At 35.5% G+C, this 72,089-nt stretch overlaps 2 non-coding genes across 2 annotated transcripts; both read left to right on the top strand.

Moving 5' to 3' along the window:
* Nucleotides 1-28,261: 28,261 nt before the first annotated feature.
* LOC132651843 (U6 spliceosomal RNA) lies at nucleotides 28,262-28,368 on the top strand. Its single transcript, XR_009589402.1, has one exon. It is a non-coding gene; the product is annotated as a U6 spliceosomal RNA (small nuclear RNA).
* Nucleotides 28,369-55,618: 27,250 nt separating this feature from the next.
* On the top strand, nucleotides 55,619-55,725 carry LOC132651771 (U6 spliceosomal RNA). Its single transcript, XR_009589336.1, has one exon. It is a non-coding gene; the product is annotated as a U6 spliceosomal RNA (small nuclear RNA).
* Nucleotides 55,726-72,089: the final 16,364 nt, after the last annotated feature.

Here is a 72,089-nt window from a genome sequence, read left to right as displayed (position 1 = left end):
ACAGATTGGAATATGATCAGAATCTCAGTGCCAAATCTCTTGAAGAAAACTGAGTTCACTCTTGCTGAACCTTGGCACTACCCCCAAGAAGAAGCTATTAGTCCTGAAGAACTCTATACTTCATCACGTTGATCATACTTTATCATGTTTATTTATTACAATTTGTTCATTTTGTATTTTCTCTGCTGCCCCTCCTTCTTCTCCTTCTTGTACACCCAGCCTCATTCTTCTACCCCTATGCCCTTTCTAAAATTCCCTTGATAGTGGAGGTCCTGCTCCCCCTTCTAACTGACCCTAACTTATCATGTCTCATCAAGGCTGACTGCATCGTCTTCCTCTGAGTCCTGATTTTCAGGGCATTGTTCTCTTTGTATCCTCAATTCCCTCTACTTAGGAAACTGTTCATGCCTCCTCTACTGCAGGATATCCAGAGCTATGAGAGGAGGGATAATCTCATTTATTGCTGCCTGTTTTAAGTTTTCTATGCAAAAAATCACACTGTGGGTCTCTGCATGCACTCCAATTTAATACAGAAGAAAGCATATCTTTGTAAACAATAACATTCAACTGTCTGTCAGTGGAGGGCAGAGAGCAACATATTTTAATAAAAACTTCCTGGGTTGCTTTAAAATTTCTGTATAATGGACTGGTCCAACAAGTCATTTAACTGCCACCCAAACCCCCTAGTGGAAGCCTGGTTTGGTCACAATGGATGGCAGTTTGCAACTTTAACCCCCACTATTAGGAGACCTCCTAATAAGTGAATACATACCATGTTTGTCTTTGTATATTTTAGTTCCTTTATCCATAGTGATTTTTCCTGGTTCTGTCCATTTAGCTGAAAATAGCATGATTTCATTTTCTTAGCTGAATAATACTCCATTATGGAAATATTCCACATTTTCTCCAAAGGAGATTGTTACTCCTGTTTTTGTTACTCCTGTTCTTCCTTGGAAGTTACTGGTACTTTAATCATTGTATTGAATGAGAAAGTATCAGGATAACTGTGTTCTTTTAGCCTAGAAGTCCCTCCATCTTCTTCCACTTACTGATGATTTGATGTGTAATATCCCCTTGAAGCTCCTCTATTTACATGTGGAGTCCCCAGTAAAGAAATGTCTGGGCAGGGTTAGGAGTTATATCATTGTTAGATAATATAATTCCTACTGGAGTTTTATTATAGAAGGTTTTACTGTGAGGTTGATATGCCAATTAAAGGGACCACAGAATGCAGTCTCTGTCTCTCAGACTGCATTTTTTTCTATCAATCTCTGTCTCTCTAGCTGTTTCTCTGTCTCCCTCTCTCTGCCTGTTGCTTGTGGTTCAGTATGAAAACCTCTCCGTTCTGCTGAAGTATTTCAACAAGATGACTGCTTCCTGACTTGACATCCTGAATGGTCTCTGTGAAAATATAAGGAAGGTCCCAATTATATGTTTTTTTTTTTTTTTCGATGAGTTACCTTGGTCAGGGAGCATTTTTCAAGTAAGTAAGTCCCTGACTGAGGATATATCTCTGCATTTAAGAAATAATTATGGACTCAGTGATAATGAGAAACTCACATGTCAAGGAAAAGTAAATTTATTAATGACCACTTGAAAGAGACATGTGACACTTTTCCTTAACTAAGAGTCTTGGACACAGGAATGATCTTCTCTGGGTTGTGTGCTTTCAGCTGAACAGATTGATGCATGTAGGGCTGATCACCTTTCTCTCGAGCAGACTGTCCACTTGGCCCTTTTGATAACTGGCTTCTGAAATCTTACTCGCTTTCATCTCTTTCTTGACATCATTCTCCAACTCAGACAATCAGCATGTGAGAGAATCTTGAGGTTTCCATGGAGATGAGTAAACAAACTTTCCTCAGTGTCCAGTACCTCTGTGACTTTTTTTTTAATGAAACCTAAATAAGCCTTTACCTCATCACTTTTTCCAGATCCCACACCTTTACTTCTGCTTACTTCTCTGACAATTCTGGTAGGAAATGGAGCTTTACTGTTTATTGAATTGGATACATTCCTAAGTAGGGAAACTTTACAGTGATGTAGGATTACCAGGAATGTTACAAATGATAAGGTGCTCTTCTACTATGCTCTTGGATCTGAGATTTCCTAGGTTGTAACTTTGAAATGAGCAGTTACTGACATACTCACGAAATGTACCTTCACATTCTTATTAATATAATAAGAATAAGATGGGCCTGGGTTTCCCTGCAGTATTGAGTATTTAGAGCAGGGATAATTCCTGAAAATGGTTTGGCTCAAACAGGGAAAGATCTGTGAGTTTAAATGGAGAACTTAGGGGCAATAAAGGATTTGACAGCTGGTGCTGTTCCACACTTTGTTTGCCAACACTCTATGAGCACGGTTCCTAGGCTGACCTGGCTGGATTGGCAGCTGTGTCCTATTCAGTGGTCACTGAGCAATTCTCATTGTCTTGGTTTGCAGTTCTAACTAGCCCTTCAGTACAGAGATATATGTCTATGTTATATGCCTAGGACACAAAAGCAGAAGTTTCTCCTGTAGTGGTCCTCCAGGCAAACCCTCCAAATGTAGTGTTATTGCTTGTTCAGAGGTGCCACCTGAACTCATGGGGTCTGAGGTAGCTGGGTAACCATTAGTTAAAGGCTAGGATTCTCTGCTACATAATGAGTTCCTAGACAGTATGCCGTACAAAGTCAAACTCTGCTGTCTTTAATAGAATCTGTTCTCCAGGTTAAAATTCAGTGTAAAAGTTGTCAACATATCATTTTTATTGATTATGGGGGAAATTCATATAGTATACATTACACTCCTGTTCCATTGCTCGCAGGTTCAAATTCCTACACATGTTACACAAAAAATTTGTCTTTAAAATATATCAGTTGAAGGACATGTTGTTCATATATTCATTGGAACATGCTAAGGGCCAAGTCACTTAAAGAAAACTGAGTTCATCTTTGCTGCACACTGGTACTACTCCCAAGAAAAAGCCATCATTCCTGAAGGGCTTTATAATTCATCACCTTGATCACAGTTTTTCTTATATAATTATTTATTATATATTTTTCAATTTGTATCTCCTCTGCTGCCTCTCCCCCTCTCCTTATAGTCCCACCCACCTTACTCCTACCTTTATGACCTTTCTCTAGTTCCCAGATAGGAAAGGTCCACCTCGTACTTCTATCTGAACACAGATTATCAGTTCTCATCAAATCTGGCTGCCTCACTTTCCTTTGGGGTCTGATTCTCAGGGCATTGTTCTCCTTGTGTCTTCAATCCCTTCTGCTTATGACACTCTTACTGCCTCCTCTCCTTCAGGCTTCCCAGAGCTCTGAGGGGAGGGAGAATTTCACAGGGAAAGCCCATTTAGACCTGGGTGTTTTAAGGTCTCTCTGTGGATAATATTGGACTGTGCATCTCTGTATTCAATCACATTAGATGCAGAAGAAAGCATCTCTGTGGATCCAAGAACATGACAATGATCAATCAGTTGAGGGCAGAGAGCAGCATATGTTTATAACAAGCCTGGGTTGCTTGAAAATTTTCATAGGAAGAACTGGCTCAAAAGCTTAATTTACTGCCACCCAATCCCCTGAGTAGAAGACTAGTTTGGTCACAATTACATGGCCTTTTGGAACTTTATCCCCCACTATAAGGAGACTTATAATAAATGAATACATGCTATATTTGTATCTCTACATTTAATTACTTCACCGGGGATGATTTTCCCTTTTTCCATCCATTTTCGTGAAAATATCATGATATCATTTTCTTAGCTGCAAAATACTCCATTCTGGAAATATTACACATTTTCCGCAAAGGAGATTATCAGTCCTGTTCTTTAGAACTTGGAAGTTGCTGGGACTTTATTCACTGTATTGAATGACGAACTCTCTGAGTAACTATGTTCTTTTAGCCTAGATGTCCCTCCATCTTCTTCCACTTCCTGGTGATTTAAATTGCAATTTCACTTTGAAGCTCATCTATTTACATGATGAGTCCCCCCACGTGAGGAAAAGTCTGGGAAAGGTTAGGATGTATGGCCTTGTTAGGTAATATAATTCCTATTGGAGTTATATTGTAGGAGTATGTTCTTTCAGATTGATATGCCAATGAAAATGATCAAAAAGAGGTCTCTGTCTCTCTTTGTCACTTTATTTCTTTGTTTCCATAGGTCTCGGTCTTCCTATTTCTGAATCTGTCTCTCACATTCTTTCTCTCTCTGTCTCACTCAGTCTCCCTCTCTCTGCCTGCTGCTTGTAGCTCAGTATGAAATGCTCTCAGTTGTGCTGAAGGACTACAACAAATTGTATGCTTGCTGATGTGATATCCAGGATAGTCTGTGTAAAAATATAAGCAAGGTCCCAAATAAATAATTTTTATTCAAACTTTGATATGCAAATGAGGTTGATATGCAAGTGAAAGTGACCATACAGAATGGAGTCTCTGTCTCTAGGTCTCTGTCATTTTGTATTTTTGTTTCTGTCAGGTTTTGTCTTAATATTTCTGAATCTGTTTCTCTAGCTCTTTATCTCTCTCTCTCTCTTTCTCTCTCTCTCTGTCACAGTCTGAGTATCTGCCACTACTGGTTAAGTATGAAATGCTCTCAGTTCTGCTGAAGGAATGCAACAAGATGACTGCTTGTTGCATTCATGACATCCTGGATGGTCTCTAAAAATATAAGCAAGGTATCAATTAATTGCCTTTTGCTCACAGATTTGCATTGGTCAGGGAGCATTTTTCCAGTAAATAATTCACTGACTGAGGACATATCTGCGCATTTATCAAATAATAATGGAATCTGTCATAATGTGACACTCATATGTCAAGGACTGTTGACTTTATTAAAGACCACTTGAAAGAAATATGTGACACTTTTCCTGAACTAAAAGTCTTGGACACAGGAACTGGGTTGTGTGATTTCAGCGGCTCAGATTGAGGCATGTAGGGCTATCAAGCTTTTATCTCGAGCAAGCTGTCTGCTTGGCCCTTTTAATAAGGGCCTCCAGAAACTCTTACTGGCTTTTGCCTGTTTCATGACATCATTCTCCCTATCAGATAATAAGCACCTAACCATTGTTATATCATAATAGCATTTTGATGTCATCATAGCATTGGATGCCCTACTATCATTGTATAGTCTTACTGTTGTGAAGTCATAATAGCTTTTTTACTTCAAATATACATTGTGATGTCATAATACAATCATGTCGAAATACTATTTCGAAGTCATAATAGCATTGTGATGTCATAATACCACTCTAAATCATAATATTGTAATGTCATAACACAATTGTGATGTCAAAATACCTTTGTGGTGTTATAACAGTATTGTGATTTTCAATCATTGTGATGTTGTAATAGCATTGAGATATCATAATAGTATTGTGATATCAAAAGAGCATTGTAATATCATAAGAGCATTGAGATGTCATCAAGCATTGTAATGTCATAGTAAAAATGTGATATCAAATTCTAAAACCACTGGGATGTCATAATATCGGGATGTCATGATAGTATTATGATGTCATAATACCTTTGTGATGTTTTAATAGTATTTTGATTTATCATTGTAAAGCCATAAATAGCACTGTGATGTCATAATACCATTGCTATGTCATATGATTGATGTTATAATAACATTTTGAGGTCTTTATAGCATTGTGATATTATAAGAGTTTTTTTTTTTTTAACTGTACTATGGGCATTTATTTCCAGAAAAACAAAAAATGACATTCACACACAGAAACTGGGAGCATGCAGAAGTTCAAGCCAGAAGGAGACTCTATTCCTAGAGGAGAAGTGAACATGAGTTCCCATCCATGACCAGGGTTCTATCTCCATAATATACTTTTTATTAAAAAAAAAATCACTCAAGTGAACATGCCTTTTCCAGGGAAGAGACCTCAGTTAAAGTCAACAGTTCATTAGCTAGAAAGGGATTCATAACTTGGAAGCCATTGAAGATGGATTCTTCTCTCATCATCAGTTTTGCAGACTGCCTCCCCTTCATAAGAGGTTTTTGATGTCATAATAGCATTGTGATATCATAATAGAATTGTGATGTCATAATATCATTGTGATTGTCAAATTTCCTTTGTGATGTCATAAAACAATCATGTTGTAATAACATTTTGACGTCAGAATAGCATTGGGATGTCATGATGAATTTTGATGTCAGAATGCCATTGTGAAAGCATAACCTCACTGTGATGTTATCAGAGCATTGTTATGTCATAATGCCATTGTGATGTCATCATAGCATTGTGAAGTAATAGTGTAGTAAAGTCATAATGGCATTTTAATGTCAAAATTCCATTGTGATTCATAGCATTGTGATGTCGATTTCATAATACCTTTTTGATGTCATAATAACCTTGTGATGACATAATATAATTGTGATTTCATAATAGCATTGTGATGTTATAAAAATATTGTGAAATCAAAATAACATTGTGATGTCATAATATCATTGTGATATCACAATAGCATTGTTAAGTCATATCACCATTGTGATAGCATGATAGCATTGGAAATCATCATAGCATTGTGATGTTATAATAGCATTGGGATATCATGATAACATTGCAATGTTATAATATCATTGGGATGTCAGAATACTATTGGGATGTCATGACATTTTTGAAGTTATCATTGCATTGTGATACCCTAATACTATTGTGATGTTATAACAACATTGTGATGTCATAATACCATTTTGAGGTTTTAATAGCTTTGTGATCTCATAATAGCATTAAGATTTCATACCATTGAAATGTCAGAATACAATTGTGATATCATAATACATTTTTGAAGTCATAATAGCTTTCTGATGCCATAATACCATTGTGATGTGATAACACATTTCTGACTTCATCATAGCATTGTGATGTCATAATGCCATTGTGATGTCATCATAACATTATTATTTCATAATAACATAGTTATATCTGAAAGCATTGTAATGTCATCATAGCATTGTGAAGTCATGACACCTTTGTGATAGCATATTACCATTTTGATGACATAAGAGCATTGTGATGTCAACATAGCATCATAAAGTTATAATAGCATATTGAGATCATAAACCCAATGTGATATCATCACAGCATTGTTATGTCATCTTAGCATTGTAATGTCCAATTGCCATTGTGAAGTCATCCAGTTGTAAGTCATAATAGCATTGCAATGTCATGAATGCACAGTTATGTCATAATAGCATTGGGATGCCATGATTATATTGATGTCAAAATGCCATTGTGATGGCATAATATCATTGTGATATCATAATAGATTGTGATTTCATAGCACCATTATGATAGCATACTAGCAATGTGAAGTTATCATAGCATTGTGATGTCATAATAGCATTATAATGTCAAAATAACATTGTGAAATATCCTTACAGTGTGACTTTGTAATAGCACTGTGATTTCATATCATTGTAATATACTAATAGCATTGATATATCATAATAGCATTTTGAATTCATAATAGCACTGTGAATGCATCATAGCATTTTGAACTTATAACACCTTTGTGATATCATGTTAGCATTGTAATGTTGTATAATTATGATGTCATAATACCGATTATGATGTCAGAATAAAATTGTTGTCATAATACTATTTTGATATCATAATAGCATTGTGATGTCATACTAGCCTTCTTAGGTCATAATATGATTGTGAGGTCATAATACCATTGCAACATCATAATTACATTGTGATGTCATCATAGTGCTGTGATGTCATAACACTATTGTGCTGTCAAAATAGCATTGTACTGTCATAATAGCATTGAGATGTCATATAATTATAAATTCATAATTACATTGTGATGTCATGATAGCACTGTAATGTTTTAATAGCATTGGGATGTCATAATACCACTGTGATGACATAACACCACTGTAATGTCATAATAGCATTGTGAAGTCATCATGGAATTGTAATGTCATAATGATATCAAAATTGTATTCTGATATTAAAATTCCATTGTGATATCCTACCACCATCATGTCCTAATAGCATTGTGATGCCATATAGCACTGGGATGTCATGATGAATTCAGATTTCATAATGCCATTGTGATGTCATAATACCATTATGATGTCATTATAGTATTACGACATCCTAATACCATTGTGATGCCATAAAACCATCTTGATCTCATAAAAACATTGTGCATTTTGAGGTCATATATTATTTTGATTCAATCATAGCATTGTGATGTCATCATAGCATTGTGATGCCATCATAGCATTGTGAAGTCATATTGTTGTGAAGTCATAATATCATTTTGATGTCTAAATTCCATTGTGATGTCATATCCAGTCATGTTGTGATACTATGGTGATGTCATTAGAAGTGAAGTCATAAGACCTTTGTGAGTACAACATAGCATTCTGATATCATATCATTGTGATGTCATAATAGCCTTGGGATGCCATACCTTTATAATATCATCATAGCATTGTGATGTCATCATAGAATTGTGATGTCATAATACCATTATGATATCATCATAGTATTATGAGCTCCTTATACCAGTGTGATGTCATAAATTTTTTATGTCCTAATAGCATTGTGAAGTAATAATATAATTGTGAGGTAATAATTGCAGTGTGATGTGATAATACTATTGTGATGTGAAAATACCATTTTGATGTCATAATAGTGTTTAACTGTTATATCCGGGTAATGTCATGATTGCATTAATATGTCATAAGACCAATGTGAAGTTATACCTTTGTAATATTATAATAGCATTTTGAGTTCATAATAGCATTGTAATGTCATAATACCATTGTGAAGTCATAACACCATTATGATGTTACAATATCATTGTGATGTTATGTCATTGTGAGGATATCAAAATATTAGAATCTTCCCATTATCATGTAATAATTTCATTAGATATCCTAATAGCACTCTAATATTATAATGCCATTTTGATATTATACTAGCATTGGAATTTAATACTATTGTGATGTCATAATATCATTGTGATGGCATTTTGATCTTATACTAGCATTGGAATTTAATACTATTGTGATGTCATAATATCATTGTGATGGCATAATATCATTGGGATTTCTTGACACTGTTTTTATTTCGTACCACCATTGTGATGTCATAAGATCTCTTATATATGATGATACATTTGTAATGACATAATAACATTGAGATGTTATAAAAACTTGTGAAGTCATAATACCATTGTGATATTATATCTATAAGATATCATAATAGCATTTTGATGTCTAATAGCATTTTGATATTATAATACCATTTTGATGTCATAATATCATTATGATGTCATACGATTGTGATAACATAACAGCATTTTGATATAATAGTATTTTGATATCATGAAGCCATTGTGATATCATAATACCATTGTGATGTCATAACACCATTGTGATGTATTATCATTGAGATGTCATAATAGCATTGAAATGTCATACCATTGTGATGTCATAATAGCATTGTGATGCCATAATTGTATTGGAATTTAGTACTATTTTGATGTCCTAAGAGCATTTATGATGTCATAATACCATTTTGATGTCATAATATCATTGTGAAGTCATAATACCATTGTGATATCATAATGAGAGTGTGATGTCATAATAGCATTTTGAGGTCATAATACCATTGTGATTTCAAATTTCTATTGTGATATCATACCACAATCATTTTGAAAAAGCTTTGTGATGTCATAATTCCATTGGGATATCATGACACCTTTGTTATTTCGTAGTACCATTGTGATGCAATAAAAGCAATGAGATGTCATGACACCATTGTTATGAAATAATACCATATTATAATAAATTTTTAATGTAATAATACCTTTGTGAGTCATAATAACATTGTGAAGTTATATCATTGGTATATCATAATAACATTGTAATATGACACCATTTTGATGTCATATCATTTTGAAGACATAATTGCATTTTGATGTCAAAATTCCATTGTGATGACATAATAGCATTTTGAAGACATTATACCATTGTAATGTCAGCATAGCGTAGGGTTAGGTTTAGGCTTAGTGATAGAGTTAATTTTAGGGTTAGGGTTAGAGTTAGGGATTAGGTTTAGGGTTAGGGTTAGGCATCTTGTACCTGGTTTTGACATTTGTTTTGGCTATCTTTTTGTGCCCTTTTTGATATGGGATGGACAGTTTTGTCTTTTAAACATATAAGGTATTATTTTTGAGTTTTTAGTACCTAAATAGGCTGGTGAGTACTTTGCCAGCTGTAAGCCTCCTGTGTCTATCTTGCATTAGGCATGATAAACATTTATTCCTGTGAAAATGTCAAGTTGAAAGGATTAGTCAGTTTCCAGAGCAGTGTGACATGCTAATTTAGTCAGCATTTAAAAGTTCTTTTTGACATGGCAGGAGTGTAGTTTGTATGTCTCTTTCCCAGCCTAATTTGAGGTCCTTACATTGACCAACAGAACATATCTCTTAAGCCAAAATGCCCTTTGGCACCAGTTCTTCTGTGGAAGGCTGACTTTCTGAGATTGGCTAAAGCATTGTGACATTATCTCTCCTCTTATAAACCTAAAATTGATGTGAATTCAATCTTTAAAACAGTAAGGACATAATATCTATCATTAAGAATAACAGAACTTATATGGTAACCTTCAGAAAAAATTTTTCATTTGGAATCTTAGACTATCTCTGCAAGTGGCTAAACAGCAGGAATTGCCATCCTGGCCTTTATAATGTTAAATAGGCTGATCTACTCACAGAACTGCCTGTTTCTTTGTACTTTGTGTTGGGATTAAAGGCATGTGCCTTAATCAACTTGTTCAAATATTTTTTCTCAAATCGATATAATTGTAACTCACAGCCCTTAAAGAAAAATTAAGTGAAGAGACAAGAAAATTTTATGAAGTCATAATATCATTGTGATATCATAATAGCATATTGAGGTCATAATACCATTGTGATGTCAATATTGCATTTTCCTGTCATAACAGTCGATTTTATTAATGACCTCTTGAAAGAAATATGTTACACTATTCTTGAACTAAGAGTCTTGGACAGGAACTGTCATTGCTGGGTTGTGTGCTATCAGCTACCCAGATTGAGGCTGCTTACCTTTTCTCCCAAGCAAGCTGTGTCCTACTCAGTGGTCAGTGAGGAATTCTCCTGGTCCTGGGAACTACAGTTATACCAGGGCCTTAATGTCAAAGAAATGAGTCCATGCTATATGCCTAGGACACAAAAGCAGCTCTGTTTCCTTCAGTGGTGCTACAGACAAACTCTATGAACACTGTTAGTACCAGGACTGCTTGTTCAGTGGGATTGTTTCTTGATTTTCACAGTCATTGCATAAGTTGTCAACATATTATTTTTACTGATTATGTGGGAATATCATATAATATACACATACTCCTATCCATTGCTCCCATGTTCAAATTCATAACCATGTGTCACACTGAAAAATATTTTTTAAATACACCAATTCAAATATGTGTTGTTAATATACCCATTGGGACATGAACAGAGTCTCAGTCCAAGTCCCTTAAAGAAAACTGAGTTCATCCTTGTTGTACCCTGCAACCACCTCCAATAATAAGTCATCAGTCATGAATAGGTCAATACTTCATGCCCTTGATCACAGTTTTTCTTCTGTACTTATTACAATTTGTTCACTATGTATCACCTCTGCTACACTCTCCCATTCTTATTCCAGTCCCACTCCCCCTCCTTCTTCTACCACTAAGCCCTTTTTCTAGTTCCCTTAGAGGGGAGATCCTCCTCCCCCCTCTATCTGAACCTAAGTTATCAGGCCTCATCAAGGCTGACTGCATCATCATACTCTGTGGCCTGATTCTCAGGGCATTGTTCTCCTTGTGTCCTCAATTCCCTCTACTTATCACACTCTTCCTGCCTTCTCTCCTGCAGGCTTCCCAGAGCTCTGAGCTGGAAGTTTTATGGTCTCTCTGTGCATAATATCAAACTATGGGTCTTGTATGGAATCCCATCTCTGTGGATCTAAGAATATAGCACAAACTATTACTTGAAGGCAGAAACCCAACAACAGCCTGGGTTGCTTGAAATTTTCTCTATGATCCCCTGGCCCAACAATTCAAATAACTGACACCAAATCCCCCTATTGGAACACTGGTTTGGTCAAAAAATGGCCTATTGGAACTTTATCCCCAATATTAGAAAACCTCCTAATAGGTGAATACATACCATATTTGTCTTTCTGCATTTTAGTTACTTTAAACAGTATGATTTTTGCTGGTTCCATCCATTTGCCTGAAAATGTGATGTCATTTTCTTAGCTGAAGAATACTCCATGCGGAAATATTTCACATTTTCCCCAAAGAAGATTGTCAATCATTTGCTTTAGACCTAGGAAGTTGATGAAGAGGAGGAAGATTATTGTATTGAATGACATAATCATTGTATTGAATGACAAAATGCAAGATTATTATGTTCTTTTAGCCTAGCAGTCCCTCAGTCTTCTTCTACTTCCTGGTGATTTGAATTGCAATGCCCCATTGAAGCTCTCTATTTACATGTGGAGTCCAAAGTGGGGAAATGTCTGAGAGAGGTTAGGAGTTATGGCCGTGTTAGATAATACAATTCCTATTGGAGTTATATTATATAAGGGTGTGCTTTGAGGTTGATATGCCAATGATAGTGACCAGATGTAACTGAGTCTCTATCTCTAGGTCTCTGTCACTTTATGTCTTAGTTTTTGTTGGTCTCGGTCTCTCTGTTTATGAATGTGTCTCTCTAGCTCTTTCTCTCCCCATCTTCCTCTCTCTGTCTGCCAATTGTGATTCCATATGAAAAGCTCGCAGTTCTGCTGAAGGAGTGCAGCAAGATGACTGCTTGTTGATGAGACATATTGGATGATATTTGTAAAAATATAAGTACAGTCCTAATTAAACACTTTTTGTTCAAAGATTTGCCTTAATGAGGGAACATCTTAGCATAAGTAATTCACTGACTGAAGACATATCTGTGAATTTAACAAATAATAATGGAATCTGTCATAAAGTTAAAGTCACATGTCAAGGAATAGTAACTTTATTAAAGACCACTTGAAAGATTTATGTGATGAATCAACTGAACTAAAAGTCTTGGACACAGGAGCTGTCATCTCTGGGCTATGTGTTTTCAGCTGCCCAGATTGAGGCATGTGGGGCTGCTAAGCCTTTCTCTTATATAGGCTATCCACTTGGCCCTTTTAATAACAGGCTCCTGAAACTTTTACTGTCTTTCACCTGTTTCATGACAACATTCTGCCTCTCAGCCATTTTAGCACCTGAGAGAATCTCAACATTTCCATGGAGATGAGTATACAAACTTTCCTCAGTATTCAGTATCTCTGATTCTGTGTACCCGTGACTTTTCTTGTGAAACCCAACAAGCCTTTATCTCATCACATTATCCAGATCCCACACATTTAATCCTGTTTACCTCTGTGACAATGTCAGGTAGGAATTGAAAATTTCTTGTTTATTTAATTGGACATCTTCCTATGTAGGGCAGCTTCAAAGTGATGTGGGATTTAGGCGAATATACTGAAAGACAAGGTAGTCTCCTACTGTGGTCATTGATTTGAAATTTCCTAGGTTGTGACTTTGAACTGAGCAGTTGTTGGCTTATTCACTAAATGTACCATCACATTCTTATTGATATAACAGGCTGGCAGGGTTTAGGGTTTCCTGGAGTATTGAGTCTTTAAGAGAAGGAAACTGGGTAATTACTGTGACTGGTTTGAGTGAAACAGAGAAATGACAATGAGTATAATAGGACAATCTGAGGGGCAATAAATTATTTGACAGCTGGTATTGCTCCACATTAGTTTTGGCAACCCTCTATGAACAGGGTTGTCTGGGCTGACTTGGTTGGATCGGTAGTTGTGTCCTACTCAGTGCTCATTGAGTAACAAATTCTGGTCCTGTGGTTTAAATTTCAACCTGGGCCTTCAGGACAGAGAAATGTGACCGTTTTATATGCCCAGTATACAAGAGCTGCTGTTTTTCCTGCTGTGATCCTCCAGGCAAAAACTGTAAAAGTTTTCTTAGTGCCAGGACGGTTAATTCATAGGTGCCTCCTGAGCTCATGGGGTTTGAGGTAACTGGGTAAATACTAGTTCAAGGGTAGGATTCTCTGATATATAATGTGTTCCTGGAAAGGATGCCTTACAAAATCAAACTGTGCCCTCCTTTAGTGGAATGTTTTCTCCATGTTAAAATTCATCATAAAAATTGTCAACACATTATTTTTATTGCTTATGTGGGAATTTGATATAATATACTTTACACTTCTTTTTCATTGCTCCCATTTTCAAATTCCTACCCATGTGTCACACTAATTTTTTTTCTTTAAAATACATCAATTCAAGTATGTAAAGTTCATATATTCATTGGAACATGATTTGAGTCTCAGTGCAAAATACCATAAAGAAAACTGAGTTTCTCCTTGCCACACCCTGGCACCACCCACAAGAAGAATCCATCAGTCCTGGAGAACTCTGTATTTCATCACCTTGATAACAGTTTTTCTTATGTATTAATTTACTATGATTTGTTCACTTTGACTCCCCTCTGATGCGCCCTCCCCTTCTCCTTCCATTCCCAAACACCTTGCTTCTTCTACCCCTATGCTTTTTTCTGTAGTTCCCTGATAGGGGACGTCCTCCTCTTCCTTCAATCTGATCATAGCTTATCAGGACTCATAAAGGATGGCTGTATCATCTTCCTCTGTAGCCTTTCTCAGGGCATTGCTCTTCTTCCATCTTTCTCAGGGCATTGCTCTTCTTGTGTCCTCAATTCCCTCTACTTCTGACCCTTCCTGCCTCCTCTTCTTAACCCTTTTAATAACTTGCTCCTGAACCTCTTACTGGCTTTTCCCTATTTCATGACATCATTCTGCTTCTCAGCCAATCAGTACCTGAGAGAATCTTGAGGTTTCCATGGAGATAAGTAAGTAATCTTTCCTCAGGGTCCAGTATCTCTTATCCTGTGTATGCATGAGTTTTTCTTGTGAAACCCAGCAAGCCTTTATCTCACCCCTTTATCCAGATGCCACACCTTTATTCTGATTTACCTCTGTGTCAATGTCAGGTAGGAAATGAAAGTTTAATGTTTACTTAATTGAACAGCTTCCTGAGTAGGAAAGCTTCAAAGTGATATCAGATTAAGGAGAATGTACCCAATGACAAAGTGATCTCCTACTGTGGTCTTGGATCTGAAATTTTCTAGATTTTGACTTTGAACTGAGTGGCTACTTGTTTCCTCACTAAATATACCTTCACATTCTTATTGATATAATAAGCTGGCAGTTTCTAGCATTGCCTGGGGTATTATTAAAGAGAAGGAAACTACACAATTTCTGGGACTTGTTGGCTGAAACAGAGAAAGATTGGTGTATGTAAAAGGAGAACTGGGGGCAACAAAGTATTTGAAAGCTGATGCTCTTCTGCACTGATGTTGCCAAACCTCTATGAGCAGGGTTGCCTTGGCTGACTTGGCTGGATTTGCAGCTCTGTCTTATTCAATGTTAAGTCATGAACTCTCCTGGTACTGGGGTTTACAGTTAAAGCTAAGCCTTAAGGACAGAAATGGGTCCATGTTATAGGAGTAGGACACCAGAACAGCTGTGTTTTCTGCTGTGATCCTCCAGATAAACCCTCTAAATGTAGTGTTAGTTCAAGAAATGCTTCTTCAGATGTGCCACCTGAGCTCATTTTGTCTCAGGTAGCTTGGTAAACACTAGTTCATGGCTAGGATTCTCTGCTACATAATGAGATCCTGGAAAACATGCCTTTAAAGTCAAACTCTGCATTCCTTTAGCAGAATCTTTCCTCCATATTAAATGTCATTGTAAAATTTGTCAACACATTATTTTTCTTATCTACATATTTCATATAATAGAGATTACACTCCTTTTCTATTGCTCCCAGTTCAAATTCCTACCTATTTGTCACACATATTTTTTTTCTTTAAAATACATCAATTGAAGTATGTGTTATTCATATACTCATTAAAACATAATCAGAATCTCAATGCCAAGTTACTTAAAGAAAATTGAGTTCATCCTTGTCAAATCTGGGTAACACCCGCAAGAAAACCATCAGTCCTAAAGAGCTCTATACTTCGTCAACATTATCAGAGTTTTTTACTATTGTATTTATTTATTAAGATTTTTTATGTTGAATCCCCTATGCTTCCTTCTCTCTCTTCTCTTTCCAGTTCCACCCACACTTTTTCTACCCATATGCCCTTTTTCTAGTTCCCTAATAGGGCAGATTCTTCTCCAACTTCTATCTGACCCTAGGTCATCAGGTCTCACCAAGGCTCTCTGTATTGTATAATGGAATCTGCAGTGTGTTTCTCAGGGCATTGTTCTCCTTGTGTCCTCAATTACCTCTAGTTATGACACTCTTCCTGCCTCCTTTCGTGCAGGTTTCCCAGAGCTCTGATGGGAGCAAGAATTTCATAGGGAAATCTCTTTTAGAGCTGTGTGTTTTAAGGTCTATCTGTGCATAATTGACCTGTGGGTCTCTGTATGAAATCACATTAGGTGCAGAAGGAAGTATCGCTGTGGATACAAGAACATGGCACTAATCTATCATTTGAGGGCAGAGAGCAACATATTTAATTAATAACAGCCTAGTTTGCTTGAAAATTTCCATAGGAAGACCTGGCCAAAGAACTCAATTCACTGACACCCTATTCCCCTAGTGGAAGACTGGTTTGTAGGCCCTTTATCCCCTACTATTAGGAAATATCCTAATAAGTGAATACACACCATATTTGTCTTTATGCATTTTAGTTACTTCACCCAGGATGATTTTTCCTGGTTCCATCCATTTGCCTGAAATATCTTGATGTCATTTTCTTAAACAGAATAATACTCCCTTATGGAAATATTCCACATTTTCTCCAAAGGAGATTGTCAGTCCTGGTCTTTAGAACTTGGAAGTTTTGCGGGGGCTTTAATCATTGTTTTGGATGTCAAGCTATGAGAATAAATATGTTCTTTTAGCCTAGTATTCTTTCCCTCTTCTACTTCCTGGTGATTTGAATTCCAATGTCCACTTGAAGCTCATCTATTTAGATGTTGAGTCCCCAGTAAGGAAATTTCTGGGAAGGGTTAGGAGGCATGGCCTTTTAAGATAACATAATTCCTGTTGGAGTTATAAGAGGGTGTGCTTTGTTGATGATATGCCAATGAAAATGACCAGACATATGGAGTCTCTGTCTCTCAATTGCTGTCACTGTATATTTTTGATATGGTCATTCTCTGTCTCTCCAGCTGTATATGTCTCCCTAACTCTTTCTCTCTCTGTGTCTCTCTGTCTCCCTCTCTCAGACTGTGGCTTGTGAAACACTCTCAGTTCTGCTGAAGGACTACAACAAGATGACTACTTGCTGACGTGACATCCTGGAAGGTCTGTGTAAAAAATATAAGCAAGATCCCAATTAATCACTTTTTGTTTAAAGAGTTGGCTTTGTCAGGGAGCATTTTTTCCAGTAAGTAATTCACTGACTGAGGACATATCTGTGCTTTTAACAAATAATACTGGAATCTGTGATAATGTGAAACTGACATGTCAAGTACAGGTGGCTTCAGTAATGACCACTTGAAAGAAATGTGTGACAGTATTCCAGAACTAATAGTCTTGGACACAGAACTGTCATCTCTGTTTTGTGAGCTTTCAACTGCCCAGATTGAAGCATGTAGGGCTGCTCAGCCTTTCTTTCAAGTGGGCTGTCCACTTGGCCGCTTTAATAACTCTTAATGGCTTCACCAGTTTCATGACATCATTGTCAATCTCAGCCAATCAACACCTGAAATATTCTTGAGGATTCCATGGGGATGAGTAAACAAACATTTATCAGTGTCCAGTATTTCTGATACTGTGTGTATATGACTTTTTATGTGAAACTCAAGAAGCCTTTATCGTATCTCTTTATCCAGATCCCACACCTTTTCTCCTGTTTACCTCTGTGACAATGTCAGGTAGGAAATGAAACTTTAATGTTTATTTATTTGGACAGCTTCCTATGTAAGGATGCTTTAAAGTGACGTGGGATTAATGGGAATGTACAAAGTGACAAGGTGGTCTCTTATTGTGGGGTTGGATCTGAAATTTCCTAGGTTGTGTCTTTGAACTGAGCAGTTACTCATGTCCTCAATAAATGTACCTTCACATTTTTATTGATATAATAGCTCATCTAATTATGTGTGGAGTCCCCAGTAAGGAAATGTCTCCTATTGGAGTTATATTGTGGCAGGGTGTGCTTTAAGGTTGACAGGCCAATGAAAATTATCAGACAGAATATAGTATCTTTCACTTTATATCTTTTTTTTCTGTAGATCTTGGTCTCTCTATTTCTAAATATGTCGCTCTAGCTTTTTCTTTCTCTGTCTCCCTCTCTCTGCCTGCTGCCTGTGGTTCAATATGAAAAGCTCTTGAAAGAAATATGTGACAAATCAACTCAACTAAAAGTCTTGGAGACAGGAACTGTCATCTCTGGGTTGTGTGCTTTCACCTGCCCAGATTGAGGCTTGGGGGGATGCTCAGCTTTTCTCTCAAGCAGGCTATCCACTTGGCCCTTTTAATAACTGGCTCCTGAAACTCTTACTTGCTTTCACCTGTTTTGTGACATCATTCTTCCTCTCATTCAATGAGCACCTTACCATTGTGATATCATAATAGCATTGGGATGTCATGATGAATTTTCATATCCTGATGCCATGTGTGATGTCATAATAACATTGTGATGTCATCCATAGCATTGGATTTCCTAATATCATTATGAAGTCTCAATGTTGTAAAGTCATACTAGCTTTTTTATCTCAAAATTCCATTGTGATGTCATAGCACAATCATGTCGAAATACCATTTGAAGTCATAATAGCATTGTGATGTCATAATAACATTGTTTAATCATAATTCCATTGGGATGTCATAATATTGTAATATCATAATAGCATTGTGATGTCATAATAGCCTTTAGAGGTACAAATAGCATTGTGACCTCAAAATTCTATTTTGATTAGATACCACAATCATGTTGAAATATCATTGTGATGTCATATTAGCATTGTGATGTTATAATACCATTGGTGTGTCATAATATCATTGCGATATCATGACACCATTGTGATATCATAATGAAGTTGTGATATAATACAATTGTGATGTCATAATAGAATTTATTTATCATAATACCATGGTGATGTCATAAGAGCACTGAGATGTCATGACACAATTGTGATGACATAATACCATTGAGATGTCATAATAAAGTTGTAATGCCCTTTTACAAATGTGATGTCATAATAGAATTGTGATTTCATAATACCATTGTGAAGTCAAAATACCATAGTGATATCAAAATAGCATTTAAACATCATAATGACATTGTGATGTCATAATAGAATTGTGCTGTCATTATAACACTGTGTTGTTATAATATCATTGTGATGTTAAAATTCCATTGTGATGTCATACCACAATTATGTTGGAATAGTCTTATGATGTCATAATAGCATTGTGATGTCATAAAAGCATTGGAATGGCAAGACAACATTGTGATATCATAATAGCATTGTGATGTTCTAATACCATTGTGAAGTCATAATAGCATTGTCATGTCATAGTACCACTGTGATATCATAAAACCATTGTGAAATCATAATACCATTGGATGTCATACCATTGTGCTGTCATAATAGCATTGTGATGCTACAATTGAATTGTTATGTTATTTTATCACTTTGAGGTTCTAATTCCATTGTAATATCATACTTTGATTATAATATCAAAATACTGGAAGGGGCAGAGCCAAGATGGTGACTAGAACACACAGTTTCTGAGTGGTGGAATGCCTAGGCTTCTGAGTTGGTGAAAGGAGGGACTTCTAACCCAGGAGAACGACAGTGAGGCTTTCTAAACAACGGGGAGAATCGCAGGAGGTGAAAACTTTGGTCTCGGGTCACCCTGGGACTTGTTTGGGGAAGGAGAGAAACGATCCTTAGATCTCGCGGCACTCCCATCCCCCAGACTTCCTTCTGCCTCCTCACAGTGGCACAGTGGACTCGTCTTTCTCAGCACAGACCTAACTGCCTGGGGACTACAGCCACTGAGGGAAAGCTCCAAGCCCATTAGCGGCAGGCAAAAGCCAGCAGCACCTATCCCTGGGTCCCACATTCGCTCGGTGGCTGCACCATCCTTCCAGGGCCAGAGTCTGCTAGACGCCATCCTAGCTCCGCAGGATTGCCATCACTGAAGGTACGGCCTGCCCAATTCCACAGTGACAGAGAATACGCTATATACTCACCAAACCCAAGCAGAAATGACATACAGCCTAGACACACCTTTTGCAGATGATATGATAGTATACATGAGCAACCCCAAAAATTCAACCAGAGAACTTCAGCTGATAATCACCTTTAGCAAAGTGGCATGATAAAAAATCAACTCAAAAAAAAAAAAATCAGAAGCCCTGTGCAAATAGTGATAATTTGACTTCTTCCTTTCCAATTTGTATCCCCTTGATCTCCTTTAGTTGTCTTATTGCTCTGGCTAGGACTTCAAGTACTATGTTGAAGAGATATGGAGACAATGGGCAGCCTTGTCTTGTCCCTGATTTCAGTGGGTTTGCTTTAAGTTTCTCTCCATTGAGTTTGATGTTAGCTATAGGCTTGCTGTATATTGCCTTTACTATCTTTAGGTATGTGCCTTGTATTCCTGATCTCTCCAAGACTTTAAGCATGAATGGGTGTTGGGCTTTGTCAAATGCTTTTTCATCATCTAAGGAGATGATCATGTTGTTTTTCTCCTTCAGTTTGTCATGGTGTATACCAAAGACAAAAAGGCTGAGAAAGAAATTAGGGAAACAACACCCTTCACAATAACCACTAATAACATAAAGTACCTTGGGGTGACTCTAACCAAGCAAGTAAAAGACCTGTTTGAGAAAAATTTCAAGTCTCTGAAGAAAGAAATCGAAGAAGATATCAAAAGATGGAAAGATCTCCCATGGTCATGGATTGGTAGCATTAACATTGTGAAAATGGCCATCCTGCCAAAAGCAATCTACAGATTCAATGCAATTCCCATCAAAATACCAACTCAATTCTTTACAGACCTTGAAAAAAAAGATTCCCAGCTTCACATGGAGAAAAAAAAAAAAAAAACCAGAATCTCCAAAACGATCCTGTACAACAACAGATCATCTGGAGGTATCTCCATCCTTGATCTCAAGCTGTACTACAGGGCAACAGTAATAAAAACTGCATGGTATTGTCATAAAAACAGAAAGGAGGATTAATGGAACCACATAGAAGACCCATAAATAAACCCACACACCTATGAATACTCGATATTTGACAAAGAAACCAAATCAATTCAATGGAAAAAAGACAGCATCTTCAACAAATGGTGCTGGACCAACTGGATATCTACATGCAGAAAAATGAAAATAGATCCATATTTATCACCCTGCACAAAACTAAAGTCAAAGTGGATCAAGGACCTCAACATAAAACCAGATACCCTAAATCAATTGGAAAAAAAAAGTGGGGAACAGCTTAGAACTCATTGGCACAGGAGACAACTTCCTGAACAGAACACCAACAGCATAGGCTCTAAGAGCAACAATCAATAAATGGGACCTCGTGAAACTGAAAATCTTCTGTAAAGCAAAGGACACCGTCATCAAAACAAGAGACTGCCTACATATTGAGAAAGAATCTTCACTAGTTCCTTTATCTGACAGAGGACTAATATCCAGTATATACAAAGAACTAAAGAAGCTGAAAAGCAGCAAACCAAGTAATCCAATTAAAAAATGGGGAACAGAGCTAAACAGAGAATTCTCGACAGAGGAATATCGAATGGCAGAGAAACACTTAAAGAAATGCTCATTCTCATTAGCCATCAGGGAAATGCAAATCTAAATGACCCTGAGATATCACCTTACACACATCAGAATGGCTAAGATGAAAAACTCAAGCAACAACACATGCTGGAGAGGTTGTGGAGAAAGGGGAACCCTCCTCCACTGCTGGTGGGAATGTAAACTGGTACAACCACTCTGGAAAGCTATCTGGCTGGCGCTTTCTAAGACAAATAGGAATAGTGCTTCCTCAAGAACCAGCTATACCACTGCTAGGTATATACCCAAAGTTTGCTCAAGTACACAAAAGGGATACTTGCTCAACCATGTTTATAGCAGCTTTATTTGTAATAGCCAGAACCTGGAAACAATCCATATGTACATCAACGGAAGAATGGGTACAGAAATTGTGGTATTTATACACAATGAAATATTACTCAGCAATCAAAAAAGGAGGAAATCATGAAATTTGCAGGCAAATGGTGGGATCTAGAAAAGTTCATTCTGAGTGAAATATCCCAGAAGGAGAAAGACAAACATGGTATATACTCACTTCTATAGACCTATAAGATATGATAAACATAAGGAAATCTATACACCTAAACAAGAAAATCAAGAGAGCGGACATGGGTTAAGATGATCAATCCTCATTTAGAAAGACAGGTGGGATGTGCATTGAACGTATGACAGGAGTCTACTGAAGGCATCTGAAAGACTCTAACTAGTAGTGTTTTCAAAGTAGATACAAAGACTCATAACAAAAACTTCTGCAGAGTACAGGGAATCATATGAAAGAAGGGGAGTTAGAATGATGGGGAAAGTATAGGAGTGCCACAAGGATCAAATATATCTGGACACAGGGTCTTTTCTGAGACTGACATTCAACCAAGGACCATGTATGGATATAACCTAGAACTTCTGCTCAGTTGTAGCCTGTGGTAGCTCAGTAACCAATTGGTTTCCCAATGTAAGGGGAACAAGGACTATTTCTAACAGGAACTCAATGACTGGCTCCTTGGCCTCTCCACCCCCCAAGGGAGGAAGAGTCCTGTTAGGCCCCAGAGGAGGGCTTTGTAGCCAGTCCTGAAGATACCTGATAAAATAGGATCAGATGAATGGGGAGGAGGTCCCCCCCATCAGTGGACTTGGAAAGGGGCACGGTGGAGATAAGTGAGGGAGGGAGGGGCTGGGAGGGAATGAGGGATCGGGATATGGCTGGGATACAGAGTTAATAAAATGTAACTGATAAGAAAAAATAAAATTAAAAAAATAATATTAAAATACCATTGTGATATCATAATAGCATTTTCAAAATGCCATTGTAATATTATAATAGCATTTTGAGGTCATAATGAAATTGTGATGTCAAAATTCCATTGTTTTGTCATACAACAATCATGTCATAATAGAATTGTTATGTCATAATAGCTTCGTGATGTTAAAATTCTTTTGTGATGTCATATGACAATCATGTCATAATAGCATTATAGTGTCATAATAATATTATGATGTCATAATAGCATTGGGATGTCATGATACTATTGTGATGTCACCAAAGAATTATGATGTCATAAAACCATTGTGATGTCACAATAGCATTTTTATGTCAAAATTCCATTGTGAGGACATGATAACATTTTAAAACCATTATACAATTGTTATGTCAGCATAGCATGGCATTGGGGTTATGGTTAGGTTTAGGGGTTAGGTTTAGCATTAGTATTAGGCATCTTCTACTTGGGTTTTGATGTTTGTTTTAGCTATCTTTTATGTGTGCCCTTTTTGAAACAGGATAGGCAGTTTTGCCTTTTAAACATATGAAGTAATATTTTTGAGTTTTTAGTACCTAACTAGGCTGGTGTGTACTTTGCCACCTGTAAGACTCTATGTGCATTTTGATTTTGGCATGACAAATATTTATACCTTGTGAAAATATATCATGTTGAAAGGATAAGTCAGTTTCCAGAGCAGTGTGATATGTTAATTTAATCAGCATTTAAAAGTTTTTTGACATGGCACATGTGCAGCTTGCATGTTTGTCTCCCAGCCTAATTTTAGGTCCTTATATTGACCAACAGAACATATTTCTTGAACCAAAATACCCTTTGGCATGAGTTCTTCTGTGGAAGTCCCATTTTCTGAGATCTGTTGGTCTTTTTAGAGCATTGTAGCATCATCTCTTCTCTTATAAACCTAAAATTGATATGAAGTCAATCTTTAAAACAGTAAGGATATAACATCTATCATTAAGAAAAAAGAACTTACATGGTAACCTTCAGGAAAAATTTTTTTTGAATATTTTACCTCTGTGGAAATGTCAGGTAGGAAATGAAAATTAACGTTTATTTAATTGGATAGCTTTCTAAATAGAGAAGCTTCAATGTGATTGGGAATTAAAGAGAATGTACCAAATGTCAATGTTTCCTACTGTGGTCTTGGATTTAAAATTTCCTACATTGTTACTTTGAATTGAGCATTTAGTGGTGTATTCACTAAATGTACCTTCATATTCTTATTGATAAAATAGGCTAACAGGGTCTAGGTTTCCCTGGATTGTTGAGTCTTTAAGAGCAGCTAAAAGACAAGGAAACCAGACAATTCCTGGGATTGGTTTGGCTGAAACACAGAAAGAACTGTGAATGTAAAAGAAAAACTGAGGAGAAATAAACTCTTTGAAAGCTAGCAATGTTAGACACTAGAGTTGCCAACCCTCTATGAGCATGGTTGCCTTGTCTACCAGGCTAGATTGGCATTTGTGTCCTACTCAGTTGTCAATGAACAATCCTTCTGGTTCTGGGGTTTACATTTAAAACTGGGACTTAAGGACAGAGACATGACTCTGTGTTATATGCCTAGGACACCAAGCAAATATGTTTCCTGCTGTGGTGCCCCAGACAAACTCTGTAAAAGTAGTATTAGTGTCATGTGTCTTGTTAAGAGGTGCCATCTAGGCTCCTGAGGTCTGAAGAAGCTGGGTAAACTCTAGTTCATGGCTAGGATACTCTGCTACAAAATGAATTCCTGGTGAGCAAGCCTTACAAAATCAAATTCTTTGTTCCTTCAGCAGAATAATTTCTCCATGTAAAAGTTGTGAACATATTTTTATTACTTATGTGGGAATTTAATTTAATATACATTACACTATTTTTCCATTGCTCCCTGATTCAAATTCTTACCTTGCGTCACATTTTTTTTCTTTAAAATATATCAGTTGAAGTATGTGTGGTTTATATACTCATTGGAACATTTCAGAATCTCAGTGCCAAGTCCCTTAAAGAAAACTGAGTTCATCATTCCCGTACTCGGAACCAGCCCCAAGAAGAAGCCATCTGTCCTGAAGATCTCACCTTGATCAAAGTTTTTCTTATTTATTCATTATGATTTGTTCACTTTGTATCCTCTTTGCTGCCCCCTCCTTCTTCTCCTTCCAGTCCTACTCAGCCTCCTTCTTATATCTCTATAACCTTTTTCTAGTTCCCTTATAGGGAGGCCCTCCTCCACCTTCTGTCTGACCCTAGCTTATCAGGTTCTAGGCTGGCAGAATCATTTTCCTCTGTAGCCCGATTACCAGGGAATTGTTCTCCTTGTGTCCTCAGTTTCCTCTACTTATTTCACAATTCCTGCCAAATCTCCTGCAGGCTTCTCAGAGCTCTGAGGGAAGGGAGAATTTCATAGGGAAATCCTATTCAGTACTAGGTGTCTTAAGGTTTCTCTCTGCATAATATTGGACTGTGAGTCTCTGTATGGAATCCCATTTCACGCAGAAGGAAACATCTCTGGATAAAAGAACATGGCACTGAATTAATCAGTTGAGGGCAGAGAGCAACATACTTTAACAACAATGGCCTGGGTTGCTTGAAAATTTCCATAGGATGTCCTGGCCCCAAAACTCAATTAACTGCCACCCAATTCTCCTAGTGGAAGACTGTTATGGTCAAAAAAGATGGCCTTTTGGAACTTTAACCCTACTATTATGAGACCTCCTGATAAGTGAATACAAATGATATTTGTCTTTCTGCATGTTAGTTACTACACCCAAGATGATTTCTCAGGGTTCCTTCCATTTACCTGAAAATATCTTGGTCATTTTCTTAGCTGACTACTCTGTCATAGAAATATTCCACATTTCCCCCAAAAGAAATTGTCAGTCATGTTCTTTAGTCCTTGGAATTTTCAGGGACTTTAATCATTGTATTAAATAATGAACTATCAGGATATATATGTTCTTTTAGCCTAGAAGTCCCTCCATCTTCTTCCACTTACTGGTGATTTGAATTGTGATGTTCCCTTGAAGCTCATCTACTTACATTTGGAGTCCCCACCAAGGAAATATCTGGGAAGTGTTAGGATGTATGGCCTGGTTAAATAATAACATTCCTTTTGTTTCACTAATTTCATTCTCAGACCTTTTGACTTCTGTATACACAAGGGATACTGATGTTTTTGAATTAATATTGTATCCAGCCAGTTTTCCAAAGATTTTTATCAGCTGTATGACTATGCAGGTAGAGTTTTGGGTCACTCTGGTACACTGTCATATCATCTACAAATATTGATACTTTGATTTCTTCCTTTCTGATTCCTATTCCATTGATCTCCTTCAATTATTTTATTACTCTAGCCAGGACTTCCACAACTATGTTGAAGATATATGGAAAGAGTGGGCAGCCTTGCCTTGTTCCTGATTTCAGTAGTATTGCTTTAAGTTTCTCTCAAAATCTCAAAAGACAACATGTGCTGATGAGACTGTGGATAAAGGGGAACCCTCCTTCCTTTTTGATGGGAATATAAACTTCTACAACCACTCTGGAAATCAATCTGTTGCTTTCTCAAACAACTAGGAATAGTGCTTCCTCAAAAACAAATTATACCACTCCTAGGCATGTATCCAAAAGAGGCTCAAGTACACAATAAGGACATTTGCCCAACCATGTTTGTAGCAGCTTTATTTGTAATAGCCAAAACTTGGAAACAACCCAGTTGCTCCCCCAACTAAAGAATGGATACAGAAATTGTGGTACATCTACACAATGGAATATTACTCAGCAATTAAAAACAGAACAAATCAACACCAAAAAAAAAACAAAAAACAAAAAACGAATCATGAAATTTACAGGTCAGTAGTGGGAACTGGAAAGGAAGATCCTGAATGAACTATTCCAAAAGCAGAAAGACACACCAAGTATATACTCACTCATATAGACATATAATACAGGATAAAACTACTAAAATCTGTACACCTAAAAAAACTAATCAATAGGGAGAACTTTGGCTTTAATGACAAGAGTATGGACATCAGAAGAAAAAGAAAACAGGGAACAAGTTAGAAGCCTGCCACAGAGGGCCTCTGAAAGGCTCTTTCCTGCAGACTAAAAAAGCAGATGCTGAGACTTATGGAAAAACGTTGGGCAGAGTGCATGGAATCTAATAAAAAAAGTGGGAAATAATAAGATCTGGAGAGGACAGGAGCTCCACAAGTAGAGCAAGAGATCCAAAAACTCTGAGCACACGGGTCTTTCTTGAGACTCATACTACAACCAAGTACCATGCATGGAGATAACATAGAACCTCTGCACAGATGTAGCCCTTGGCAGTTCAGTGTCCATGTGGGTTCCACAGTAATGGAACAAGGACCACCTATGACATGAACTGATTAGCCTGCTCTTTGATCACCTCACCCTGATTGGGGAGCAGCCTTACCAGGCCACAGTGAAAGAGAATACAGCCACTCCTAATGAAATTTGAAAGACTAGGATCAAAAGGAAGAAGATGAAGACCTCCCATATCAGGGTACTTGGGGAGGGGCATGCATGGAGATGGAGAGCAAATGTAAGATTGTAATGGGATAGGGTTTTATGGGGGCATACAAAGTGAATAAAGTATAAATAATAAAAACTGAAATAAAAACTATTGAAAAAATGTATTTCCTTTTCAATTTATATTACGGCAGGGTGTGCTTTGAGGTTGATATGCCAATGAAACTGAAAAGACAGAATGGAGTCTCTGTCACTTTACATTTGGTTTTTGTTGGTCTCAGTCTCTATTTCTGAATTTGTGTCTCTAGCTCTCTCTGTGTCTCTTTCAGTCTCCCTCTCTTTGCCTCAAGCTTGTGGTTCAGTATGAAAAGTTCTCAGTTTTTGTGAAGGACTACAACAAAATGACTGCTTGCAGACATGACATCATGGATGGTCTCCTAAAAATATAAGCAATGCCCCAATTAAATGATTTTTTTATTCAAATATTTGCCTTGGTCAGGGAGCATTTTCACAGAAAATTATTCACTAACTGTGCATTTAACAAATAATAATAGAATCTGTCATAATGTGACACTCACAAGTCAAGTGCACATGACTTTATTAATGACCATTTGAAATTATGTGGTGCTCGCTTTGGCAGAACATATACAAAAATTGGAACTATCCTGAGAAGATTATCATGGCCCATGCACAAGGATGACATGCAAATTCACATAGAGTTCCATTTTTTTTGAGAAATTAAAGAAAACACAAATAGTGGAAATTGTGGAGAGAAAGAACTTAGGGGAAAAAACAGGAACTGCAGATGCAAGCATAACAAATAGACTACAAGAGATGGAAGCAAGAATCTCAGTTGTGGAAGATACAGTGGAAGAAATCAGTGTATCTGTCAAAGAAAATGTTAAATCTAAAAAATTCCTGAAACAGACCATCCAAGAAAGACAAAACATAAGAAAAATTAGAATAGAAGATAGTTATAGGAGATTCCCTCCTCAAAGGCCCAGAATGTATTTTCAAATAAATAAATAACTGAAGATAATTTCCCCAACTTAAAGGAGATGCCAATAAGAATAGAAAAGGTCTACAGAACATCCAATAAATTAGTCCAGAAAAGAAAATCTTCCCATCACATAGTAATCAAAACAGCAAGTATACAGAAAAAAAAAATACTAAAAGTTGTAAGAGAAAAAGGCCAAGTAACATCTAATGGCAAACCCATCAGAATCACACCTGACTTTTCAGCAGAGCCTACGAAAGCCAGAAGGGCCTAGATGAATATCATGCAGGCCCTTGAAGAACACAGATGGCAGCCAGGCTACAATACCTAGCAAAACTCTCAGTACTCATAGATGGAGAAAACAAGATATTCAAGGACAAAAACAAATTTCAACAATACCTACACACAAATCCAGCATTACAGAAGACACTAGAAGGAAAAATACAACCCAAGAAAACTAGCTACTTTCAAGAGAACACAGGAAATAATTAAACTCATTACAGTATAACAAAGCAACCAAGCACAAAAGCATACTACCACAACTAACATCAAACTCAAAGGATATAGCAGCCACTGGTCATTAATCTCTCTCAACATCAGTGAACTCGATTCTCCAATAAAAAAACAACAACAACAACAACAACAACAAAACAGACTAACAGAATGGATGAGTAAACAACACCCAGCAGTCTGTTGCATGCAAGAAACACACCTAAGTCACAAACATAGATATTAACTAATGGTAAAGTCCTGAAAGACTGTTTTCCAAGCAAATGGACCCAAGAAACAAGTAGGAGTAGACATTCTAATATCTAATAAAATAGTTTTTAACCAAATTTAATAAAGCGAGATGGACAAGGACACCTCATACTCATCAAGGGAAAATTCCATCAGGAAAACATTACAATCCTGAATATCTATGGCCCAAATACAAGGTAACCCACATGTGTAAAAGAAACATTGATAAAACTTAAACAACACATAGATACCCACACATTAATAGTGGGAGACTTCAACACTCCATTCTCAACAAAGACAGGTCAACAAAACAGAAATTAAAAAAAAAGAAAATATGTTTCTGACAGAGGTCATGAATCAAATGGACCTAACAGATATTTACAGAATCTTACACCCAAACGCAAAAGAATTTAACTTTCTATCAGCACCTCCTGGAACCTTCTCCAAAATAGACCATATGTTTAGCCACAAAGCAAGCCATAGCAGATACAAGAAGATTAAGATACTCTCTTGATCTTCTCTGATCACCATGGGATAAAGCTTCACATCAACAGAAATAGCAAAAAGCCTACACATATGGAAATTGAACAACTTGCTACTAAATGACACCTGGCTCAGGGAAGATATAAAGAAAGACATTAAACTCTTCTTAGAATTCAATGAAAATGGAGGCACAACATACCCACACTTATGGACATGATGTAAGCAGTACTAAGAGGAAAGTTCATAGCACTAAGTGCCTTCAAAAAGAAATTCAAGACAGCTCATTCAAGTAAATTAATGGCTCACCTAAATACCCTAGGGAAAAAAAAAAAGCAGACACACCAAAAAGGAGTAGACAGCTAGAAATTACAAAATTACAAAAGAGGAGGAGGGAGAGGCTTAAGAGGGGGATACAAAATGAATAAAGTGTAATTAATAAAAGTTAAATAAAAAAAATTTAAAAAAATCAATTCTGAAATCAATCTGTTAGAGAAAAATAAAACAATTCAAAGAATCAATAAAACCAAGAGCTGATTCTTTGAAAAGAATGAAGACGATAGACAAACTCTTAGCCAAACTAAGTAAAAGGCAGAGAGACACCACCCAAATCAACAAAATCAGAAGTAAAAATGGGCTCATAACTACAGACACTGAGGAAATCCAAACAATCATTAGGACTTCCTTCAAAAGTCTATATGCCACAAAATTTGAAAATCTAAATGAAATGGGCAATTTCCTTGATTGATTTCACTTACCAAAGCTGAATGAAGATCAGGTAAACCAATTAAAATGTCCTATATCTACTAAGTAAATGGATGTGGTCATTGAAAGATTTCCATCTAAAAAACAAACAAACAAACAAACAAACAAACAAAAAAAAACCCAGGACCAGATGGTTTCAACACAGAATGTTACAAGATCTTCAAAGAAGAGCTAACTCCAATTCTCTTCAAACTACTCCACAAAATAGAAACAGAAGGAACACTACCAAACTCATTCTAGGAAGCCACAGTCATCTTGGTACCTAAACCTCACAAAGACCCAACAAAGAAAGAGAATTTCAGGCTAATCTCTCTTATGAACATTGATGCAAAAATACTGGATAAAATACTTGCAAACCAAATACAAGAACACATGAAGGATATCATCCCCTGTGAACAAGTAGGCTTCTTCCCAGGTATGCACGGGTGGTTCAATTTATGGAAATCCATCAATTTGATCTACCATATTAACAACCTAAAAAAGAAACACAATGATAATCTTCTTTGATGCTGAAAAAGCATTTGAGAAAATCCAACATCCATTCATGTTTAAAGTATTGGAGAGATGAGTGATACAATGCATATATCTAAATATAGTAAAGGCAATATATATCAAGCCTATTGCCAACATCAAACTCATGAGAGAAACTGAAAGCAATTCCAATGAATTCAGGAAAAAGTCAAGGCTGCCCACTCTCTCCATATCTCTTCAACAAAGTTCTGGAAGTCATTGCTATAGCAAAAATAATAACAGAAGAGATGAAGAGGATACAAATCGGAAAGGAAAAAGTCAAAGTATAGCATTTGCAGATGATATGCTAGTATACCCGAGTGACCCTCAAAATTCTACCAGGGCACTCTTACAGATGATAAACACTTTCAGCTAAGTGGCAAGATACAAAATTAAATAAGAAAGTCAGTAGCCCTTCTGTATACAAAAAAAGAAAAAAAAATGGCTGAGAAAAAAAATTAGGGAAACAACACTCTTCAAAACAGCCAAAAAAGACAAGAAGTACCTTGGTGTAACCCTAACCAAACAAGTCAAGACTTGAATCTAAAAAATTTCAAGTCTCTAAAGAAAGAATTGGTAGAAGATATTAGAAGTTGGAAAGATCTCCCATGCTCATAGCTTGACAGGATTAACATACTAAAAATGACCATCATACCAAAACCAATCTACAGATTCAATGCAATTCCCTTCAAATTACCAACAAAAAGTTTTACAAAAAAATTGAAAGAAAAATTATAAACTTCACATGGAAAAACAAGAAACCCAGAATTGCTAAAACAACCCTCTACAATAAAAGATCTTCTAGGAGAATCATCATCCCTGATCTCAAACTGTATTGTAGAGTAACAATAATAAAAACAGATTGGTACTTGCCTAGAAAATGAATGGTGGAAAATGGAACTGAATAGAAGGCCCAGAAATAAACTAACACACTGATGGACACCTGAGTTTTGATAAAGATGTCAAACCTATACAATGGAAACAAGATAGCATCTTCAGCAAATGTTGTTGGTCTAACTGGATGTCACCATGTACAAAGATGCACCTAGTATCATACTTATCATATCACCCTGTACAAAAGTAAAGTCCAAGTGGATCAAAGACCTCACCATAAAACCTGACACATTAAATTGGGTAGAAGAAAAAGTGGGGAAAGAGCCTTGAACTCATTGGCACAGGAGACCACTTCCTGAACAGAGCACCAACAATCGATGAATGGGACCTTGTGAAATTTTTGTAAAGTTTCTATAAAACAATCATCAAAACTAAATGAATGTTTACAGATCTGCAAAGAATCTTCACCAAGCCTCTATGTGACAGAGGACTATAACCTGGTATATATAAAGATCTAAAGAAGTTGAAAAGAAACAAATCAAGTATTCCAATTAAAAATGGGGAACAGAGCTAAACAGATAATTATCGATATAGGAATAGTGAATGGCAGAGAACCACTTAAAGAAATGCTCAATGTCATTTCCATCAGGGAAAAGCAAATCAAAACTACCGTGAGATTTCAACTTACACCCATCAGATTGGCCAACAGGAAAACCTAAAGTGACAACACATGCTGGAAAAGGTGTGGAAAAGGGGAACCTTCCTTCAGTGCTGGTGGAAATATAAACTTGTACAACCACTCTGGAAATCAATCTGGTGCTTTCTCAGACAACTAGGAATAATAACACTTCCTCAAGTTCAAGTTATACCACTTCTAGGCATATATCCAAAAGAACCTCAAGTACACAATAAGGACATTTGCCCAACCATGTTTGTAGCAGCTTTATTTGTACTAGCCAAAACCTGGAAACAACCCAGATGATTCCCCAACTGAAGAATGGATACAGAAATTGTGGAACATCTACACAATATAATTTTACTTAACAATAATAAAACAAAAACAAAACTAAAGCAAAAAAAACCAAACAAACAAGGAAATTGTGACATTTGAAGGTAAAGGTGGGAACTGGAAGTGAGCTATACCAGAAGCAGAAAGAAACAGTCAATATATATTCACCCATATAGACACATAGAGTAAGCCTACTGAAAATGGTACACCTAAAGAAACTAATCAAGAATGAGGACTGTGGCTAAAATGCTCAATCCCCATCCCAAAAGGCAAAGAGGATGAATATCCAAAGAAGGAAAAAAATTGGAACAATTTAGGAGCCTGCCATAGAAGGCTTCTGAAAGGCTCTGCCATGCAGACTATCAAAGCAGATGCTGAGACTTATGGACAAATGTTGGGGAAATTGCATGGAATCTAATGAAAAAAAGTGATAAATAATAAGATCTGGAGGGGACAGGAGTTCCACAAGGAGAGCAACAGAACCAAAAAATCTGAGCACAGGGGTCTTTCCTGAGACTCAAACTCCAACAAAGTACCATGCATGGAGAAAACGTAGAACCTTTGCACAGATGTAGCCCATGGCTGTAGAGTGTCCAAGGGAGTTCCATAGTAATGGGAACATGGACTGCCCTTGACATGAACTGATTGAACTGCTTTTTGAAAACCAAACCCTGCTTGGAGAGCAGCCTTAACAGGCCACAGAGGAAGACAATGCAGCCACTCCTAATGAGATCTGATGGACAGGGATAGAAGGAAGTAGAGGAAGACATCCCCCATCAGAGGACTTGGGGAGGTACATGCGTAGACAAGGGGGATGGATGTTTGGATTGGGAGGGAAGAGGAAGTGGTTTATTGGGGGATACAAAGTGAATGAAGTGTAATTAATAAAATTTAAAATAGAAATATTAAAAAAATATAATTCCTTTTAGTGTTATATTATAGGAGAATGTGCTTTGAGGTTGACATGCCAATAAAAGCAACCAGACAGAATGGGGTTTCTGTCTATTGGTATCTTTCAATTTATATCTTTGTTTCTTCTGGTCTCAGTCTTAATATTTCTGAATCTGTTTCTCTAGCTTTTTCTCCCTCTTGCTCTCTCTATAACCCTCTCTCTGTCAGTATGAAACGCTCTGAGTACTACAAGAAGATGACTGCTTGCCAGTGTGACATCCTAAATGGTCTCTAATTTTATATGCAAGGTCCCAATTTAAACACTTTTTGTTTAAAGAGTTGCTATGGTCAGAGACGATTTTCACAGTCACTAATTCCCTGAGTGTGGACATACATATGCACTTAACAAATAATAATGGAATCTATGATAGTGTGAAAGTCACATGTCAAGGACTAGTGACTTTATTAAATAAATTTTTTATTTTTTAAAAAAATATTATTTTTAAATTTAATTTAAATATTTAAATTATTTATTTTTATTAAATAAATATTTTTTGAAATAAATATGTGACTCTTTTCCTGAACTAAGATTATTGGACACAGGAACTGTCATCTCTGGGTTGTGTGCTTTCAGCTGGGAAGATTGAGGCATGTAGGGCTGCTCATCCTTTCTGTCATGCTTGTTGTCTTCTTGGCCCTTTTAATAACTGACTCATGAAACTCTTACTGGCTTTCACCTGTTTCATGACATCATTCTCCCTCTCAGCCAGTCATCATCTGAGAATCTGGATGTTTCCATGGAGATGAGTAAAGAAACTTTCCTCAGTGCCAGAATATCTGATCCTGTGCACAAATGACTGTTTCTTTGAAACCCAATAAGCCTTTATCTCATGCATTATCCAGATCCACACCTTTACTCCTGTTTACCTCTGTGACAATGTCATGTAGGAAATTAAACTTTATTGTTCATTGAATTGGACAGCTTCCTAAGTAGTGAAGCTTCAAAGTGATGTGGGATTAAGGGGATGTACTTATTGACAAGGTGAATTCCTACTATTGTCTTGGATCTAAAATTTCCCAGGTTTTGATTTTGAACTGAGCATCTACTGGTGTACTCACTAAATGTATCTTCACATTCTTATCGATATAATAGGCATTCTGGGCCTAGGTTTACCTTGGGCTTTAATTCTTTAAGAGTAGGGAAAAGAGAAGGAAAGCAGATAACTCCTGTGACTGATTTGGCTGAAACAGAGAAATATCTGTGAGTTCAAAAGGAGAACTGAGGGGCAATAAAGTATTTGACAGCTGGTGCTACTTAGCACTAGAGTTGCCAACCCTCTAGGGTTGCCTTGCCTAACCTTTCTGGATTGGCAGCTGTGTCCTACTCAGTGGTCAATTCTCCTTGTCTTGGTTTATGGTTCAAACTAGTCCTTCAGAACAGAAAAATATCACCGAGTTATATGCCTAGGTCAGAACAGCAGAAGATTTTCCTGCAGTGGTCCCCCAGGCAAATACTCCAAATGTAATTTTATTGCCAGCACTGCTTTTTGAGAGGTGCATGTGGTCTGAGGTAGCTGGGTAACCACTAGTTAGTTCATGGCTAGGATTCTCTGCTACATAATGAATTCCTGGAAAGCATGCCTTATAAAGTCACATTCTGCCCTCCTTTAGTGGAATCTTTTCTCCAGTTTAAAAGTCATTGTAAAATTGTCAACATGTTATTTTTATCGATTTTGTGGAAAATTCATATACTATACATTATGCTACTTTTCTATTGCTCCCAGGTTCAAATCCATACCCATATATCGCACTAAATTTTTTTTGTCTTTAAAATACATCAATTGAAGTATGTGTTGTTCATCTACTCATTGAAACAAAGTCAGAGTCTCAGTGTCAAGTCCCTTAAAGAAAACTTAGTTCATCAGCTGGTACCACCCTAAGAAAAGCCATCAGTCCTGAAGAGCTCTGTAATTCATCAAATTGATCAGTTTTTCATATATATATATATATATATATATATATATATATATATATATGTGTGTGTGTGTGTGTGTGTGTGTGTGTGTATTACATGTTGTTCAATTTGTATCCCCTCTGCTGCCCCCTTCTTCTCCTTGCACTCCCTCTCATCCTTCTTCTTTTACCGTTATGATCTTTTTCTAGTTACCTGATAGTGGAGGTCCTCCTTGATTTTCTATCTGATCCTAGCTGTTCATTACTCATCAAGGCTGGCTGCATCAGTTTCCTCTAAGGCCTGATTCTCAGGGCATTGTTTTTCTTGTGTCCTCAATTCCCTCTACTTAGGACACTCTTCCTGCCTCCTCTCCTGCTGGCTTCCCAGAGGTGTGACGGGGGGTGGATTTTATAGGGAATTCCCATTTAGAGCTGGGTGTTTTAAAGTCTCTCTGTTCATAATATTGGACTTTGGGTCTCTGTAGGCAATCTCAATTGATGCAGAAGGAAGCATCCCTCCATCTTCTTATACTTCCTGGTGATTTGAATTTCCATGTCTCCATGAAGTTCATCTATTTACATGTTGAGTCCCCAGTGAGGAAATGTCTGGAAAGTGTTAGGAAGAATGGCCTTTTTAGATAATATAATTCATATTGGAGTTATATTGTAGGAGAGTGTGATATGAGGTTGATAGTCCAATGAAAATAACCAGACAGAATGGGTCTCTTTCTCTCAGTCACTACATAATTTTTTTTCTGTTGTTCATGGTCTCTATTTCTGAATCTGTCTCTCTAACTCTTTCTCTCTCTGTCTCTCTCAGTCTCCATCTCTCTGCCTTCTGCTTGTGGTTCACTATGAAAAGCTCTCAGTTCTGCTGAAGGACTGCAACAAGTTGTCTGCTTCCTGATGTGATATCATGGATAGTCTCTGTAAAAATATAAGCAAGGTCCCAATTAAAAACTGTTGTTCAAAAAGTTGCTTGGTCAAGAAGCATTTTCCCAGAAAGTAATTCACTGACTGAGGACATATCTGTGCATTTATTAAATATTAGAATCTGTGATAATATGATATTCACATGTCAAGGAGACCTGACTTTAAGAATGATCATAATAAATGAAATATGTGACAGATTAACAGAACTAGAAGTCTTGGACACAGGAACTGTCATCTCTGGGTTGTTTTCTTTCAGTTGCCCAGATTGAAGCAGGTAGAGAAGCTCAGCCTTTCTCTAAAGCAGGCTGTTTACTTGGACATTTTAATAACTAGCTCTGGAAACTATTACTGGCTTTCACCTGTTTCATGACATCATAACATCTTCACATTTCAAAATTCCATTTTGATGTCCTAGCACAATCACTTCAAAATACAAAGTCATAATAGCAATGTGATGTCAAATAACATTGTGAAATCTTAATATCTTTGGCATGTCATAATATTGTAATGCCATACTAGCATCGAGATGTGTTAATACCAGTGGAAAGTCATACTGTTGTGAAGTCATAATAGCATTGTGATGTCATAATACTATTGGAATGTTGTTACATTGTGATTTCATAATGGTATTATCATGTCATTATATCTTTGTGATGTTATAATATCATTGTGATTTAATATCATTGTAATGTAATAGCTTTGAGACATCATAATAACATTGTGAAGCCATAATAGCATTGTTATGTCATAATACAATTGTGATGTCATATCATTGTGATGTCATAACATTTTGAAGTCATAATAGAATTATGATGTCATAACAGCATTGTGATGTTATAAGAGCATTGTGATTTCATAATAGCATTGTGATATCTTAATAGCACTGTGATGTCATGATATCATGGTGATTGTCAAAATTCCTTTGTCATGATATAAATCAATCATGTTGTAATAGCATTTTGATGTCAGAATAGGATTGGGATGTCATGATGAATTTCTATATCATAATGACATTGGGATAGCAAAAATCGCATTGTGATGTCATCAGATTATAATGATGTCATAACATCATTGTGCTATCTTCATAGTATTGTGAAGCCATACCATTGTGAAGTCATGATAGTATTTTGATGTCAAAATTCTGTTGTGATTTCATAGCACAATCTTGATGTAATACCACTGTATTAATAGCATGGTGATGTCATAATACCATTTTGAAGTAATACCATTGTGATGTCAACATAGCATTGTGATGTCAGAATACCATTGTGCTGTCATATTAGCATTATGCTATCATGATAGTATTGAGATGTCATATAATTACCAGGTTATACAGCATTGTGATGTCCTGATACCATTGTGATGTCACAATAGCACTCTGATGTTCTAATAGATTTGGGATGTGATAATACCATTGTGATGGCATAAAACTTTTTCATTGTAATGTCATAATAGCATTGGGAATTCATTATAAAATTGTGATGTCATAATACCATTGTGATATCAGAATTCCACTGTGATATTATAATTACATTATGATGTTATACCACCACAAAGTCTTAATAGCATTGTGATGTCATAATATCATTGTGATGTCATGATGACTTTTGATGTCATAATGATATTTTGATGTCATAATAGAATTGAGATGTCATAATGCCGTTATGATATCATAATACCATTACGATGTTATCATAGTATTATGGTGTCCTAATACCATTGCGATGCCATAATACTATTGTGATGTCATAGTAGAATTGTGCATTTTAGGTCATAATAGCATTGTGATGTCATAATAGCATTGTGATATCAAATTTCTTTGTAATGTCATAAAAAATCATGTCATAATAGCATCGTGATGACAGAATAGCTTTGGGATTGTATGATGAATTTTGATATCATACTACCATTGCAATAGCATAGTAGCATTGTTGTGTCATCACAGAATTGTGACGTCATATAATTGTGAAGATATTATAGCATTGAGATGTTGTACCATTGTGATGTCATAATAGCCTTGGGATACCATAACTTGGCGATGTCATCATAGTATTGGAAGTCATAATGCCATTGTGAAGTCATAAGAGCAGTGTGATGTCATAATACCATTTTGATGTCATAATACGATTGTGATGTCATAATAGCATTTAGGTGATTTCATAATTGCATTATGTCATAAGACCATTGTGAAGTTATGATACCTTTGTAATGTCATAATAGCATTTTGAGGATATAATAGCATTTTGAGGACATAATAGGATTGTTATGTCATAATACCATTGTGAAGTCATAACACCATTTGATGTTACAATACCTTTGTGAAATCATATTTTGAGGATATTATTGCTTTGGGATGTCTTACCATTTTCATGTAATAATTCCATTAGATGTCATAATAGGACTGTGATATCATAATGCCTTTCTGATATTATAATAGAATTGGAATGCCATACTATTGTGATGTTATAATATTACTGTGATTTCATAATACCATTGAGATTTCATGACACCGTTTTTAATTAATGATACCTTTGTGATATCTTAAAAGCACTTTTATGTGATGACACCCTTGTGATGATGTACCTTTGAAATGTCATAATAAAGTTGTGATGCAATTGTATCAGTAAGATATTATAATACCATTTAGATGTCATAACAGCATTTTGATATAATATTAGCATTTTGATGTCATGAAGCTATTGTGATATCATAATACCATTGTGATGTCATAACACCATTGTGGTATATTATCATTGTGATGTTATAATAGCATTGAAATGTCATATACCATTTTATGTCATAATTGTGATCTCATGATATCATTGTGATATCAAAATGCTATTATGATGTCATAATTGTATTGGCGTCTCATACTATTTTGATGTCATAATAGCATTTTAATGTCATAATACCCTTATGAATTCATAATATCATTGTGAAGTCATAAAACCATCTTGATATCGTAATAAGATTGCGATGTCATAATAGCATTTTGAAGTGATATTGCCATTGTGATTTCAAAATTACATTGTGATTTCATACCACAATCATTTCAAAATAACTTTTTAATGTGATAATTACATTAGGATACCATGACACCATTGTTTTTTCATAATACCATTGTGATGCAATAAAATTAATGAGATGTCATGACACCATTGTTATGACATAAAACCATTGAGATGTTATAATAAACTTAAAATGTGATGTCCTAATAGCATTTTGATGTCTTAATGTCTTTGTGATGTTATACCATTGTGATGTCCTATCATTGTGATATCATAATAGCATTGGGGTGTAATGTCATAATAGCCTTTTGAGATCATAATGCCATTTTGACATCAAAATTCTCTTGTGAATAAATAGAATAACACAATCATGTTGAAATTCCATTGTGATGTCATAATAGCATTGTGATACGATGGTTATAATACCATGGTGATGTCATGATAGCACTGAGTTGTCATGACACCATTGTGATGACATAATAACATTGAAATGTCATAATAAAGTTGTGATATCATTATACACTTGTGATGTCATAATATAATTGACATGTCATAATACCATGGTGATATAATATGTGCACTGAGATATCATGACACAATTGTGAAGACATAAAACAATTTACATGTCATAATAAAGTTGGGATGTCATATTACAATTGTAATGTCATGATACCATTGTGGAGTAAAAATACTATTGTGATGTCATAATAGCATTTTCATTTCATAATGCCACTGTGATGTCATGAATGCATTGTGTTGTCATCATATCATTTTGATATAATACCATTGTGAAATGATTATGCCATTGTGAGTTCATATTACCATTGAGATGTCATATCATTGTGAAGACATAATAGCATTATAATTTAATAATAGTATTGTGATTTTATAATAGCTTTGGGATATCATAATGCCATTGGGATATCCTGACACGAATGTTATGTCATAATACCATTATGATATCATAATCTCATTGTGATGTTATAAGAGTTTTGTGATGATATAATAATATTTTCAGGTCATAATTTAATTGTGATGTCAAAATTCCAAGAGGACATTATACCACATATACCAATTATGTTGAAATAGTGTTATGATGTTATAATAGCATTGTGATGTAATAAAAGCATTGAATAATAGAATTATATTGCTATAATACCATTGTGTCATTGTCAAAACAGCATTGTGATCTCCTGATACCATTGTGATATGATAGTACTCATGTAATATCAGGATAGCATTGGGATGTCACATTTGCATTGTTATATTATTAAAATTGTGATGTTATATTTCAATTGTGAGGTCCTGAAACCACATCTCATAATAGCATTCTATTGTCATCATGATATTGTAAGGTCATAATAGAATTGTTTAGTTATAATATATTTGTGACATCATAATAGCATTCATATGTCATACTATTGGAACACCATAATAGCATTTTGATGTCATAATAACATCTTGATGTCATAATAGCATGGTGATGTCACAATATCATTTACTGTCAAAGTAGCATTGTGATGTCATAATAGCATGTGATATCATAACAGCATTGTGATGTCATAATGCCATTGAGATATCATGTTAATTTTAATATTCTGATGCCATTGTGATGTCATAATACCATTGGAATATCATGACAAATTTTAATATCCTGATGCCATTGTGCTGTAATAATAGCATTGTGATGTCATAATAGTATTGTGAAGTCATAATAGCATTTTGATGTCAAAATTCCATTGTGTTGTCATACCACAATCCTTTCTTAATCCATTGTGATATCATGGTACCATGGTGAAGGCACAATACCATTGTTATGTCATAATAGCATTGTGATGTCAAAAAAGTATTTTTAGGGCAAAATAACCTCATAAAATCATAATAACATTGGATGTCATCATATTGTAAAGTCATTGTGATGTCAAAATACCTTTGTGATATAATAATACCATTATGATTTCATACCAATATGATGTCATAATAGCATTGAGATATAATAACATTGTGAAGAAATAATATTATTGTGATATCATAATGCCATTGTGATGCTATGATGCCATTTTGAAGTCATAAAGACAATGTGAGTTCATGAGATAATTGTGATGTCATAATAACATTATATAATAATGTAATTGTGATGTCAAAATTCAGTTGTGATATCATACCACAATCATGCCGTAATGGCATTCTGATGTCATAATAGCATTGGGATGTCATGAATTTTGATGTCATGATGTCGTTGTGATGTCATGATGCCATTAGTATGTTAAGAAAGCACTGTGATTTCATCATATAATTGTGAACCTGTATCATTCTGAGGTCATAAGAACATTGTGATATAATAACAGCATTGTGGAGTCATAATACTATTGTGATGTCATAATAGCACTGTGATGTCATAAAAGCATTGTAAAATCATATTACTGTGGTAGCATAATAGCATTGTGATGTCATCGCATAGAGATATCCTAATATCATTGTAAAGTCATACTGTTGTGAAGTCATAACAGCATTGTAATGTCATAATGGACTATTGACATAATAGTTATTGTGAAGTCATAATTGCATTGTGATGTCACAATACCATTTAGAGGCCATCATAGCATTTTAATGTCAAATAGGATTGTGAAGTCATAACACCATTATAATAGCACAAGAGAATTGTAATGTCATCAAAACATTGAGATGTTCTAATATCATTTTAAAACCATACTGTTGTGAAGTCACAATAGCATTGTACTGTCATAATTCCATTGTAATGTCATGACACATTCATATCACAATAGCATTGTGATGTCATAATGCCATTTTAATGTCATATTATTATGATGTCATAATACCATTTAGATGTCATATCATTGTGATATCATAATAGCATTGTGATGTCATAATATCCATTCTCAATCATAATAGCATTATGATGTCCTTATACCTTTATAATGTCAAAAGAGCATTGTGATGACAAAATAGCATTGGGATGTCATAAAAGCATTGTGATGTCATAATAGCATTGTAATATCATATTGTGATGTTGTAATAGCATTGAGATATCATAATAGCATTGTAAGATCATAATTCTATTGTCATGTCAAAATGACATTATGCTATCATACCACAGTCATGTCATGATAGCATTTTGACATCATAATAGCATTGGGATGTCATGATGAACTTTGATGTCATTATGCCATTGTGATGTCATGGTGCCATTTTGATCTCATTATGTCATTGTGAAGTAATAAAAGCATTCGGAAGTCATACTGTTTAGATGCTACAATAGAATTTGATGTTAAAATTCCATTGTGATGTCATGCTACAATCATTCATAATATCACTGTAATATCATAATACCATTGTGATGTCATATCATTGTAATGGCATAATAGCATTTAGAAATCATCTATTATAATATCATAATACCTTTTTACAATCATAAAATCATTGTAATATAATGCCATTCCAATGTCATCATACCATTTTGCAGTCATAATATAATTGGAATGGAATAATAGCACTGTGATGTTGTAATAGCACTGTGATGTTATAACAATATTGTAATTTCATCATAGCATTGTGATGTTCAAATTCCATCCCAATGTTATATCACAATCATGTCCTAATAGCATTGTAATGTCATCATAGCATTGTGAACTCATACCATTGTGAAATCTTAATAGCATTTTAATATCAAAATTACATTGTGATCTCACACCACAATCATGTTGTAATACTACTGTGATGTCATAATAGCATGGTGATGTCATACTACCAGTGTGATGTTATAATACAATTATGATAGCATAATAGCATTGTCATGTTGTCATAGCATTACAATGCCCTAATATTGTAAAGTCATACCACTATGAAGTCATAATAGAATTTTGATGTCCAAATTCCATTGTGATGTCATATGTCAATCATGTTGTAATACCATTGTGATGTCAAAATTGCATGTTGATGTCATAATACCATTGTGAAATCATAATACCATTGTGATGTCAAAATAGCATGTTGATGTCGTCATAATATTGTGATGTCATATACCACTGTGATATCATAATAGTAAGGTAATTTTACAATTGCATTGTGATGCCGTTAAATTTTGAGGTGGTATTTCATTGTAATATCCTAATAGCATTTTGATATCATAGTAAAATTAGGATGTCATAATTGCTTTGGGAGGTCAATAGTATTGTGATGTCATCATACCATTGTGATGTCATAATATCATTGTGATGTTATAATAGCGTTGTGATGTCACAATAACTCTATGATTTCATAATAGCATTGTGATATTTTAATGCTATTTCAATGTTATAATACAATTTTCTAGTCATATTATTATTGTGATGTCATAAAATCATTGTGATGTCAAAATTTCAATTGTGATGCCATACCACAATCATGTCATTATAGTACTGTGATGTCACATGGAATAGACATTGCAATTATAGATTTTACCTAATAGTTTTTATTTCATAATTATTATTGTATTGAAATAAAAGGAGCCTTCTTTTGGACTTAAAGGGAGAAATGTTGGTAAAATGTTCATTTGAAATGTATACAGCTTACCCTTGCTCATTCATATACTGATTTCTACTCCTTCCCCTCTCTGGTTTCAATCCAGATATTACATTGTGATAATTATTCTATTCATCCTATCTTAACTTTTTGTAAACAGGCCAAAATAAAGCAACTAGCCACAATGTTGATCAATGGGAGGAGTCAGAGGGCAGGAAATGAGTGGGAAGAGCCAGAAGGTAGCAAATTAGTGGGAGGAGAGAGGGTTAGGGAGCAGAGCTTGGAGAACAGAGTGGGAGGAGAGATCTTGGAACAGCTTAGAGAGAATGAACCAGAACTAAGATTTCACAAAAACAAGTGTAATGGGTAAAATCTAAATGTTAGGAAACTATGAGGGCTTGGAGGTTTAGGAGGAAGTAACTATCAGCCAGAATTGTGCTCTAGGTTAACTAAATAAACCAGAATTTGTCTGGTGATTTTGTTATACAGCTCTATTATAGGATTAACAGCATCTTTACCAGAAGATATATCAAATGTAAATATTAATATACATATGCAGGAGATGTCATACAATTGTGATGAAATAATAGCTTTGTTATGACATAATAGTATCGTTATGTAATAATAGCATTGGGAAGTCATAATACCATGTTGATGTCATAATACCATTGAGATGTGATTCCATTTTGATGTCATCATAGCATTGTGATGTCATAATATTGTGATATCATAATATCATTTAAAGTCAGAATACCATTGTGAAGTTCTAATTCCATAGTGATGTCATACCATTGTGATGTCATAAAAGCATTGAGGTGACATACCATTGTGATATCATTATAGCATTTTGATGTCATAATACTACTGTAATGTTATAATACCATTGTGATATCAAAAGACCATTGTGGTGTCATAACACCATTTTGATAGGATAATATGCATGTGATGTCAGGATGGCATTGTGATGTCATAACTGAATCATTAGGTTATATTATTATTGTGATGTTATAATTCCATTGTGATATCATACCATATGATGTCCTAATAGCATTGGGAATTCATAACACTGAGATGTCATGAAACCATTGAGATGAAATAACACCATTGAGATTTATAAAAATTGTGATGTCATACTACAATTGTGATATCATTATATAATTGATATGTCTTAAAAGTATTGTGATGACATATCATTGCATTGTCATGATACCATTGATATATCATACCATTATAATGTCATAATAACATTGAGATGTTATAATTGTATTGTGATGTCATAATATCATTGGGATGTCATAATACATTGGGATGTCATACCTTTGTGATGACATAAAACCATTGTGATGTCATAATTAGCATTGTGATATAATACCATTGTGATGTCATATGGAGTATTCTAAGTTTCTCTAAGTTCTCCAGACACATAGTTAATAAAATGTTAATGATAATAAAAATAAAAAATTAGAAAAACTAAAACATGCTATTAAGATATCACCATGATATAATACCTCCATGCTATTATGACATGACAGTGGTATTATGATATCACAATTGTGTGACATATCAAAGCTTTTGATTTTATTTTTTCTAATTTTTATTTTTATTATCATTAACATTTTATTAACTCTGTGTCTGAAGAACTTAGAGAAACGATCAGGCACCACAAAGGTAAGCCTCACCAACAGAATAGAAGAGATGGAAGAGAGAATCTCTGGTGCTGAAGATACACTCACAGAAATTTGATACTTCTCTTAAAGAAAAAGTAAAATCTGAAAAGTCCCAAACACAAAATATCCAAGAAATCAAGGATGCCATGAAAAGATGAAACCTAAGAATAATAGAAATTGATGAAAAAGAATACTCCAGACTCCAAAGTCCAGAAAATATTTTCAAGAAAATCATAGAAGAAAAATTTCCCAACTTAAAGAAAGATATTTCCATAAATAAACAAGAGGCCTACAGAACACCAAATAGACTACACCAGAAAAGAAATATATCATGTCACATTATAGTCAAAATACTAAATCTACAGAAGAAAAAATATTAAAAGCAGAAAGGGAAAAATGCCAAGTAACATATGGATGTAGATTTATCAGAATCACACTGGACATCTCATCACAAACTATGAAAGCCAGAAGGGCATGGGCAGGAGTCATACAGACTCTAAGAGAACACAGATGCCAATGCAGACTACTGCAAAGCTTTCAGTCAACATAAAAGGAGAATAATAGCATTTTGATATCATAATGTTATTATGAGGTCATTATAGCACTGAATTGTCATTATAGCATTGTCATGTCATAATACCATTGTAAAGTCATATAATTGTAAGGATATTATAGAATTGGGATGTGTTACAATCATGAGGGCTTGAAGGTTTAGGAGAAAATAACTCTCAGCCAGCATTATGTTCTAGGTTAACTAAATAAAACCAGAACCTGTGTGGTAATTTGGCTATACAGCTGTTTAGGATTAACAGCACACATTAATAAAAGATAAAGCAATAGAAAATATTAATCATCACCTAAAACATACTTGGTGAAGCCATTATACTATTGTGATATCATAACACCATTGCAATGTCATATCATTGTGATATATTATCATGGTTATATCTTAATACTATTATAGTGTCATAATACCATTGTGATGGAATAAGCACATTGTGATATCATAATATTGTGATGTCATAATACCATTTTGATGTCATGATGGCACTGTGATGTCATCACAACTTTGTGATGAAATAATAATAATGGTATGTCATCATAGCATTGAGATTTAATAAAACAATTGTGAAGTCAAAATATCATTATGAAGTCATAAAATAATTGTGATGTTATAATCTAATTGGGATGTAAAAATACCATTGGGATGTCATACTACTGAGATGTCATAATACCATTGGAATGTCATAATTGCATTGTGAAGACCTGATACCATAGCGATAGCATAAAACATTGTGATGTCATAATACCTTTGTGAACTCATAAAAGCATTATGATGATAAAATAATATTGTGATGTCATTATACCATTGTGAAGTCATAATTCCACTGTGAAATTATGCCATGTGATATCAGCATAACATTGTGATGACATAAAAGCATTGTGATATCATAATAGCATTGGAATGTCATGATGAATATTGATATCATAAGACCGCTTTGCGGTAATAGCATTGTGCTTTCAAAATATCAAAATTCCATTGTGATGTCATACCACAATCATGTGGAAATATGATTTTGATGTCATAATAACATTATATTATATTATTATAATATATTGATATTATATTAGCATTTTGATATTATAATAGCATTGTGATGTCACAGTAGCATTGTGAAGTCATACCACCACTCTGATAGAATAATAGCATTGTGTCTTCATCATAGTGTTGTGATGTCATAATAGCATTGGGATGTCAAAATATCTTTGTGGTGTCCTAATGCATTGTGATATCATATTGTGAAGTCATAATAGCATTTAGATGTCATACCATTTTTGTAGGTGGTTATTAATATTTACTATTGGTTTATCTTCTAGTAAAGCTTGCTGTTAATCTTAAACAGCTGTACAAACAAATCACCAAAGAGAGACTGGGTTTTTAGTTAACTAGAGCACAATGCTGGGCAATATTTACTGCCTCCTAAACCTCCAAGCCCTCAGTTTCCTAACAATTAGATTTCCCACATTATACTTGTTTTTTTGTGAAATCTTAGGTCCGGTTCATGCTCCACCTCCTCTAAGCTCTCTCCTCCAGCTCTGCTCTCCTCTCTCTCCTCCTTTCTCTCCTCCTACTCCTTTCCTGCCTTCTGGATCCTCCAATCTTTTCTGTCCTCTGGCTTCTCCCATTGCACAACATTGTATCTAGCTGCTTTATTTTGTCCTGTTTACACAGAGTTGAGACAGGATGCTTATAATGAGTATCACAATGCAATATCCAGATTGAAACCAGAGAGTTGGGGGTGGGGAAATCAGCATTTGAATTAACAGGGTAAGGCATATATATTTTAAAAGAACATTATGCCAACATACCATTTTGATTTTAAATAGTTTTTTGATGTCATAATAGCACTGTGATGTCATAATAGAATTGTGAGGTCATAACACCATTTTTAGGTGAGAATACCATTGTGATGTCATATCATTTTGATGACATATTACAATTATTATGTCATATCACTGTGATGTCACACAATTGATTTGTCATTAATAGCTTTATGAAGTTATAATAGCATTTAGATGTCATAACATTGTGTTGTCATAATACCATTTTGAGGATATAATAGCATTGTGATGTCATTATACCATTGAGATGTCCTAATATAATTGTAGATTCATACAGATGTGAAGTCATAATAGCATTTTAATATCAAAATTCTATTGTGAGGTCATTAAAACAATCATGTCATAATAGCATTGTAATGTCTTAATAGCTTTGTGATATAATACCATTGTGAAATTATAATACTATTGTGATGTCATAATAGCAATTAGAGGCCATGATGTGTTTGATATCATGATGCCTTGTAATATCATAATAGCATTGTGATGTCATTATATATAGCATAGTGATGTCCTAATATCATTGTGAAGGCATAATAGCATTTTGATATCAAAAATCCTTGTGATGTTATACCCTAATCATGTCCTAATACCATTATGAAGTCATAATACCAGTTTTGATCATAATAGCATTCTGATGTGATAATACAATTGTGATATCTAATATAATTGAGATGTTGTAAAAGTACTTTGATATCATAATTGCATTTTGAGATCATAATGAAATTGTGATGTCAAAATTCCACAATAATGTCATAATGAAAAAGTGAAATCATAAGAGAATTGTGATGTCTTAATATCATTTGACTATCCTGACACCATTGTTATGTCATATTACCATAGTGATATCAGAATAGCACTGAGATGTCATGACACAATTGTGATGACATGATATATTTGAGATGTCATAATAAACTTGTGATGTTATAATTGTGATGTCATAGTATGAATGTGATATCATAATAGTATTGTGATGTCATATCATTAAGTCATAATAGCATTGGAATTAATAATACAATTTTGATGTCATAAAATCATTTTTATGTCATAAATCATTTTTGATGTCATAATATCAAGGTGATGTCATAATATCATTGCCATGTCATAATAGAATGTTGATGTCATGATATCCATGTGATGTCATATTAGCATATTGAGGTCATAACCCCATTGTGATGTCACAATAGCATTGTGATATTATCATAGCACTGTGATGTTGTCATACCATTGTTGGTATGTTCTTTTGAAATAGATATACCTTACCTTTGCTCATTCAAATGCTTAATTTTACCCTTTCTCTTTTCTATCCAGATATTGCATTGTGATATGTATTCTAAGCATCTTGTCTCAACTTTGTGTAAACATGCCAGAATAAAGCAATTAGCCACAATTTTGAGCAATGAGAGGAGCCAGAGGGCAGGAAATGAGTGAGAAGTGAGAGGGAGCAGAGCTTGGAGAGCAGAGCGGGAGGAGAAATCTTGTAACAGTGTGGAGAAAATGAACCAGACCTAAGATAAAAAGCGAATATAACAGGTAAAATCTAAATGTTAGGAAACTATGAGGACTATGAAGGTGTAGGAGGTAGTAACTATTGACCAGCACTGTCTTCTAAGTTAACTAAATAAACCCAGTCTGTGTGGTGAATTGTTTATACAGCTGTTTAGGATTAACAGCAAGCATTAATAAAAGATAAACTAATAGTAAATTTTAATCATCACCTACTACACACAATTGTGAAGCCATTATATCATTGTGATGTCTTTACACCAATGTGATGTCATATCATTGTGAAGATATAATGCCATTGTGATGTCATAATAGTATTGTGATATCAAAATTCCATTGTGAAGTCATATCAATGTGATGTCATAGTAGACTATGAGGTCATAACTCCATTGTGATATCATAATATCATTGTGATGTCAAAAAGCATTGTGATGTCATAAAAGCATTGTGATATCAAAATTCCATTCTGCTGTCATAGCAGGCAATTTAATTAATGAACTCTTGAAATAAATATGTGACAATATTTCTAGTCTAAGAATCTTGGACATAGGAATGGTCATTTCTGAGTTGTGTGCTACCAGCTGCCCAGATTGAGTAATGTAGGGCTGCTCAGACTTACTCACAAGTAAGTTGTGTCCTACTAAGTGTTCAGTGAGGAATCCTTCTGGTTCTGGGGTTTACTGTTATACCTTGGCCTTCAGGATAGAGAAATGAATCCCTGCTATATGCCTAGGATATAAGAGCAGCTTTGCTTTCTTCAGTGGCTCTCCAGGCAAACACTCTAAACATAGTGTTTATTACAGGACTGCTTGTTGAGCAGAATCTTTTCTCCATTTTCATAGTCATTGCATAAGTTGTCAGCGTATTATTTGTATTGATTATGTGAGAATTTCATATAAATTACGTTACAATCCTTTCCCATTCCTCCCACATTCAAATTCCTACACATGAGTCACAGTAAAGTTTTATTCTTTAAAATACATCAATTGAAGTCTCTGTTGTTCATCTACTCATTGGAACATGATCAGAATCTCAGTCCCAAGTCCCTTAAAGAAAACTGAGTTCATCCTTGCCAAACACTGGCACCACCAAGAAGAAAAAGACATCAGTCCTAAAGAGTTTTATACTTCATTGTCTTGATCACAGTTTTTCTTCTGTACTTATTTATTATGATTTGTTCACTTTCTATCCCCTATACTGCCCCATCAGTCTTCTACTTCCACTCCCACCCAGGGTCTTTCTTCTACATCTATGCTTTTCTCTAATTGCCCAGATAGGGGTAGTCCTCCTCCCCCTTCTATCTGACCTTAGCTCATCAGGGCTCATTAAGGTTGGCTTCATCATCATCTTTTGCAGCCTGATTCTCAGGGCATTGTTCTCCTTGTGTCATCAATTACCTCTATTTATGACACTCAATGTGCCTCCTTTTCTGCAGGCTTCCTAGAGCTCTGAGGGGAGAGCTATATAATAGAGAAATCCCATTTCTAGCTGGGTGTTTTAAGGTCTCTCTTTCTTTACTATATGGGACTGTGTGTCTTTGTATTTAATTTCATTTGATGCAGAAAGAAGCATCTCTGTGGATCCAAAAACATGGCAATGATCTAATAGTTGAGGGCAGAGAGCAACATATTATAATAACAACAGTTGTGTTTGTGTGAAATTTTCTATAGGATGCCCTGGCCCAACAACTCAATTAACTGCCACCCAATCCCCATAGTGGAAAACTGGTATGGTCACAATAGATGGCCTATTAGAACTTTTCCCCACTATTAGGAGACCTCCCAATAAGTTAATAAATACCATATTTGTCTTTGTGTATTTTAGTTACTTCACCCAGAATATTTTTTTTCTTCCATCCATTTGACAAAAATATCCTCATTTTCTTAGCTGAGTAATTCTACATTATGGAAATATTCCACATTTTCCAAAAAAGTTTGTCAGGCCTGTTCTTATGTCTTTGGAAATTGTTGGGCTTTTTTTTTTAATCATTGTATTGAATGAGAAACTTTCAGGATTACTATGTTCTTTTAGCCTAGAAGTCCTTCCATCTTATTCCACTTCCTTGTGGTTTGAATTGCAATGTCCCCTTGAAGCTGATCTATTTTCATGTGGAGTCCTCAGTGAGTAAATGTCTGGGAAGGGTTAGAAGTTATGGCCTTGTTAGAAAATATAATAACTTTTGTTTCCCTAATTTCTTTCTCTGCCCATTTGTCTTTTGCATACAGGAAGCTACTGATGTTTTGAGTTAATTTTGTAACCAGCCACATTGCTGAAGGTGTTTATCAGCTGTAGGAATTCCATGGTAGAATTTTTGGGGTCACTTAAGTATACTCTCATACCATCTGCAAATAGTGATACTTTGAATTCTTCCTTTTAAATTTCTATCCCATTGATCTATTTCAATCTTCTTATTGCTCTAGCAAGGATATCTAGAACTATGTCAAAGAGATATGGAGAGAGTGGAATGCCTTGCCTTGTCTCTGATTTCAGGGGGATAGTTTTAAGTTTCTCTCTGTTTAGTTGTTTAGTTTGATGTTGGATATAGGCTTGCTTTATATTGCCTTTACTATACTTAGATGTTTGCCTTGTATCCCTGATCTCTCCAATACTTTAAATATGAGAGGATGATGGATTTTTCAAGTGATTTTTTTCAGCATCTAAGGAGATTATCATGTGGCTTTTTTTTCTTTCAGTTTGTTAATAATGGTGGATCACATTGATGGATTTCCTTATATTGAATCACCCCTGTATACCTGGCTTGGAGCCTACGTGGTGGTCATAGTGGATGATATCTGTGATGTGTTCTTCTAGTCACTAAAAGGCATAAAGAGTGGTGCTGTGATAATAAACAATCAAGTAACAAACTTGTATGAAAAAATTTCAAGACTTAGAAGAAATAATTAGAAGAAGATAGGAGAAGATGGAACGATCTCCCATGCTCATCGTTAGGCAGGATTACCACAGTAAAAATGGCCATCTTTACCAAAAGCAATTTACACATTCAATGAAATTCCCATCAAATTACCAAAATTCTTTGCAGACTTTAAAAGAAAAATTCTTGCCTTCATATGGAAAAAGAAGAAACCCAGAATTGCTAAAACAATCTTCTACAATAAAAGATATTATGGAGGTATGTCTATCCCTAATCTCAAGCTGTGCATAGAGCAACAGTAATAAAAACTGCATGGTATTGGCAGAGAAAGAGAGGGGTGGATCTATGTAACTGAAGAGAACCCAGAAATAAACCCCCACAATATGCACACCTCATTTTTGACAAAGAAACCTTAACCATACAATCAAAAAGAGATAGCTTCTTCAACATAGCGTGCTGGTTTAACTGAGTGTCTTCATGTAGAAAAAAGCAAAAATATACATACTTATCACCCAGAACAAAACTAAAGTATAAGTGGATCAAAGACTCAACATAAAACCAGACACATTAAATCAGTTAGAAGAAAAAGTGGAGAAGATCCTTGAGCTCATTGGCACAGGAGACAACTTCCTGAACAGAACAACAATAACACAGGCTCTAAGAGCAACAATCAATAAATAGGACCTCACGAAACTGAAAAACTTTTGTAAAGCAAAGAACACTGTCATCAAAACAAAACGAATACCTACAGAGTGGGAAAGAATCTTCACTAACCCTTTATCTGACAGAGGACTAATATCTAGTATATATAACAAACTAAAGAAGTTGAAAAGCAACAAGTCAAGTAATCCAATTAAAAAGTGGGGAACAGAGCTAAACAAAGAGTTCTTTTTTTTCTTTTTTAAGATATTTTTTCTTGTCCTCTTTTATTATTATTATTATAATTAATTAAACTTTATTCCTTTTGTATTCCCCCATAAGCCCCTCCCTTCTCTCCTCCCGATCCCATCCTTCCTCCCCTTTCTGCATGCATGCCCCTCCCCAAGTCCACTGATAGGGGATGTCTTGATAGAGGAATAGCAAAAGGCAGAAAAACACTTAAAGAAATTCTCAAAGTCATTAGACATCAGGGAAATGCTAGTCAAAATGACCATGAGATTTAACCTTACACCCATCAGATTGGCCAAGATCAAAACCTCAAGCGACAACACATGCTGGAGAAGTTATAGAAAAAGGGGAAACCTCCTCCACTGCTACAGGAAATGTAAACTTTTACAACCACTATGGAAATCAACCAGCACCTTCTCAGGCAACAAGGAATATCACTTCCTTAAGATCTAGCTGTACCACTCATAGGTATATAACCAAATGAGGCTCAAGTACACAATAAGGACATTTGCTCAACCATGTTTGTAGCAACTTTATTTGTAAGAGCCAGAACCTGGAAACAACATAGTTTGTCCCTGTCCCCCCAACTGAAGGATGAATACAGAAATTGTGGTGTAATTACATGATGGAATATTACTCAGCAATGAAAAAAAAAAATAAAAAAAAATAAAAAGAACAAGGAAATCATAAAATTTGCAGGTCAGTGATGGAAAGTAGGAAAGATCATTCTGAGTGAGCTATCCCAGAAGCAGAAAGACACACATGGTACATACTCACTCACATAGACATATAATATAGGAAAAATCTAGGAAATCTGTACACCTAAATAAACTAATCAAGAGGGAGGACTCTGGCGAAAATGCTCAATCCCCATCATGAAATGCAAAGAGGATAAACATCAAAAAAAAAAAAAGGAGAAAACAGAGAACAAGTTAGGAGCCCGAGACAGAGGGCCTCTGAAAGGCTCTGCCCTGCAGACTATCAAAGTAGATGCTGAGACTTATGGCCATCTGTTGGACAGAGTGCATAGAATCTAAGGAAAGAAGTGGGAAATAACAAGATCTGGAGAGAACAGGAACTCTACAAGGAGAAGAACAGAACCAAAAATTCTGAGCACCAGGGGTCTTTCCTGAGACCCATATTCCAAGCATGTACCATGCATACAGATAACCTACAAATCCTGCACAGATGTAGCCCATGACACTTCAGTATAAAAATTGATTCCATAGTAATGGGAATAGGGACTACTTCTAACATAACCTGATTGTCCTGTTCTTTAAAAACTTTACCCTGTTGAGGTAGCAGCATTAACATGCCACAAAGGAAGACAATGTAGCCACCCCTGATAATATCTGATAGACTAGGTTCAGAAGGATGGAGAGCAAGAACTCCCCTATCAGTGGACTTGGGGAGGGGCATGGGTGGAGAAGGGGGAGTGAAGGTGGGATTGGGAGGGAACAGGTAGCAATGGGTAATACAAAGTGAATAAATGTAATTAATAAAAATAAAATAAAAATATTAAAATATATAATTCCTTTTGGATTTATAGTAAAGGAGGGTGCACTTTGAGGTTGATAGGCCAATGAAAGTGACCAGACAGAATAGATTCTCTGTCGCTCAGTCCTTGTCATTTTATTTCTTTGTTTCTATTGGTCTTGATCTCTATTTCTGAATCCGTCTCTCTACCTCTCTCTGTGTCTTTCAGTCTCACTCTCTCTGCCTGCCACTTCTGGTACAGTATGAAAATCTATCAGTTTTAGTGAAGGACTATATGATGATTGCTTGTGGACATGACATCGTGATGGTCCTTGTAACAATATAAGCAAGTTCCTAAATAAATACTTTTGATTCAAAGATTTGCCTTGGTCAGGGAGCATTTTCACAGAAAATATTTCACTGACTAGGACATATCTGTGCATTTGACAAATAATAATGGAATCACTGTTAATGTGAAATTCACAAGTAAAGGAAATGTTATTTTATTAATGACCACTTGTATGAAATATGTGTTGCTCACTTCAGCAGCATATATACTAAAATTGGAATGATACAGAGAAGATTAGCATGGCCCATGCACAAGAATGACATGTGAATTCCTGAATCATTCCATATTTTTTGGAGAAATTAAAGAAAACACAAATAGAGGAAATTGTGGAGAGAAATTACTTAGGGAAGAAAATAGGAACTACAAAGGTAAGCATAAGCAATAGGCTACAAGAGATGGAGGAAAGAACATCAGGTGTGAAAGATAGAATGGAAGAAATCGATGTCAAAGAAAATATTAAATAAAAAAATACCTGAAACAGACCATCCAAGAAATTCACAACAACATAAAAAGACAAAACCGAAGAATAATAGGAATAGAGGAAAAAGAAGATTCCCTCCTCCAAGGCCCAGAAAATGTTATCAACAAAATCATTGAAGAAGATTTATCCAACTTAAAGGAGAGTCCAAAAAGAATACAAGAGGCCTGCAGAACACCCAATAAATTAGACTGGAAAAGAAAATCCTACTGCCACATAATAATCAAAACATTAAATATACAGAACAGCAACAACAAAATACTAAAAGCTGCAAGGGGAAAAAGCTAAGTAACATATAATGCCAAACACATCAGAATTACACCTGACTTCTAAACAGAGTCTATGAAAGCCAGAAGGTCCTGGAAAAATATCATGTAGTCCCAAACATAACAGAGATGTCAGCAAAGGCTACTATACCCAGGAAAACTCTCAGTCCTCATAGTCAGAAAAAACAAGATATTCAGTGACAGAAACAAATTTCATCAATATCTACACACAAATCCAGCATTACAGAAGACACTAAAAGGAAAAATACAACCCAAGAAAACTAGCTACTTTCAAGAAAACACAGGAAATAATTAACCTTAAAACAGTAAAACAAAAAGCAACCAAGCACAGAAACTTTTGACCACAGCCAACATCAAAATCAAAGGATGTAACAGCCATTGGTCATTAATCTCTCTCAACATCATGGACTCAATTGTCCAATAAAAATACACAAACTAACAGAATGGATCTGTAAACAAGACCAAGCAATCTATTGCATATGAGAAAGATACCTAAGTCACAAAGATAGACATTAACTGAGGGTAACGGTGTGGAAGATGCCTTTCCAAGCAAATGGACCCAAGTCCAAAGCAGGAGAAGCCATTCTAATATCTGATAAAATAGACTTTAACCAAATATGACAAAAAGAGATGGGAAGGACACTTCATATTCATCAATGGAAAATTCCACCAGGAAGACATTACAATCATGAACATCTATCCCCCAAATAAAAGGGCACCCACTTTTGTAAAAGAAACATTGATAAAACTTAAACCACACATAGATCCCCACACATTAATAGAGGAAAAATTCAACACTCCACTCTCAACAAAGGACAGGTAAAGAAAACACAAATTAAACAAAGAAACAGTGTCTCTACCAGGTCATGAATCAAATAGACATTTACCGAATGTTACACCCAAACAGAGGAATTTACCTTCTTCTAAGCACCTCATGGAACCTTCTCCAAAATAGACCATATAGTTGGTCAAAAAGCAAACCTAAACAGATACAAAAAGTTTGAAATAATCCCTTGTATCCTATCTGATCTATAGAGAATAAAGCTAGACCTCAACAATAGAAATAGCAAAAAGCCTATACATACATGGAAACTGAACAACTTGCTACTAAATGACAGCTGGGTCAGGGAAGAAATAAAGAAATTAAAGACTTACTAAAATTCAATGAAAATAATGGCAAAACATACCCAAACTTGTGGGACACAATGAAAAAAGTGCTAAGAAGAAAGTTCATAACAATAAGTGCCTTCAAGAGGAAACTCGAGACAGCTCATTTAAGCAACTTAATGGCTCACCTAAAACACTAGAAAAAGAAGAAGCAGACACACCAAAAAGGAGTAGACAGCTGGAAATAATCAAACTCAGGGCTGAAATAAATCAAATAGAAACAAATAAAACAATTGAAGAATCAATGAAACCAAGACCTGATTATTTTTGAGAAAAACAACAAGATATACAAATCCTTAGCCAATCTAACTAAAAGGCTAAGAGAGACCATCAAAATCAAGAAAATCAGAAATGAAAAGGGGACATAACTACAGACACTGATGAAAACCAAACAATCATTAGGACTTACTTCAAAAGTCTGTATGACACAAAATTTGAAACTCTAAAAGAAATGGACAATTTTCTTTTTTGGTTCCAATTACCAAAGCTAAATCAATACCAGGTAAATCAATTAGAGAGTCCGATAACCCCTAAGGAAATAGAAGTGGTCACCGAAAGTCTCTAATCCAAAAAAATCCAGGTCCAAATGTTTTCAGTGCAGAATTTTACCAGACCTTTAAAGAAGAGCTAACTCCATTTCTCTTCAAAATATTCCATAAAATAGAAGGAGAAGGAACAATACCAAACTCATTCTCTGAAACCACAGTCACCTTGGTACCTAAGCCTCACAAAGACCTAACTACGAAAGAAAATTTCAGGCCTATCTCTCCCATGAATATTGATGCAAAAAATACTCAAGAAAATACTTGCAAACCAAATAAAAGAACACATCAAAATATCATCCACTATAACCAAGTAGGCTTCATTCCAGGTATGCAGGGGTGGTTCAATATACAGAAATCCATCAATGTGATCCATCATATTAACAAAGAGATAGAAAAAAATAAAAACACATGATTATCTCCTTAGATGCTGAAAAAGCATTTGAGAAAATCCAACCTGCATTCATGTTTAAAGTATTGGAGAGATCAGGGATACAAGGCACTTATCTAAACATAGTAAAGGCAATATACTGCAAGCCTATAGCCAACACCAAAGTAAATGGAAAGAAACTTCAATCCCCCGAAATTAGGGACAAGGGAAGGCTTCCACTCCCTCTATATCTCTTCAGCATAGTTCTGGAAGTTCTTGCTATAGCAATAGGACTGTTGAAGAAGATCAATGGAATAGATATTGGAAAGGAAGAGATCAAATTACCACTATTTGCATATGATATGATAGTATACATGATTGACCTCCAAATTTCTACCAGAGAATTCCTATAGCTGATAAAATCATTCAGCGAAGAAGTTGGATACAAAATTAACTAAAAAAAAAATCAGTAGCCCTCCTGTATATAAAAGACAAAAGGGCTGAGAATGAAATTAGGGAAAGAACATGCTCCCCAATAGCCACAAATGACATAAAGTACTTTGGTATAATCCTGAACAAGCAAGTCAAAAACTTGTATGAAAAAATTTCAAGTCTCTGAAGTGAGAATTATAAGACGATATCAGAAGTTTGAAAGTTCTCTCATGCTCATGGCTTGGCGGGATTAACATAGTAAAATTGGTCATTTTACCAAAAGCAGTCTACACATTCAAGGCAATTCCCATCAAATTAACAACACAATTATTTATAGAACTTGAAAGAAAAATTCTTAAATTCAAATGAAATAACAAGAAACTCAGAATTGTTAAAAAAATCTACAGAATAAAACATCTATTGGTGCTATCTCCATCCCTGATCAAGCTGCAATATAGAGCAACATTAATAATAACTTCATAGTTCTGGTATAGAAACAGAGGGGTGGATCAATGGAACCAAACAGAAGACACAGAAATATACCCCCACAATTATAGACACCTGAGGTTTGACACAGATGCCAAAACCATACAATGAAAAAAGGATAGCATCTTCAGATATGGTGCTGGTCTAAGTGGATGTCTACATGTAGAAAAAAAATGCAAATAGATCCATACTTATCATCCTGCACAAACCTAAAATCCAAATGGATCAAAGACCTCAACATGAAACCAGTCACATTAAAATAGTTAGAAAAAAAAGAGGGGAAGACCCTAGAACTCATTGGTACAGGAGACAACTTCCTGAACAGAACACCAACAGCACAGTCTCTGAGAGTATGTATCAATAAATGGGACATTATGAAACTGAAAGCTTCTGTAAAGCAAAGGACCCCCTCATCAAAACAAAACAAATGCTACAGATTGGAAAGTACCTTGAACATGCCACTCTGTCATAGAGGGCCAATATCCAGTATATATAAAGAACTAAAGAAGCTAAAAAGCAACAAACCAAGTAATCTAATTAAAAAAATTGGGAACAGAGCTTAACAGAGAATTCTCAATAGAGGAAGAGCAAATGGCAGAGAAACACTTCAAGAAATGCTCACAGTCATTAGCTGTCAGGGAAATGCAAATCAAAACAACCCTGAGATTTCACTTCACACCCATCAGAATAGCTAATAGCAAAACCTCATGTGACAACATATGCTGGAGAGGTTGTGAAGAAAGACAAAACCTCCTCCACTGCTGATGGGAATGTAAACTTGCACAATCACTCTGCAAACCAATCTGGCTCTTTCTCAGACATCTAGGAATAGCACTTCCTCAATATGCAGCTATACCACTCCTAGGCATGTATCCAAAAGATCCTCAAGTACACAATAAGGACATTTCCACAACCATGTTTGTATCAGCTTTATTTGTAATATCCAGAAGCTGGAAACAACCCAGATGCCCCTTAGCTGATGAATGGATACAGGAATTGTGGTACATCTACACAATGGAATATTACTCAGCAATGAAAATTAGGGAAATCATGAAATTTGCAGGTAATAATGGGAACTGTAAAGGATCATCCAGAGTGAGCTCTCCCAGGAGCAGGAAGACACACACAGCATATAGTCACTCATATAGATATATAATATAGGGTAAATCTACTAAAATCTCTACACCTAAAGAAACTAATCAAGATGGAGGACCCTGACTAAAATGCTCAATACCTGTCCCAAAAGGCAAAGAGGATGGACATCAGAAGAAGAAGAAATCAGTGATCAAGTTAGGAACCCACCATAGAGGGCCTCTGAAAGGCTCTGGCCTGCATAGTATCAAAGTGGATGCTGAGACTTATGGCCAACTCTTGGGCAATGTGCCTGGAATCTTATGTAAGAAGTGGCAAATAGTAAGATCTGGAAAGGACATGAACTCCACAATGAGAGCAATAGAACCAGAAAATTTTCACACAGGGGTCTTTCCAGAAACTAATACTCCAACTAAATACCATGAATGGAGATTACCTAGAACCCCTGCACAGAGGTAATTCATAGCAGTTCAGTGTCTAAGTGGGTTCCATAGTAATGTAAAGAGGGACTGCTTCTGAGATAATCTGATTGGCCTGTTCTTTGATCATCTCCCTCTTGGGGGGGAGCAGACTTACAAGGCCACAGGGGGGAAAAAACAATTCAGCCACTCTTGATGAGATCTTATAAACTAGGTTCAGAAGGAAGGAGAGGAATAACTCACCTATAAGTGAACTTGGGGAGGGGCATTTGTGAAGAAGGGGGAGGGAAGGTGGGATTGGGAGGGAACAGGTGGTTATGGGGGATACAAAGTGAATGAAGTGTAATTAATAAAAGTTAAAAAATATTTAAAAAAGAAGAAATTCAAGAAAGCTCATTCAAGCAACTTGATGGGTCACCTAAAAACCCTAGAAAAAGAAGAAGCAGACAGACCAAAAAGGAGTAGACAGCTGGAAATAATCAAACCCAGGGCTTAAACCAGTCAATTAGAAACAAAGAAAACAATTGAAGAATCAATGAAACTAAGACCTGATTCTTTGATGAAATCAACAACATCGACAAACCCTTAGCCAAACTAACTAAAAGGGAGAGAGACACCTTCCAAGTCAACAAATTCAGAAATGAAAAGGGGAACAAAACTACAGACACTGAAGAAATCCAAACAATCATTAGTACTGACTTCAAAAGTCTATATGCCATAAAATTTGAAACTCTAAAAGAAATGGACAATTTTCTTTAAGTAAGTAGATGATATTCTACTTACCAAAGCTGAATTAAGACCAGGTAAACTAATTAAATAGTACTATATTGCATAAGGAAATAGAAGAGGTCATAAAAATTATTAAATCCCAAATTAGACTAGGAACAGATGATTTCATTTCAGAATTTTACCAGACCTTCAAAGAAGAGCTAACTCCATTTCTCTTCAAAATATTCCATGAAATAGAAACAGAAGGAACACTACGAAACTCATTGTATGAAGCCACAGTCACCTGGTAACTAAACCTCTCATGCAAAAATGAAACATAATTTCAGGCTAATCTCCCTTATAAACATTGATGCAAAAATACTCAATAAAATACTTGCAAACTGAATACAAGAACACCTTAAAGATATCATCCACGATGACGAAGTAGGCTTCATCCCAGGTATGGAGGGGTGGTCCAATAGATGGAAATCCATCAAAGTGATCCACCATATTTACAAACTAAAAGACAGTAAAATACAAATGATAATCTCCTTTGATGCTGAAAAAGCATTTGAAAAAATCCAAACTATTCATACATAAAGTTTTGGCTACATCCTGGAAACAAGGCACTACTCTGTACACAGTAAAGGCAATATGGAAAAAGCTGATAGCCAACATCAAACTAAACTGAGAGAAATGTAAAGGAACCCTATTGAAATCAGGGACAAGGCAAGACTCCCCACTTTCTCCTTATCTCCTCAACATAGTTCTGAAAGTCCTTGCTAGAACAATAAGACAATTGAAGGGATCAAGGAGATATGAATTGAAAAGGAAGAAGTCAAAGTATCACTATTAACAGATGATATGATTTTATACCTGAGTGACATCAAAATTTTACCAAGAAAATCCTACAGCAGATAAACATTTTCAGCAAAATGGCAGGATACAAAATTAACTCAAAAAAATCAGTAGTCCTTCTGCATACAAAAGACAAAAGGGCTGAGAAAGAAATAAGGGAAACAACACACTTAACAAAGGCCATGAAGGACATAACATACATTGGTGAAATCCTAACCAAGGAAGTCAAAGACTTGTATGTAAAAAATTTCAAATCTCTGAAGAAAGAATTAGAAGAAGATATCCAAAGATGGAAAGATCCTCCATGCTCATGGCTTGACAGGATTAACATTTAAAAAATGGTCATCTTACAAAAGGCAATCTACAGACTCAATGCAATTCCCATCAAGTTAAAAACACATTTTTTTATAAAACCTGAAAGAATAATTCTTAACTTCTTGAGGAAAAACAAGAAACCCCGAATTGTAAAAATAATCCTCTACAATAAAACATCTTCTGGAGGTATCTCTATCCCAGATCTCAAGCTGTACTATAGGGCAACATCAATAACAACTGCATGGTACTGGCATAGAAATAGAGGGGTGGATCAATGGAACTGAATAGGAGATCCAGGAATAAAACCACATACTTATGGACACCCGAGTTTTGACAAAGATGCCAAAACCATACATTGGAAAAATGATCTCATCTTCAACAAATGGTGCTTTGCTAACTGGATATTTACATGTAGAAAAATGCAAATAGATCCATACTTATCATCCTGTACAAAACTATACTCCGAGTGGATCAAAGACCTCAACATAAATCCAGACACATTAAATCAGTTAGAAGAAAAATTGGGGAGGAGCCTTGAACATTTTGGCACAGGAGACAACTTCCTGAACAGAACACCAACAGCACAAGCTCTAAGAGCAAGTATCAGTAAATGTAACCTCATGAAACTGAAAAGGTTTTGTAATGCAAAGGACACTGTCATCAAAACAAAACAAATGCCTACAGATTGGGAAAGAATCTTTTCAAAGCCTATTTGTGACAGAGGGCTAATATCCTTTATATATAAAGAACTAAAGAAGCTGAAAAGCAACAAATCAAGTAATCCAATTTAAAAAAGGGGGGGGGGAACAGAGAGTTCCTGATAGATTAATATTAAATTACAGTGAAACACTCAAAGAAATGCTCAACATCACTAGTGATCAAGAAAATGCAAATCAAAACGTCCCTGAGATCACACCTTACGACCATCAGAATGGCCAAGATAAAAAACTCAAGTGTCAGCACATGCTGGACATGTTGTGGAGAAAGGGGAACTGTCCTTCACTGCTGGTGGGAGTGTGACCTTGTACTACTGCTGGTTGGAATATAAACTTGTACAGCCACTCTGGAAATCAACCTGGCACTTTATCAGACAACTAGGAAAAGTGCTTCATCAAGATTCAGCTATCTACCTCCAGGCATATATTGAAAAGTAGCTCAAGTAAACAGTAAGGACATTTGTTCACCCATGTTTGTAGCAGCTTTTTTTTGTAAAGCCAGAACCTGGAAACAACCCATTTGTCCTCCAACTGAAGAATGGATTCAGAAATTGTTTAACCTCTAAACAATGGAATATTACTCATCAATAAAAAACAAGGAAATCATGAAATTTCAGGTAAATGGTGGGAACTGGAAGTGAGGTATCCCAGAATCAGAAAGACATACACGGCATATACTCACTTATATAGACATATGATATAAGATAAATCTACTAAAATCTGTACACCTAAAGAAACTAATCAAGAGGGAGGACTCTGGCAAAATGCTCAATATCCATCCCAAAAGAAAAAGAGGACGGACATCAGAAGAAGAACAAAACAGGGACCATGTTAGGACCACGCCACAGAGGGACTCTGAAACGCTCTACCCTGAAGATTATCAAAGCAGATGCTGTACTTACAGCCAACTGTTGTGAGAAATGCATGGATTCTAATGAAAGAAGAGGGAAGTAGTAAAATTTGGAGAGGACAGGAGCTACACAAGGAGAGCAACAGAACCAAAAATATGACCATAAGATTCTTTCCTGAGACTCATACCAGAACCAAGTACCATGCATGGAGATAAACTAGAACCCCTGTACAAATGTAGCCTATGGGATTTCAAAGTCCAAGGGGGTTACATAGTAATTGGAATAGGGACTACCCCTGACATGCACTGATTGCCCTGATGGTTGAAAATCACACACTGATAGGGGAGCAGCCTTACCAAGCCACAGACAAAGACAATGCTGCCACTCATAATGAGATCTCATAAACTAGGATAAGAAAGAAGGAGAGGAAGTTCTCCCTTATCAGTGGACTTAAGGAAGGGCATGACTGGACAAGGGGGATGGATGGTGGGATTAGGAGGGGAGGAGATAAAGTTTTATGAGGGTAAACAACATGAATAAAGTATAATTAATAAAAATTAAAATAAAAATATTAAAAAATATAATTCCTTTTGGAGTTATATTATAGGAGGGTGTGCTTGGAGGTTGATATGAAAATAAATGTGACCAGACAGAATGGAGTCTCCGTCTCTCAGTCTAGGTCAATTTATATCTTTATTTCTGTCGGTCTGTCTGTCTATTTCTGATTCAGTTTCTCTAGTTCTTTCTCTCTCTCTGTCTCTTTCTGCTACCCTTTCTCTGCCTGCCACTTGTAGTTCAGTATGAAAAGGTGTCAGTTCTGCTGAATGACTACAATAAGATGACTACTTGCCGACATGACATCCTGGATGGTCTCTATAAAACTATGAGTAGGATCCCAATTAGACAATTTTTGTTCAAAGATTTGCCTTGTTAAAGGAGCATTTTACCAGTAATTAATTCACTGACTTATCTGTGCATTTAACATATCTGTGCATTTAACAAATAATAATGGAATCTGTGATAATGTGAAATTCACATGTCAAGGACTGCTGACTTTCTTAAAGACCACTTGAAGAAAAATATGTGACACTTTTCCTTAACTAAGCGTTTCGGATACAGGAACTGTCATCTCTGTGTTGTGTGTTTTCAACTGCCCAAACTGAAGCATGTAGGGCTGTTCAGACTTTCTCTCAAGCATGCTCTTCACTTGGTCCTGTTAATAACTGGCTTCTGAAACTCTTACTGCCTTTAACATGTTTAATGACATTATTCTCTGTCTCAGCCAATCAGTTCCTGAGAGAATCTTGAGGTTTCTAAGGAGATGAGTAAACAAACATTCCTCAGGGTCCAGTATCTCTGATCCTGTGCAGACTTGACTCTTTCTTGTGAAACCCAACAATCCTTTATCTCATCCCTTTATCCAGATCCCACACCTTTACTACTGTTTACCTCTTTGACAGTGTCAGGCAGGAAATGAAACTTTAATGTTTATTGAATTGGACATCTTCCTATGTAGGGAAGCTTCACATTGATGTGGTATTAAGGGAAATGTACAAAATGACACCGTGCTTTCCTAATGTGTTCTTGGATTTCAAATTTTATAGATTGTGACTTTGAACTGAGCATTTACTGGCTTACTCACTAAATGTACCTTCATATTCTTATTGATATAATAGGGAGGCCTGGCCTAGGGTTCCCTGGGGAATTGCGTCTTTATATCAGGAAAAAGAGAAGGAAACTAGATAATTCTTGGGACTCATTTGGCTGAAACAGAGAAATATCTGTGAGTTTATAAGGAGACCTGTGGGTCAAGAAAGGATTTAACAGCTGGTGCTGTTCCACACTAGTGTTGCCAACCCTCTATGAGCAGGGTTGCCTTGTCTGAACTGGTTGGATTGACAGCTGTGTCCTATTCAGTGGTGATTGAGCAATTCTCTTTGTCTTGGTTTACAGTTCAAACTAGTCCTTCAGGACAGAGAAATATATCCCTGTTACATGTCTAGGACACACGAGCAGAAGTGTTTCCTGCAGTGGTGCTTCAGGCAAAGACTACAAATATGATGTGGTTGCCAGGACTGCTTGTTCAGATATGCCACCTGAGCTCATGATGTATGAGGTAGCTGTGTAACCACTAGTTCATGATAGGATTCTCTGCTACATAATGAGTTCCTGGAAAGTATGCCTTACAAAGTCAAACTCTGTCCTCATTTAGTGTAATCTTTTCTCCATGTTAAAAGTCATTGTAAAAGTGGTCAACATTTCATTTTTATTGGTTATTTAGAAATTCATATACTATGCATTGCATTACTGTTCCATTGGACCAGGTTCAAATTCCTACCCATGTGTCACACTATTTTTTTTATTGAAAATACATTAATTTTAATAGGTGTTGTTCATATACTCATTGAAACATGATCAAAGTCTCAGTGCCAACTCCCTTAAAGAAAAGCGAGTTCATTCTTGCTTCACACTGGTACCAAACCCAAGAACAAGCCATCAGTCTTGAACAGGTGCATAATTCATCACAGTGATCAGTTTTTTCTTATATATTTATTTATTACATATTGTTCAAATTGTATCTCCTCTCCTTCCCCCTCCCTCTTCTCCTTGCAGTTTCATGCACCCTCCTTCTTCTAGCTCCATGCCCTTTCTCTAGTTCCTTCATAGGGGAGGTCCTCCTCCCCTTTCCATCTGACCCTAGCTTATCAGGATTCATCAAGGATGGCTGCATCAGCTTCTGCTGAAGTCTGATTCTCAGGTTATTGTTCTCCTTGTGTCCCCAATTGTCCTACCTCCTCTCCTGCAGGCTTCTCAGAGCTCTGAGTGGAGAGAAAATTTCAAAATGAAATCCCATTTAGAGCTGTGTGTTTTTAGTTCTCTCTCTGCATTTCAGAACTTGGCTTTTTGTATGCTATCACATTTGATGCAGAAGGAAGCATCTCTGTGCATCCAAAAACATGGCAATGATCAATAGTTGAGGGCAGAGAGCAGCATATTTTAATAACAACAGTCTCACTTTCTTGAAAATTTCCATTGAACACCCGGCCCAAGAGCTCAATTCACTGCCACCCAATCCACTAGTTTTGTTACAATTAGCTGGCCTATTGGAACTTTATCCCTCACTATTAGGAGACCTCCTATTAAGTGAATACACATAATTATTTTTTTCTTTCTTCATTTTAGTTACTTTACCTAGGATGATTTTTCCTGGTTTCATCTACTTGCCTGAAAATATCATGATGTCAATTTCTTAGCTATTTGAATAATACTCATTATGCAAATATTCCACACTGTCTCCAAAGGAGATTTTCAGTCCTGTTCTTTAGACCTTGGAATTTACTTGGACTTTAATCATTGTATTGAATGAGAAATTATCAGGATAACTATGTTCTTTTAGCCTAGAAGTCCCTCCATCGTCTTCTACTTCCTGGTGATTTGAATTGCAATGTCCCCATGAAGCTCATTTATTTATAAGATTAGTCAAAAGTGAGGAAAAGCTTGGGATGGTTTAAGAGGTTTGGCCTTGTTATATAATATAATTACTATTGTAATTACATTGTAGGAAGTTGTGCTTTGAGGTTGCTATCCAATGAAAGTGACCAGATTGAATGAATATCATTCTCTCTGTCTCTGTCAATATATATGTTTGTTTCTCTAGGTTCATCTCTCTATTTCTGAATCTGTCTCTTTGGCTCTTTCTTTGCTGTCTCTTTGAATCTCCCTCTCTCTACCTACTGCTTGTGGTTCAGTGTGAAAAGCTCTCATTTCTGCTGAAGGACTACAACAAGTTGTCTGCTTGCTGATGTGACATCATTGATAGTCTCTGTGAAAGTATAAGCAAGGACCCAATTAAATGCTTTTTCTTCAAAAAGTTGCTTTGGTCAGTGTGCGTTTCCCAGTAAGTAATTCACTGACTGAAGACATATCTGTCAATTTTATTAATAATATTGGAAGCTGTGATGATATGAAAGTCACATGTCAGGGACAAGGGACTTTATTAATGACCATCTGAAAGAAACATGTGACAGATTAACTGAACTAAGAGTCTTGGACACAAGAACCCTCATCTCTAGGTTGTGTGCTTACAGCTGCCTAGATTGAAGCATGTAGGGCTGCTCAGCCTTTCTCTCAAGCAGGCTGTCCACTTGGCTTTTTTAATAACTGGCTCTGGAGACTCTTACTGGCTTTCAACTGTTTTATGACATCTTTCTCCCTCCCAGCCAATCAGCACCTAAACATTGTCATTTCATTGGGAAGTCATGATGAATCTTCAATTCATCAGGCAGTTGTGATGTCATACTTGTATTGTGACATCATCATAGCATTTGATGTCCTAATATCATTGTGCAGCAGTCTTACTGTTGTGAAGTCATAAGAGCTTTTTGATTTCAAAATCCCATTTAATGTCATGACAGAATCATGTTGAAATACCATTGCCAAGTCATAATAGCATTGTGATGTCTTAATAACATTGTGAAATCATTGTAAAAACATTGGGATGTCATAACATTGTGATGTCATAATAGTATTATGATGTCATAAATCCTTTGTGATATAACATCATTGTGATTGCATATCATTGTAAAGCATAATAGCATTGAGATATCATAATAGCATTTTGAAGCAATAAGAGCATTGTGATGTCATAATACCATTGTCATCATTGTGATGCCATATTAACATTTTGAGGTCATAATAGCATTGTGATTTCATAAGAGTAACCCATTCTCTTAACCTCTGAGGCACCTCTCTAGCTCTGGTCCTAATTTTCCTTAGTTGTCAAAAAGCATTTGGTGATAAAGTAACACTGTGATGTCATTATACAATTGTGATGTCATAATTGAATTGTTATACTATATGATATGATATCATCATTGCATTGTGATATCGTAATAGCATAGTAGCATAGTGATACCAAAATAGCATTGTGATGTCATCATAGCACTGAGATGTTCTAATATAATCGTAAAATCATATAGTTGTAAGGTCATAATAATATTGTGATGTTGTAATAACATTGTGATGTCATTATATCATTGGGATGTCAAAATTCTATTGTGATATCATAGCACAATCATATCATAATAGCATTGTGATGTCATCATAGCATTGTGATGTCACATACATTGTGATGTCATAATTCCATTCTGGGGTCATCATAATATTGTGATATCAGAATACTATTGTGAAGTCATAATACCATTGTGATGTCAAAAATAATTTTGAAGATAAAATAACTTTGTGATATAGTTATACCATTGTGATGTCATAATTCTATTGTAATATTATAAGATATGATGTAATCATTGCATTGTGATATCATATTAGCATGGTGATATCAAAATAGCATTGTGATGTCATCATATAAATGCAATGTCCTAATATCGTTGTGAAGTCATACTGTTGTGAAGTCATAATAACTTTGTGATGTCATACTTCCATTATGATTTCATACCACAATCATGTTGTTATGTTATAATTCCTTGGTGATGTCATAATACAATTGTGAAGTCCTAATAGCATTGTTATGTCATTTTAGCATTCTAAAGTCATAATAGCATTGTGAAATCTTAACACATAATAGCATAATAGCATTCTAATTTCATCATAGCATTGAGATGTCCTAATATAATTTTAAAATTATACCATTGTGAAGTCAGAATAGCTTTGTAATATCATAATTCCATTGTGATGTCATAATACAATCATATTGTAAAACCATTGTAATGTCATCATAACATTGTGATGTTATGATGTTATAATACCATTGGGAGATCGTGACACAATTTTGATGTCATCATAGCAATGTGATGTCCTAATATCTTGTGATATGATAAAAGCTTTGAGATATCATCATACCATTGTGATGACATCATACCGTTGTGATCTCATAATAGCATTGTGATGTCCTAAATTAATTGTGAAGTCATACCTTTGGGAAGTTATAATATCATTGTGATGTCCTAATGGCATTGTGATGTCATCATTCCATTCTGATATCATAAAACAATCATGATGCAATAGCATTCTGATGTCATCATATCTTTGTACGATCATCATAGCATTGTGATTTCAAAAAACATTGTCACAATACTACTGTGATGTCTTAAATCACTGTGAATTCATAACACAATTGTGATAGCATAAAAGCTTTGTGATGTCATAATATCATTGTCATGTCATCATAACATGGTGATATGATAAAAGCATTGTGATGTGATAAGACCATTGGGATGTCATAACATTGTGATGTCTTAGAAGCATTGAGATATCATAATAGCATTGTGAAATCAAAATAGCATTGTGATGTCATAATACTATTTTTGAAGTCATGATAGCATGGTGAAAATAGTATGAGACCAAACCTTTACTAGGACTATTTTGGCTGAAACAGAAAGATTGTTGAGTGTAAAAGGAGAACTGAGGGTCAATAAACTCTTTGACAGATGGTGCTCCTAATAAATGAATACTTTCCATATTTTCCATCTGCATTTTAGTTACTTCACACAGTATGATTTTTCCTGGTTCTATCTGTCTGGAAATACCATGATGTCATTTTCTTAGCTAAATAATACTCCATTATGGAAATATTTCACATTTTTCCCAAAGGAGATTGACAGGCCTGTTCTTTAGTACTTGAAAGTTTCTGGGACTTTAATCAATGTATTGAATGGCAAACTTTCAGGATAACTATGTTCTTTTAGTGTAAAATTCCCTTCATCTTATTCCAATTACTGATAGTTTGCAATACAATGTTTTCTTGAAGACCGTTATTACATGTGGAGGCCCAGTGAGGAAATGTTTGGGAAGGATTATGAGTTAAGGCATAGTTAGATGATATAATTCCTTTTTGTTTCCCTAATTTATTTTTCAGTCCTATTGCCTTTTATATACAGGAGGGCTACTGTTTTTTGTTTGTTTGTTTGTCTGTTTTGAGTTAATTTGTATCCAGCCACTGCACTGAAGTTGTTTATCAGCTGTAGGATTTCCCTGGTAGAATTTTTGAGGTCATCCAGGCATACTATCATATCATTTGCAAATAGTGATAGTTAGACTTCATTATTTCTGATTTCTATCCCTTTGAAATACTTCAATTGTCTTACTGCTCTAGCAAGGACTTCTAGAACTTTGTTGAAGAGATGTGGAAAGAGTGTGCATGCCTTGCCTTTTTCCTGATTTAAGTGGGATTGCTTTAAGTTTCTCCTGTTTAGGTTGATATTGGCTATAGGCTTGTTGTATATAGCCTTTACTATATTTACATGTGCCTTGTGTCTTTGATATCTCCAAGACTTTAAACATGAATGAATGTTGGATTTTGTCAAATGTTTTTCAGCATATGAGGAGATTATCATGTGTTATTTTTTCAGTTTGTTAATATGGTCTTTCACATTGATGTATTTCTATGTATTGAACCACCTGCATACCTGGGATCAAGCCTGCTTAGTCATTATGGATGATATCTTTGATGTGTTCTTATATTTGGTCAAAGACATAAAGTACCATGGTATGACCCTAACCAAGCAAGTCAAATTTAAAAAAAAATTAAATTCTCTGAAGAAAGAATTAGAAGAAGATATCAGAAGATGGAATGATCTTCCAATCTCATGGTTTGGAAGACTTAGCATAGTAAAAATGGCCATTTTACCAAAACCAATGTACAGATTCAATGCAATACCCATCAAAGTACCAAATCAATTCATTACAGACCTGGAAAGAAAAATTCTCAACTTCATATGGAAAAACAAAAAACCCAGAATTGCTAAAACAATCCTCAACAGTAAAAGATCTTTAGGAGAAATTTCCATCTTTGATCTCAAGTTATATTGTAGAGGAACAGTAACCAAAATTTCATGGTACTGGCATAGAAACAGAATGGTGGATCAACATAACTGAATAGAAGACCCAGAAATAAAACCACACACTTAAGGACACCT

This window comes from Meriones unguiculatus (genome assembly GCF_030254825.1).
Source record: "Meriones unguiculatus strain TT.TT164.6M chromosome Y unlocalized genomic scaffold, Bangor_MerUng_6.1 ChrY_unordered_Scaffold_25, whole genome shotgun sequence".
Taxonomy (NCBI): domain Eukaryota; kingdom Metazoa; phylum Chordata; class Mammalia; order Rodentia; family Muridae; genus Meriones; species Meriones unguiculatus.
This window is presented reverse-complemented; position numbering and strand designations above follow the sequence as displayed.